This window comes from Salmo salar, chromosome ssa10 (genome assembly GCF_905237065.1).
Source record: "Salmo salar chromosome ssa10, Ssal_v3.1, whole genome shotgun sequence".
NCBI lineage: Eukaryota > Metazoa > Chordata > Actinopteri > Salmoniformes > Salmonidae > Salmo > Salmo salar.
The window spans coordinates 102,320,300-102,377,914 of record NC_059451.1 but is presented as its reverse complement, the minus strand read 5'-3'; the positions used below and the strand labels follow the sequence as shown (position 1 = coordinate 102,377,914).

The 57,615-nt window shown below is 43.6% G+C and overlaps 1 protein-coding gene and 1 long non-coding RNA gene across 3 annotated transcripts; both read right to left on the bottom strand.

Annotated features, from left to right (window-relative positions):
- Positions 1–11,977: 11,977 nt before the first annotated feature.
- On the bottom strand, positions 11,978–14,017 carry LOC106561344 (uncharacterized). The gene is made up of 3 exons (XR_001318780.2): positions 13,812–14,017; positions 13,381–13,448; positions 11,978–12,257 (listed from the first exon to the last, which is right to left on the bottom strand). It is a non-coding gene; the product is annotated as an uncharacterized lncRNA (long non-coding RNA).
- An 11,909-nt stretch (positions 14,018–25,926) lies between these two features.
- Positions 25,927–40,262, bottom strand: LOC106561281 (ammonium transporter Rh type C 1). Of its 2 annotated transcripts, none has more exons than XM_014125055.2 (11): positions 39,959–40,255; positions 33,269–33,461; positions 30,815–30,965; positions 29,373–29,520; positions 29,114–29,280; positions 28,815–28,952; positions 28,482–28,618; positions 28,096–28,220; positions 27,759–27,832; positions 27,274–27,341; positions 25,927–26,574 (listed from the first exon to the last, which is right to left on the bottom strand). In XM_014125055.2, the coding sequence occupies exons 1-11, from the start codon at positions 40,179–40,181 to the stop codon at positions 26,535–26,537; spliced, it is 1,464 nt and encodes a 487-aa protein (XP_013980530.2). In that variant the 5' UTR covers positions 40,182–40,255; the 3' UTR covers positions 25,927–26,534. The 2 variants fall into 2 exon arrangements, 1 of the variants encoding a protein (XP_013980530.2); XR_006757063.1 differs by having other exon boundaries at positions 26,357–26,574; positions 28,074–28,220; positions 39,959–40,262.
- Between the last annotated feature and the right edge of the window lie 17,353 nt (positions 40,263–57,615).

The window sequence follows — 57,615 nt, the reverse complement described above, 5'->3', positions numbered from 1 at the left end:
TTGTTAACAATACCACTGAAAAAATCAAAAAAGAAGGTCCAAGCGTCTTCGACAGAGGGGATCAAGGTGATTCTATACCATTTTATAGAAGGGCAACTACACTTCCTTATTTGGCCTCGTTTTAGATTTGGTTCATAAAAAAATGCTAGCGGCCATGACTGATTTCAAACGTGAGTTTGTTTCGGGGTGTGGTTTGATGTGGGTGTCTATTGTGTGTGTTTGCAGGTGGGAAGAGTTCGCCAAATTATTTAGCCAATTAATTTCAGCCAGCTGGTGTTCAATCTTGGCATAATTGGTTTGACTTTGGATAGCCTATCTCTGGGGATAGTTAGGGACCGTCAATAAATCACAGAATGTAAATGGTACAATATTTTAATGTTGCACATCTTTCAGTTGTCTCATTTTATGCTTTCAATATTTGAATATGAATTTATACAATGTATAGTTTATGGTTTGAGGTTTATAAGTAATTGAAATTTGGAGCTAGTTACCTTTTAAAATATTGTCGCATGTACATAGTGTAATTTACAGATGGTCCCTAACTAGCCCCATTGGGATATCGAATTGACCATGGACATTATGATTGGGTGGTGTGCAGCTGTGCTCCAAATTGATGATTACTTGGATGCTGCCAGCTGTGGACATGTGGGCAGAATGAAAATAAACCCAACCCATGGAAAACTGTTACGGTACCCTTCATTCCGTGGCATACAATCTTGTCCTAACCTCTTGCAAATCTCAGTTTTGGACGAGACTGACTATGACCAAAATGATCCTATTCACACTTTGTAGTCAATTTTGACTCGATCCCACATAGGCCATTTTCTAAACAAGAAGTTGCTTTTTGGAGGCAGTCGCTCTTTAACAACAACATTAACAATTTAGCAATTATAAAGCAATATGTCCTGTCATATGCTTAAACATAAGCTAATGCTTTTATTTTAAAAAATCCATTGGCCATATGATATGGATTGTTCATGCGCTTTATTGCTGCAATTATTTTAGGTCTTTGGGTCCATGTCTATAGGAATGCACTAGTCACATTCCAACAGGCTGACTCAATCTGATTACCATTATTTCCCATGCACATCAATGCAGGCATGGGCCATCAACCATGTCTGATGTGTGGCTACCAGGCTAACCTTTGACTCCAGTCTGTCTGGAGGGACACTGTGACAGGGGGGTCAAGGTCAATGGGAAAGAGGGATGGGAGCATATTGAGCATATTTGTGGGTGCTAGGCGTCCCAGTCTGGGAGAGAAGGTTCCAGAGTGTTCCAGATGTCTGGTTGAGAGAGGAAAGATTGTGTATCACACACCCCTTAGCTCCTCACCCAACCCCACTCCACCCCTCTGTTGGTTCCCCTTACCCCCTGGGCCCGAATGAACAGGGGGACTGCTGAGGGACTGTCTGGGTACTGGCGGAGTGCTGGTTCCCAGACAGGGATGTGTAAAGAGGGTACACAGACAAACACAAAGAGGTACTAACATACACAAACACACATATATTAACTGCATAAACACATTATATCCTTATATGCAAATAAACACATGAAATCAGAATCCCACACTGTATATCTGCACTGTCTATTAAGACATTGGAATGTACATGAACACCACATTGATTCACTTTGCATTTTACAAAGCAGTCTGAGGGCCCTGGGAACCTAGTCTTGACTGGGGGAACAAAGAGTTGTGATGGATGTTCTGGTGGGGCCCAGACAGTCAGCAGACATGTAGTGGACTCACTGGGAGTTTAGGTGGCACTTGATTGACTGAAGAGATGGAGCATACTTCCCCCTTCAGGCCATAGTGAACTGGGCTGGTTATGGACCAGAATATGTGCTAGAAGTTGAAACTTGAGAGACCCCATCCTATTGACTTACAAACAGAACTCTCAAGGTTTCACCAATGCTATTCTATTGGTAGTGCACGCACGCACGTGCACACACACACACACACACACACACACACACACACACACACACACACACACACACACACACACACACACACACACACACACACACACACACACACACACACACACACACACACACACACACACACACACAGGCCCCAGGAAGGACAGACCTCCTGGGCGATCAGCACTGGAGCATATAGCCACCTGTCAATCACCAGATCCTGCCGGTCTTAAGAGAGACGTTTCGTCTGGCCACAACACCCGCTGTCCCGCCCCATACATTATGCCTTCTCTGGCAACCGTCGTCGGGCGACCGTGGGCCATTGTCCCTTCACAACGGGGGCTCGCCATTGAACCCTGGGGTCCTTAGCAACCAGAATAAAAGGTGTCAAAAAGGCCTATTTTCTGTGGCTGAAAGAGCCTGTTCTTGTGCGCTGCGTCTGGGATTCATATGCCAGGGTCTGAATGGACAAACCTCCTCCTTTTAAACACTGGTGTAACAGAGCGTATGAAGGGGCCGACCGCCAGTGGATAAGATGGATAGGATCATGGCTAATCTGCTGTTCCTCTCCACTGTGGTCCGATAGGGACACTTAACCAACCTCTGGGGCCAGTTAGTGGCCTGGGGCGGCCAGGGCTGGGCAGGGCAGTGGTGGTGGTCAGTGGGCTGTGACAGAGCAGAAAAGGGTGGGGGGTGGAAGGATTACCTTTCCTACGCTCTACTGTTGGATGTGTGTGGCATGGATAGAAGTCTTATGTATCCATCACATTCCACATCTCCTAATAAGATATGTTTGGTCAGACAGTAGGCTGAAGCTTGTTTTGAGAAAACTATAGAGAGGCTGGGGCTAATGCGAAGAGAGGATACATAGAGTTACTAACACTTTTATGGACTTCTGGATGTTTTTACAAGTGTCTTTATGAGAGACTGAACATAAGGCCCTGCATACCTCTGTACACTATGAGGGTCTGAGACATGCAACTCATAAAGTTAACTTTCTGGAGTTGACATTTGAATACACCAATATATAAAATCGGATCAAGAGTCTGATTGATAAAGATGGAACTTTTTGATCAGCTGATCGAGAGATTGTCACCATCTGTGGCGGGAGGTGTTCATTGTCTAGATCTTGCTCCCTAATAAAAAAATATCCCTCAATGAATGGTGATTCATGCTCATAAGGTTTAATGGGCTTACTTCTAAGCGGTCTACTCTATGTCACAGTTATTTTTCCAAGTACAGCAGACTACTAACAGACTATAACTTTGTACCAACATTTTAATAGATGCAGATCTTTATCATTCATAAGCGTCTCTCATTGAGCGTCACCCGATGTAGCTATTCTGTGATTCTTATGTAGATTATTTTTACTTTAATTTCACGAAATGTATCAGCTATAACTTTTTTAAACTGACAATAACTTTTCCCCTCCATTCTACTGGTCAATTGGTAATAAGATGGATGATATCCGTTTGCAGATTTGGTACCAACGGGACTCGCGAAACTGAAATATTATCTGCTTTTCTGAAACATGGATCTCGGACAACTCGATGGATTCTCGACTCTTCTCTCTCCTGAGGGAGTTTTCAGCTGTTATCGTGACTGTTGTATACATTCCACCTCAGGACAAGAAAAATAACAAGCTGGCAATTAACAAACTGTATGGGGCTATAAACAAGCAGGAAAAATTACATCCGGAGGCTGCTTTTCTGGTTGCCGGTGATTTTAATTCCACATCATTAAGACACGTGTTGCCCAACTTCCATCAACATGTCTCCTTCGCCACTAAGGGCGAGAAAGTCCTAGACCACTGTTATTCTAACCACAAGCAAGCATACAAGGCCATCCCGCGTCCACCATTTGGCAAATCACATCATGACTCCGTACTCCTGCTTCCTGTTTACGAGCAGAAGCTCAAACAGGAAGTACCTGTGACTTGCTCCGTTTGAGAAATGGTCACCAAAATCAGAGATTATGCTACAGGACTGCTTTGCTAGCACTGAATGTGGAATGTGGAATGTGTTTCGAGACTCCGCCGACAACATCGACGGGCTAACCACCTACGTCACTGGCTTCATTAGGAAATGTATCGGCAACATTGTCCCCACAGTAAAGGTTTGCTGCTTTCCCAATAAAAAGCCCTGGATTAACACTGAGGTTGGGGCTAAACTAAAGGACAGAACTTCCACAGACCACACCGGAGGCTACGGCTGAGGACAGGAATAAGTACAAGAAGTCCCACTATGACCTCTGCAGAGTCATTAAACATGCAAAAGGAAAATATAGAAATAAGGTGGAATCATATTACACAGGCTCTAACGCCCGCCGCATTTGGCAGGGGCTACAGTCCATTACAGATTACAAAGGAAGACCCAGCCATGATCTGCCTAACAATGCTTCTCTACCAGATGAACTCAATGCATTTTATACACACCTTGACAATAACAACATCATGCTGGGCGTGAGGGACTGGTGTGAGGGACTGGGTAAGTAAGGCCTTCAAACAGGTCAACACCTGCAAGGCCGAGGGGCCTAACGGTATTCCAGGGTGTATTCTCAGAGCGTGCGCAGAACAGCTGAATGGCATATTCACAGTCATTTTCAACCTGTCCTTGCCACAGTCTGTAATCCCCACATGTTTTAAGATGATCACCATCATTCTCTAAGGCTTCATACCTCAATGACTACCACCCTGTAGCACTCACATCTGTAATCCTGAACTGCTTTGAGAGGCTGGTTATGGCACAAATCAACTCCACAACTCCAATTTGCATACCGCCCCAACAGATCCATAGACAATGCAATCTCAATTGCTCTCCACACTGCCCTCACCCACCTAGATAAGATAAATACCTATGTGAGCATACTGTTCATTGACTACAGCTCAGCATTCAACACCATTATCCGCTCCAAGCTCGTCACCATGCTTCAGACCCTAGGACTGAACACCTCCCTCTGCAACTGGATCCTGGACCTCCTGACGGGTCGACCCCAGGTGGTGAGGGTAGGCAACATCTCCTCTGCCACGCTAACCCTCAACATAGGGCCCCCACTGGGGTGTGTGCTTAGTCCCCTCCTATACTCGCTGTGGATGGGAGCACGCCTCCAATCAATATCGACAGGACTGCAGTGGAGCGGGTCGAGAGCTTCAAGTTCCTCGATGTCCAAATCACTATGTACTTAAAATGATCCATACACATGCGCACAGTCGTGAAGAAGGCGCTACAGTGCCTCTTCCCCCTCAAAAAGGTTTGAAAAGGTTTGGCATGGGCCCTAAAATCCTCCAAAAGTATTACAGCTGTACCATTGAGAGCATCTTGACTGGCTACATCACTGCTTGGTATGGCAATAGCACCGCCCACGATCGCATGGCGCTATAGTGGGTGGTCCGGACAGCCAAGTACATCACTGGGGCCGAGCTTCCTGCCATGTAGGACCCCTTCCCTCCTCAACTCTCTTCCCCTTCCCTCCTCAACTCTGTGCCCCCTTCCCGCCACAGCTCTGTGCCCCCAGGGTCATGTCCCCCTCAGCACCAACTTGTCTGACCCCTGGGGTAAGGAGCAGGACCATAAAAAGGGCCTCTGATTTAGTTTTAACAAGGTCCTTTAAGTGGCTGATGAATAAACATGAGCTGAGTATGGAATGGCAGGAGGGGCGATGGAGAGGTGGGTGTCAGGGAGAATGTTGTGTGTGTGTGTCTGTGTACGCATGTGTGTGTGAATGTGTCTGTGTCTGTGTGTGTACACACAGGCACAGGCAGATGCAAGTGTGTGCGGAGGGGGAAGAGTGCTGTCAGTGTCTGAAGGGGGGAGTGGCTCACCAATTTTTCACAGCAGGAATGCATCTCGTTTAATTTAAGCACTTGTGGCACCATTACCTCCTTTACTCCAAAGCGTTACTGATGACAAAAGAAAACAGCTCCAAGCCTGCCTTTGAGAGGGAGTGGAGAAGGATCCCTCGCTGCTACTGATGTGTGGGAATCATCTGCACTCACAACATGAGTTACACTCTCAGGGGGGCAATAGAACATCACTGCAGAGGGAACTGTAAATGCATAATGGCAGATCATATTGATGCATAGTAGTAAAAGAAAGAAATAGTGGATGCTGCTGTTATTGTAACAAGGTAAAACAACACGCACCAAATCATGCATGTGCCTGTGGAGGCCTGAGTGTGACCTTGTACTTGATCAAACCTTTGAACCTTTTACCTTGGGGCGTGTTGAGGCTGATGCTGCGGGCTGGGTTCTGATGTGTTCCTGTCCCAGTGGTCATTTTAGTCTCCCAGGAGAGCATATGGACATGATCTCTCCCTCCCGTGCGTGTGTGGCTGACTCTGGTGTCCCAGGAGAGCATTGGGGAATGACATCATGACCCCTGACCCCTGTGTGATCTCTTTGGAGAGGACGGTGGAGGATCTGGTTCAGAGTAATGGTGCGTTCACAAACATTTGTTGTGCGAGGAGAAGCCTGGAGATTGACTTTACACTCTTAAAAATAGAGGTGCAAGTTACAACCAAATAAAGTTCTTGAGAGCGATGCTGTAGTTTCAATTTTCAAAGTTTATTCGCCGCGTGCACAGGATACAACAGGTGTAAAACAGTACAGTGGAATTCTTACCTCGTTAGCTCTTTCCCAACAATGCAGTGATAATAATAATATAGATAATAATAGAAAAGAGAAAAAAACAAATGATAATACAAAAAACACACAAGTACATTTTAGTAGACGCTCTTATCCAGAGCAACTTACAGTAGTGAATGCATACATTTCATAATTCTTTATTTATTTATTTTTTCCTTACTGGTCCCCCATGGGAATCGAACACACAACCCTGGTGTTGCAAACACCATGCTCTACCAACTGAGCCACACGGGACCAGTACCACCATATAGGTTGAAGAAAGCAAGTATATACAGGTCAGTGCCAGTTCCTTACTCAATGTCCATTTAACAATCTTATGGCCAGGGGATAAAAGCTGTTTAGGAGTCTGTTGGTCTGATCCTTGATGCACCGGTATCGTCTGCCGGTGGGAGCATGGAGAACAGTCCATGTCTCAGGTGGCTGGAGTCTTTGTCTGTTTTTGGGGCCTTTATCTCAGATACTGCCTGGCATGTACACTTGAAGTCTACATACACTTAGGTTGGAATCATTAAAACTGGTTTTTCAACCACTCCACAAATTTCTTGTTAACAAGCTATAGTTTTGGCAAGTCGGTTAGGACATCTACTTTGTGCATGACACAAGTAATTCTTCCAACAATTTTTTACAGACAGATTATTTGACTTCCAGTGGGTCAGACGTTTACATAGACTAAGTTGACTGTGCCTTTGAACAGCTTGGAAAATTCCAGAAAATGTCATAGCTTTAGACGGTTCTGATAGGCTAATTGTCATCATTCGAGTCAATTGGAGGTGTACCTGTGGATGTATTTCAAGGCCTACCTTCAAACTCAGTGCCTCTTTACTTGACATCATGGGAAAATCAAAAGAAATCAGCCAAGACCTCAGAAAAAAATTGTAGACATCCACAAATCTGGTTCATCCTTGGGAACAATTTCCAAATGCCTGAAGGTACCACGTTCATCGGTACAAACAATATAAACACTATGGGACGACGCGGCTGTCATACTGCTCAGGAAGGAGACGCGTTCTGTCTCTTAGAGATGAACGTATTTTGGTGCGAAAAGTACAAATTAATCCCAGAACAACAGAAAAGGACCTTGTGAAGATGCTGGGGAATATCCACAGTAAAACGAGTACTATATCGACATAACCTGAAAGGCCGCTCAGCAAGGAAGAAGCCACTGCTCCAAAATCGCCATAAAAAAGCCAGACTACGGTTTGCAACTGCACATGGGGACAAAGATCGTACTTTTTGGAGAAATGTCCTCTGGTCTGAGGAAACAAAAATAGAACTGTTTGGCCATAATGAATATCGTTATGTTTGGAGGAAAAAGGGGGAGGCTTGCAAGCCGAAGAACACCATCCCAACAGTGAAGCACGGGGTGGCAGCATCATGTTGTGGGGTGCTTTGCTGCAGGAGGGACTGGTGCACTTCACAAAATAGATGGCATCACAAGGGAGGAAAATTATGTGGATATATTGAAGCAACATCTCAAGACATCAGTCAGGAAGTTAAAGTCACAAATGGATCTTCCAAAATGGACAATGACCCCAAGCATACTTCCAAAGTTGTGGCAAAATGGAGTGTATGTAAACTCCTGATCCACTGGGAATGTGATGAAAGAAGTATAAAAGCTGAAAAATATATAACTCTCTCAACTATTATTCTGACATTTCACATTCTTAAAATAAAGTGGTGATCCTAACTGACCTAAGACATGGAATTTTTACTAGGATTAAATGTCAGGAATTGTGAAAAACTAAGTTGAAATGTATTTGGCTAAGGTGTATGTAAACTTCCAACTTCAACTGTATGTCCTGGGTGGATGGGAGCTTGCCCCCAGTGATGTGCTGGGCCATCCGCACCACCCTCTGTAGGGCCTTCCGGTCGAGGGCGGTGCAGTTGCCATACCAGATGATGATACAACCAGTCAGGGCACTCTCGATGGTACATCTGAGGGGCCATGCCAAATCGTTTCAGCCTTCTGAGGGAGAAGAGGTGCTGCCGTGCCTTGTTCACGACTGTGCTGGTGTGAGAGGACCATGTTAAAGTCCTCAGTGATGTGGACACAGAGGAACTTGACGCTCTTGACCCTTTCCACTGTGTGCGTGGCCATAGAGTTGTGGGAAAACAGGGAGTACGGGGGGCTAATCACACACCCCTGTGTTGAGGGTCAGCATGACAGAGTTGTTGTTGCCTACACTCACCACCTGAAGTCCAGGATCCAGTTGCAGAGGGAGGTGTTCAGTCCCAGCGTCCAGCGCTTGGTGACGAGCTTGGAGGGCACTATGGTATTGAAAGCTGAGAAGTAGTTGATGAACAGCATTCTCATGTACTGTAAGTATTCTTCTTGTCCAGGTGGGAGAGGGCAGACTGGAGTGCAAATGAGATTGCATCGTCTGTAGATCTGTTGTGGTGGTATGCAAATTGGAGTGGGCCTAGGGTGTCGAATATGGTGTAATTGCAGACTGCAATTTGGGGGATTTCTTGATGTGGGTGTTCCCTGACAGCCATGGTCAGATCTGAGGTTATGAGACGGATGGTTTCTCAACACAATCAAATGTATTTATAAAGCCCTTTTTGTCACAAAGTGCTATACAGAAACCCAGTCTAAAACCCCAAACAGCAAGCAATGCAGATGTAGAAGCACGGTGGCTAGGAAAAACTCCCTAGAAAGGCAGGAACCTAGGAAGAAACCTAGAGAGGAACCAGGCTCTGACGGGTGGCCAGGCCTCTTCTGGTTGTGCCAGGTGGAGACTAGAACAGTACATGGCCAAGATGTTCAAGCGTTCATAGATGACCACCAGGGTCAAATAATAATAATCACAGTGGTTGTAGAGGGTGCAACAGGTCAGCACCTCAGGGGTAAATGTCAGTTGGCTTTTCATAGCTGATCATTCAGAGTTAGAGACAGCAGGTGCGGCAGAGAGATAGAGAGTCGAAAACAGCAGGTCCGGGACAAGGTAGCACGTCCGGTGAACAGGTCAGCGTTCCATAGCCGCAGGCAGAACATTTGAAACTGGAGCAGCAGCAGCTGGACTGGGGTGGACTGGGGACAGCAAGGAGTCATCAGGCCAGGTAGTCCTGAGGCATGGTCCTAGGGCTCAGATCCTCCGAGAGAAGAGAGAAAAGAAGGAAAGAGAGAGAGAGAGTTAGAGGGAGCATACTTAAATTCACACAGGACACCGGATAAGACAGGAGAAGTACTCCAGATATAACAGACTGACCCTAGCCCCCCGACACATAAACTATTGCAGCATAAATACTGGAGGCTGAGACAGGAGGGGTCGGGAGACACTGTGGCCCCGTCCGACGATACCCCCGGACAGGGCCAACCAAGCAGGATGTAACCCCACCCACTTTGCCAAAGCACAGCCCCCACACCACTAGAGGGATATCTTCAACCAGCCTTTCAAAGCACTTCATGATTATATATGTGAGTGCTACAGGTTGGTAGGGAAACCATTTTAGGATCTCTGAAGTACCCTAAATGGGATGTTTTTTTTAAGAACCATACAAAAATCCAAAACCTGACATGGCTCAGCCCTCCAGGAGTGGAATTGAATAGCCCTGCTGTATGGCTTTAAGCCTTATTTGTATATTTCCCAGGGTGCCTTTTGAGTGAATTTTAGAGTTACCAGTGCCACCCATGAATGTGTTTGCTATTGACAGTGATACGTTTGTTTTCGTTTTGTCTTCAGTCCTGTGGCTTTTATTTGGTGAGATTTTAAGTGACTATGTTGCCATTGAAATTGTGTTCTTTAAGAAAATAGTTTAGTGATGGGGAAACTAATCTTCCTTAATCGTTGATGCTTTATAGCCAATTGTGTCGAAAATAGGTTGATTATTCAAGTCTTTGATCAACACAGTGTGAACTAGTGGCACCTGCTGGTCAAAAGAACGTAGAACAGCCAAAATTATTTTTGATGAGGTCGGGATTGCCTTTTTGTCTTCTTGTGAATCCATTGTCAAACCAATCAGGTGGTTGTTTGACAAAACATAGCTTGGACGTCATTGATCACGTGCTTCTGATAAAATGATACAGGCATCGGTGCACTGCTTTGAAGTAAACTGCTCCGGTATGAAATTTAACATCACTACTAGTTTAACCCAAATACACTTGCCTCAAACGCATAGTTTACAGGCCACATCAGGCTTGCAAGTCACATTATGCCTGTTTGCAAAGTAATTCTTCATGGAATCCAGCCAGAGTAGGGATATTCAACATTTGATATTTTTATTCACCTGCAACCTGCATTCAGAATGACTGATAGGGTTGTGGAGACAGAGATATGAGATTAATACATGTAATCTGGGAACAACCATTTCAGTAAAGGGTGCAATAAATCCAAGTAACAGATCGGAATAGTTTAGAAAAATGTATGTTGTTTATATTTGAGTAGCATAAGATGAATTAGTCAATCAATGTACATGCAAAAACATAGATACTGAAACAAACAATTCAAAAAATCAACCCTTAATAGAGCATGTTGGGAAATATGATAATGATGGGCGTGGTTTTGGCTCAACTCTGGTTAATAACACTAACACTAGGGTTATTTTACACCACTGAGTGTTAATTTATCTCGTTACAGTGTTAATTTAACCCCTGGGTCAACACTAGAAATATAACACTGAAAAATCAACACTAGTTAATGCTGGCTAATTTGCTGTGTGCTATGAAACAGCTTCCATACATTTCAATAACATTTTAAGAATTCTCAAGAACCGTAGATTCACGTCAAGAACCCCATACTTAAGTCAAAGGTTCCTTATCGGGCAAGAGTTCTCCAAGGAACCTTAAGAGCTAAGAAAAAAATATTTAACAACATTCTTTTTTTTCAGTGTAGGGTCAAAGCCATCTATTTAGAGCTAAATGATGAGGACAAACCAGAACATCCGGGGCATTTGGGTGGTGATTTTCATATGTGAAATAAATGATGACATATTGGGGTGAGGGGGTAGAAGTAACGTATTTTGTGTCTTGGACGAGGTGAAGTCCAAACGCTCGGTAATGAGTTGAGGGAGATACATCTACTGCAAAGTGTTATTATTTGTTCAAATGTCACATATTCTGTTGAATGCAATATATCATCATTAATAGAGCAGCTATTCCATTTTCACCATATTAAAAAGGCACTTGATTACAGCAGTTACAATAAGAGTACCAATACCCACATTTGTGGTATATAACCTCAATTGGGTTCTTTAAACGGATCATTCATGATTGACATACAGTATATATTGCCTTCACATTCTCAATGTAAAATGTTTAATTGTTTTCAACAAAGCAGCAGACATGCAAAATGAAATCAGAGATAGAATAACTTTATTTTTCCTGTGAGGGAACTTCTTGTTTGGAGTGGTAGACCTACTAGACTACAAAAATAGTCTCATCAAACACTTTAGTGACCAGGTTGCACAAATGGATAGATTTAATAAAATGCTTTATAACGTAGAGATTAGAATGAACCAGAAATAACACATTTAGAACAAACAGGTTACATGTGGTTACAATGTGATTTCATTAAATTAAGTAGTTAAAATGTACTATAAATTCCATGAACAGAACAGTGTACGGTGATGAGGAAGAGAGAACTGGTTTCTGTCCAGCAGATGTCAGTGTAGGATAGGATCATCAGTTGAAAGTGCAGGGGGGAGATGACGTCAGGCTCTAGTTCTGACTGTTCCACTGAGGAATTTGATTGTTCTGTGAAAGACAAAGGTTACATTAAGGTTACAACTTTTATGTGTGAAACTGATACAGCCCCTAAAAACATATTTAAACGTCAACCATCGAATTCAAGTAAATATATCGGCTACACATCTTCTCCATTTTCTTTTTCTTTTTTCTTTTTTTATAATCAATCCTATCTTATGAAATCTTACATTTTACATTTACATTTTAGTCATTTAGCAGACGCTCTTATCCAGAGCGACTTACAGTAGTGAATGCATACTTTTCATACATTTTTTTTCTTTTTTTTTCGTACCTGATTTCATCATATCAAGGCCTCAGCCAGACAGTTTATTAATGAATATATTATGACCAGTACTCTCTTTCTATTTTCAAATTGATTCACTTAAATGGAATTGAAAGTTGGTTCCTGTTCTTTTTCTATATTGTTTTACATCAAATAGACAGATTCCTCCTAAATAGACAAAATCCTCCTCTCACATACATCAAATGCATTTTCTATAACTTCAAGGTCACTTTCAGAAAGCACCTGTCCAGAGCTATGGAACACCCCTATCAACACAGAACAGATTAACTTAAAGACAGAAAGACAGAGCACGTAGCCTATCCAACACACACACATTTGGCGTACCACCCTAAAAGATAGTATATGAGCACGTCGTAAGCCATAGCAACATGTGTAGAATTGCAAGAAATTAGCTAAAAAATGCAACCTTACCTCTCTGTCCCATGGCAAAATGTGTAGAATTGCAGGAAATTTGCTGTTCTCCTAAAATTTGCTGTTTTCCTGTGCGTGCAGTGCAGTACGTCACTGCATACACACACACCACACACGCACACATACACACTTTTCCAATTCAGAATTTAAAAAACCCAGAAAGAACAAGGTAAGGGTGATGGTGCCATGCTGTCTCCACAATATTCACAGTATTGTGTGGGCCCAAACATGGATTGTTTGAACTAGTGGAGGGCATACACTGTATGTAGCAGTGGTCTGCTGCCATCTTGATGATATTTGACATAACACATCTTATGAGAACCAAAGCCGTTCTCATGCTGTACCATGAGGTGTAAGAAACAAAAATCTTACAATCCAACCTCCATAATCATACAGTTGCATAAATCTGCTACTTACACGGCCTGGTTCCGCATGTGGTTATTGTACTCCACGGTAGGTGGATTGTTCTCTTCATCCTCAGGTAACTGGGGGCAGAAATCATCATCATCATCATCATAGAAACATTTTTATTAGAACTTCCAATATCATGTAAAAGAAGAGGTAAACATAGTTTCCACTGCCATTTCCTTCCTCAGCCTCTTCAAACCAAAGACCATTTAGACATAACAGTAAGCAACCCTTATTGGACTGGAGACAAGCTAATAGCTAAATACTGGTATTGACCATTCCATGTAGGACGTGACAATATGTGGGAAACACTATTGTTTAGGTGACAGGGGTGACTAAAACATACACTTCCCTTTAACAATGACATAAATCAGTTAAAACAAAAGGTGTACAATTATTTTGATTTAAATTCTCTCAACTAAAAAAAGCTAAGAAATTACCTTCAGAAAGATAGTTCCAAAATGGCTTTGCAGTCTTCATGATATTAATGCATTTAGTCTTTAATGATTTAGTACAGTATCACATCCCAGTAGATCTCATCATCAAAGCAGATGCCATCAAGACCATTCCCTCAGATAGGAAACTAGTCGGTTCTGTAACAGTTCGTTTTGGTTGTGAATCTTTAGTTTGGGCATGCCTGTTTGTAGTTTCCTTTTTGTATACAGTATACAGTATTTGTTTCCTTCACCATATGAACGTAATAATCCGCTTGTAGGCTAAAATAAGGTTACTGTCTCCCTGGGCACATGAACATTCAGCAACTGGTTGCTTACACTTACTTCTCACATTTATTCACAAATTCATCCAGGTTACAGAACCATTAGGCAAGCCTAGAACCCCTAGACTTAGAATGTAAAGTGTTAACCGTAGGCTGTCTAGTCAGTTCCGTAACAGTACAAATATCCATATTTGTGGTATATAACTTACATTGTTTAAAACTAATCTCAGTTTTTTAAACATAAGAATCATTCAAATACACAACTGAGTGACATACAGTTGTCTTCACATTCTCAGTGTAAAAGTTCTCATTGTTTTCAACAAAGCAGCAGACATGCAAAATGAAATCATAGATAGAATAACTTTATTTTTCCTGTGAGTGAACTTCTTGTTTGGAGTGGTTTAAAAATAACGTAGTAGGCTACACAGTAGACCTACTAGACTACAAAAATAGTCTCATCAAACACTTTAGTGATGAAGTTGTTGAAATGGGTAGATTTAATTAAATGCTTTATAACGTTCATATTAGAATGAACCAGAAATAAAATGTGATTTCATTAAACAAAGATAACAAGTGTCAGTGTTTCTTCGGAAGTTCTTGTTGTGATTCCATCTAAAGTAGTACAAATTAACTCTAAATTCCATGAGCAGAACAGCATAAAGAGTGGTGAAGAGGAGAGGACAAGTTTCTGTCCAGCAGATGTCAGTGTAGGATAGGTCAATTAATTGAAAGTGTAGGGGAGATGACATCAGGCTCTAGCGTCAGTTCTGACTGTTCCACAGAGAAATTTGATTCCGTTCTGTGAAAGACAAAGGTTACATTAAGGTTACAACTTTTATGTGTGAAACTGATACACACTGATACCTGAAACCCCTAAACACATGTTTAAATGTCAACCATCGAATTCAAGTAAATAGATTGGCTACACATCTTCTCCAATGTGATTTCATTAAATCAAGGCCTCAGCCAGACAGTTTATTAATTAATATATTCTGACCAGTACACTCTTTCTATTTTTAAAATTGTTTCACTTAAATGGAATTGAAAGTTGGTTCCTGTTCTTTTTCTATATTGTTAAACATCAAATAGACAAATACCTCCTAAATAGACAAAATCCCCCTCTCACAAATGGCAAATGCTTTTTACCTCCCAGACACTGTCATGAAAATCCCCTATTCTAAAAGCAGTATCATAGTCATTTTCAACTTCAAGGTCACTGTCAGAAAGCACCCATCCAGAACTAGCACCCATCCAGAACCCCTATCAACACAGGACAGATGAACTTTCCAATTCAACTTTCCAACACACGTGCCTTTCCAATTCAGCATTTCAAAAACTCTGAAAGAACAAGGTAAGAGGTGATGGTGCCATGCTATTTCCACTTATTTGAGGCAATATTCACAGTATTGTGTGGACCCAAACATGGATTGTTTGCACAAGCGGTGGGCATGCACTGCAGTGGTTTGCTGCCATCAGAATATTTGACATCTTATGAGGACAAAGGCATTTTTTACGCTACACCAGGCCCACTAAGGCCTGCCCATAATGCTGGCCCTGCTTAAGCCTCATAAGACGTGTTATGTAAAATATCCTAAGATGGCAGCAGACCACTGTGATATACGCAGTGTATGCCTACCATACCTCCTTACCCTTCCAAATAAAATATTGAAATATTGATCATTTATTTGACCAAGACAGGCACCAACAGAAAGACGCATTTGAGTGTGCGAAATAGCGCCCCTCTGTCTCAGTATGTGTAGACCATATATCTGATTCTGTCTGGGAAAAAAAGAGTATAGCATGTCATACTATTTCTTTTTAGACAACATTAGATAAATGGGCTACATCTAGTAAGACAGAGGGGCGCTGTTTCGCTCGCTAGTTTCAGCAGAGAGGAAGAGACAAATGAGAGGGCTCACTCTCGCCAAAAATCACATATTTAGGGCGGAGACATGAGCATCTTGTCATGATATACAGATCTCTGGTTTCAGCCCCTCACGAATTGGAAAAGAACGTTGGCGGGTGCACGGTGCTCTGTTCGGATGCTGGCATCCCCAAAAGTAAATTGATGTTTTGCCAAAATTATAATAATTACTAAATAAAATCATGCAAAATACTTCACCAGAGAGCATGACTTAGCCACAAAGGATCATTAGCTTATTTTTCCAGTTTTTTTTTATAGCTGTGGATTGTTTAAAACACAAGTGGGTAGGCCTATGCCTATTTGGTAAGTCCGCAATTTGGGCAGCCCGCATGGCAATAGGCCTAGCTGATTATTGAGTTGCGGCTGCTAGTGAAAAGCATCTAAAATATACTGCTCAAAAAAATAAAGGGAACACTTAAACAACACAATGTAACTCCAAGTCAATCACACTTCTGTGAAATCAAACTGTCCACTTAGGAAACAACACTGATTGACAATAAATGTCACATGCTGTTGTGCAAATGGAATAGACAACAGGTGGAAATTATAGGCAATTAGCAAGACACCCCCAATAAAGGAGTGGTTCTGCAGGTGGTAACCACAGACCACTTCTCAGTTCCTATGCTTCCTGGCTGATGTTTTGGTCACTTTTGAATGCTGGCGGTGCTTTCACTCTAGTGGTAGCATGACACGGAGTCTACAACCCACACAAGTGGCTCAGGTAGTGCAGCTCATCCAGGATGGCACATCAATGCGAGCTGTGGCAAGAAGGTTTGCTGTGTCTGTCAGCGTAGTGTCCAGAGCATGGAGGCGCTACCAGGAGACAGGCCAGTACATCAGGAGACGTGGAGGAGGCCGTAGGAGGGCAACAACCCAGCAGCAGGACCGCTACCTCCGCCTTTGTGCAAGGAGGAGCAGGAGAAGCACAGCCAGAGCCCTGCAAAATGACCTCCAGCAGGCCACAAATGTGCATGTGTCTGCTCAAACGGTCAGAAACAAATTGTATTTGTCACATGCGCCGAATACAACAGGTGTAGACATTACAGTGAAATGCTTACTTACAAGCGCTTAACAAACAGTGCAGTTTTAAGAAAAATACTATTTAAAAAAAAAGAAAAGTAACAAATAATTAAGGGTGCAGCAGTAAAATAACAATAGCGAGGCTATATACAGGGGGGTACCGGTACAGAGTCAATGTGTGGGGGCACCGGTTAGTCGAGGTAATTGAGGTAATAGGTGCATGTAGGTAGAGTTATTAAGGTGACAATGCATAGATAATAACAGAGAGTAGCAGCAGCGTAAAAGGGGGGGGGGGGAATGCAAATAGTCCGGGTAGCCATTTGATTAGATGTTCAGGAGTCTTATAGCTTGGGGGTCGAAGCTGTTTAGAAGCCTCTTGGACCTAGACTTGGAGCTCTGGTACCGCATGCCGTGCGGTAGCAGAGAGAACAGTCTATGACTACGGTGACTGGACAGGTCCTCCATTTTTATGGCCTTCCTCTGACACCGCCTGGTATAGAGGTCCTGGATGGCAGGAAGCTTGGCCCCAGTGATGTACAGGGCCGCACGCACTACCCTCTAGTGCCTTTCGGTAGGAGGCCGAGCAGTTGCCATACCAGGCAGTGATGCAACCAGTCAGGATGCTCTCGATAGTGCAGCTGTAGAACATTTTGAGGATCTGAGGACACATGCCAAATCTTTTCAAAATCCTGGAGGTGGAATAGGCATTGTCGTGCCCTCTTCACGACTGTCTTGGTATGTTTGGACCATGATAGTTTGTTGGTGATGTGGATACCAAGGAACTTGAAGCTCTCAGTCTGCTCCACTACAGCCCTGTCCATGAGAATGGGGGCGTGCTCAGTCCTCCTTTTCCTGTAGTCCACAGTCATCTCTTTGTCTTGATCACGTTGAGGGAGAGGTTGTAGTCCTGGCACCACACGGTCAGGTCTCTGACCTCCTCCCTATAGGCTGTCTCGTCATTGTCCGTGATGTCGGTGATTGTCGGCAAACGTGATGAGATAATACTGAAAAATGGCGCCGATAGAGATGGCAGTTTCACTTTTAGTCCTTAGGAAACCGTGCAGTATTTTGTTTTTTTATATATTATTTCTTACATTGTTAGCCCAGGAAACCTTAAGTGTTATTACATACAGCCGGGAAGAACTATTCGATATCAGAGAGACGTCAACTTACCAGCACAACCAGCACTACGGCCAGGAATACGACTTTCCCAAAGCGTATCCTTTGTCTGCACAATCCAGGGCATTTAACTGATTCCAGAGGATGACCGAAAAACAACGACGCCGGAGGAGAGGGTGCCGGAGTGGTCTTCTAGTGAGGCTTTGGATGCGCGCTCTACCCACCGCTTCTGAGTGTATTACTCGCTAATGTCCAGTCCCTTGTTAACCTGTTGGGTCTAGGGGGCAGCATTTGCACGTCTGGATAAAAAAAATGTACCCGATTTAATCTGGTTACTAATCCTACCCAGTAACTAGAATATGCATATACTTATTATATATGGATAGAAAACACTCTAAAGTTTCCAAAACTGTTTGAATGGTGTCTGTGAGTATAACAGAACTCATTTGGCAGGCAAAACCCTGAGACATTTTCTGACAGGAAGTGGATACCTTATGTGTTGTATTGACTTTAAACCTATCCCATTGAAAAACACAGGGGTTTAGGAATATTTTGGCACTTCCTATTGCTTCCACTAGATGTCACCAGCCTTTACAAAGTGTTTTGAGTCTTCTGGAGGGAGATCTGACCGAACAAGAGCCATGGAACGGTGATGTCCCATTAGACACCTGGCGCGCTACTTCATGTTGGGTACCCTCGTTCCAATACGTTATAAAAGGCTATGCATTCGTCCACCTTGAATATTATTCATGTTCTGGTTAAAAAGGCCCTAATGATTTATGCTATACAACGTTTGACATGTTTGAACGAACGGAAATATATTTTTTCCCCTCGTTCATGACGAGAAGTCCGGCTGGCTTACATCATGTGCTAACGAGACGGAGATTTTTGGACATAAATGATGAGCTTTTTTGAACAAAACTACATTCGTTATGGACCTGTGATACCTGGAAGTGACATCTGATGAAGAGAATCAAAGGTAATGGATTATTTACATAGTATTTTCGATTTTAGATCTCCCCAACATGACGTCTAGTCTGTATCGCAACGCGTATTTTTCTGGGCACAGTGCTCAGATTATTGCAAAGTGTGATTTCCCAGTAAGGTTATTTTTAAATCTGGCAAGTTGATTGCGTTCAAAAGATGTAAATCTATAATTCTTTAAATGACAATATAATATTTTACCAATGTTTTCTAATTTTAATTATTTAATTTGTGACGCTGACTTGACTGCCGGTTATTGGAGGGAAACGATTTCCTCAACATCAATGCCATAGTAAAACGCTGTTTTTGTATATAAATATGAACTTGATAGAACTAAAAATGCATGCATTGTCTAACATAATGTCCTAGGAGTGTCATCTGATGGAGATTGTAAAAGGTTAGTGTATCATTTTAGCTGGTTTTATGGTTTTGGTGACCCTGTCTTTGACTTGACAAAACATTACACACAACTCTTGTAAATGTACTGTCCTAACATACTCTAAATTTATGCTTTCGCCGTAAAACCTTTTTGAAATCGTAAAACGTGGTTAGATTAAGGAGATGTTTATCTTTCAAATGGTGTAACATAGTTGTATTTTTGAAAAATTTGAATTTTGACATTTATTTGGATTCAAATTTGCCGCTCTTGAAATGCACCTGCTGTTGATGGAGTGCACCACAGGTGGCACGCTAGCGTCCCACCTAGCCCCAAGAGGTTAACAAAGTTGACGAAATCAGGGCAAGAGATGCTTTCGAAAGAGATATCCGGGATTGTAACATACTCGGTAACATACTTGGAAACATGGTTAGCTTGGGATATGCTGTTGAAGTCAGCACAGCCAATGGGATTTTCAGTGCATCGCGACGACAGGAATAAATATCTCTCCGTTAAGAAGAAGGACGGAGGTGTATGTTTCATGATTAACGACTCATGGTGTAATTATAACAACATACAGGAACTTAAGTTCTTTTGTTCACCTGACCTAGAATTCCACAGAATCCAATGCCGATCTTATTATCTCCCAAGAGAACTCTCCTCGGTTATCGTCACAGCCGTGTATATACCCCCGCAAGTGGATACCAAGACGGCCATCAAGGAACTTCACTGGACTTTATGCAAACTGGAAACCATATATCCTGAGGCTGCATTTATTGTAGCTGGGGATTTTAACAAAGCTAATTTGAGAACAAGGCTAACTAAATTCTATCAGCATATCGATTGCAGTACACGAGCGAGTAACATGCTCAACCATTGCTACTCTAACTTCCGCGATGCATACAAGGCCCTCCCCCGCCCTCCTTTTGGCAAATCTGACCATGACTCCATCTTGTTGCTCCCCTCCTATAGGCAGAAACTAAAACAGGAAGCGCCCGTGCTTAGGTCTATCCAACACTGGTCTGACCAATCGGATTCCACGCTTCAAGATTGCTTCGATCACGTGGACTGGGATATGTTCCGGGTAGCCTCAAAGAACATTGACGTATCCGCTGACTCGGTGAGCGAGTATACAAGGAAGTATATAGGAGATGTTGTACCCACTGTGACTATTAAAACCTTCCCTAACCAGAAACAGTGGATTGATGGCAGCATTCACACAAAACTGAAAGCATGTACCACCGCATTTAATCATTGCAAGGCAACTGGGAATATGCCTGAATACAAACAGTGTAGTTATTCCCTCCGTAAGGCAATCGAACAAGCAAAGTGTCAGTATAGAGACAAAGTGGAGTCGCAATTCAACGGCTCAAACAAGAGACATATGTGGAAGGGTCTACAGACAATCACGGAGTACAAAAAGAAAACCAGCCCCGTCCCAGACGTCGACGTCTTGCTTCCAGACAAATTAAATAACTTCTTTGTGCGCTTTGAGGACAATACAGTGCCACCGACGCGGCTTGCTACCAAAGACTGTGGGCTTCACTTCTCCATAGGCGACGTGAGTAAAACATTTAAACATTAACCCCTGCAAGGCTGCCGGCCCAGACGGTATCCCTAGCCACGTCCTCAGAGCATGTGCAAACCAGCTGCCTGCTGTGTTTACGGACATATTCAATCAATCCCTATCCCAGTCTGCTGTCCCCACATGCTTCAAGATGGCCACCATTGTTCCTGTTCCCAAGAAAGCCAAGGTAACTGAACTAAATTACTATCGCCCCGTAGCACTCACTTCCGTCATCATGAAGTGCTTTGAGAGACTAGCCAAGGATCATACCACCTACACTCTACCTGTCACCCTAGACCCACTACAATTTGCTTACCGCCCCAATAGGTCCACAGACGATGCAATAGCCATCACACTGCACACTGCCCTATCCCATCTGGACAAGAGGAATACCTATGTAAGAATGCTGTTTATTGACTACAGCTCAGCATTCAACACCATAGTACCCTTCAAACTCATCACAAAGCTTGAGTCCCTGGGTCTTGACCCCGCCCTGTGCAACTGGGTCCTGGACTTCCTAACGGGCCGCCCCCAGCTGGTGAAGGTAGGAAACAACATCTCCACTCCGCTGATCCTCAACACTGGGGCCCCACAAGGGTGTGTTCTTAGCCCTCTCCTGTACTCCCTGTTCACCCACGACTGCGTGGCCATGCACGCCTCCAACTCAATCATCAAGTTTACAGATGACACAACAGTAGTGGGCTTGATTATCAACAATGACGAAGTGAGGGCCCTCAGAGTGTGGTGTCAGGAAAATAACCTCTCACTCAACGTCAACAAAACAAAGGAGATGATGGTGGACTTCAGGAAACAGCAGAGGGAGCCACCCCCTATCCACAACGATGGGACAGTAGCGGAGAAGGTGGAAAGTTTTAAGTTCCTCGGCGTACACATTACGGACAAACTGAAATGGTCCACCCACACAGAGACAGTGTGGTGAAGAAGGTGCAATAGCGCCAATTCAGGGAGGAGAGGGCTTGTCACCGAAAACACTCACTAACTTTTACGGGTGCACAATTGAGAGCATCCTGTCGGGCTGTATCAACCCCTGGTACGGCAACTGCAATGCCCACAACCGCAGGGCTCTCCAGAGGGTGGTACGGTCTGCACAACGCATCACGGGGGCAAACTACCTGCCCTCCAGGACATCTACAACACCTGATGTCACAGGAAGGCAAAACAGATCATCAAGGACAATAATCACCCGAGCCACTGTCTATTCACCCCGCTATCATCCAGAAGGCGAGGTCAGCACAGGTGCATCAAAGCTGGTACAGAGAGATTGAAAAACAGCTTCTATCTCAAGGCCATCAGATTGTTTAACAGCCATCACAAGCACAAAGAGGCGGGTGCCTATCTACAGACTTGATATCATTGGCAACTTTAATAAATGGATCACTAGTCACTTTAATAATGCCACTTTAATAATGTTTACATATCTCGCATTACTTATTTCATTTGTATATACTGTATACTTTATCCTATTCTATACTATCTATTGCATCTTAGTCGCTCTGTCACAGCTCATCCATATATTTTATATTTATATATTCTTATCCCATTCCTTTACTAGATTGTGTGTATTAGGTTTTGGTGTGGAATTTGTTAGATATTACCTGTTAGATACTGCAGCACTGTCGGATCTAGAAGCATAAGCATTTCGCTACACTCACAATAACATCTGCTAACCATGTGTATGTGACCAATAAAATTTGATTTGATTTAATTTGGTGTTGGAGTTGTGCCTGGTCATGCAGTCATGAGTGAACAGGGAGTACAGGAGGGGACTAAGCACACACCCCTGAGGGGCCCCCGTGTTGAGAATCAGCATGGCGGATGTGTTGTTACCTACCCTTACCACCTGGGGGCGGCCCATCAAGAAGTCCAGGATCCAGTTGCAGAGGGAGGTGTTTATTCCCAGGGTCCTTAGCTTAGTGATGAGCTTTGAGGGAACTATGATGTTGAACGCTGAGCTGTAGTCAATGAATAGCATTTTCACATAGGTGTACCTTTTGTCCATGTGTAAAAGGGCAGTGTGGAGTGCACGAGAGATTGCATCATCTGTGGATCTGTTGGGGCGGTATGCAAATTGGAGTGGGTCTGGGGTTTCTGGGATAATGGTGTTGATGTGAACCATGACCAGCCTTTCAAAGCACTTCCTGGCTACAGATATGAGTGCTACGGGTTGGTAGTCATTTAGGCAAGTTATTTTTGTGTTCTTGGGCTCAGGGACTATGGTGGTCTGCTTGAAACATGTTGGTATTACAGACTCAGACAGGGAGAGGTTGAAAATGTCAGTGAAGACACTTGCCAGTTGGTCAGCGCATGCTTGGAGTACATGTCCTGGTAATCCGTCTGGCCCTACGGCCTTGTGAATGTTGACCTGTTTAAAGGTCTTACTCACATCGGCTGCGGTGAGCGTGATCATACAGTCGTCCGGAACAGCTGATGCTGTCATGCATGTTTCAGTGATACTTGCCTCAAAGCGAACATAGAAATAAGCAGCTCTACCCTTTAGCTCAGTGCGAATGTTGCCTGTAATCCATGGTTTCTGGTTGGGGTATGTACATACAGACACTGTGTTGACGACGTCATCAATGCACTTATTGATGAAGCCAATGACTGATGTGGTGTACTCCTCAATGCCTTCAGAAGAATCCCGGAACATATTCCAGTCTGTGCAAGAAAACCAGTCCTGTAGCTTAGCATCTGCTTCATCTGACCACTTTTTTATTGACTTAGTCACTGGTGCTTTCTGCCTTAATTTGTGCTTGTAAGCAGGAATCAGGAGGATAGAATTATGGTCAGATGTGCCAAATGGAGGGCGAGGGAGAGCTTTGTACGAGTCTCTGTGTGTGGAGTAAAAGATGGTTTAGAGTTTTTTTTCCATCTGGTTGCGCATTTAACATGCTGGTAGAAATGAGGTAAAACGGATTTAAGTTTCCCTGCATTAAAGTCCCTGGCCAATAGGAGCGCCGCCTCTGGATGAGCATTTTCCTGTTTGCTTATGGCCGTATACAGCTCATTCAGTGCGGTCTTAGTGCCAGCATCGGTTTGTGGTGGTAAATAGACAGCTATGAAGAATAAAGATGAAAACTCTCTAGGTAGATAGTGTGGTATGCAGCTTATCATGAGCTACTCTACCTCAGGCAAGCAAAACCTCAAGACGTCCCTAGATATGATGCACCAGCTGTTGTTTACAAATATACAAAGACCACCACCCCTTGTCTTACCAGAGGCTGCTGTTCTATCCTGCCGATATAGTGAATAACCCGCCAGCTGTATGTTATTCATGTCGTCGTTCAGCCATGACTCGGTGAAACATAAGATTTTACAGTTTTTATTTTCCCGTTGGTATGATATACGTGCTTGTAGTTCATTGTCTTTTGTTTGGATTGCTCCATGTGAGCAATTAGCATGTGTATGTTCCGTAAGCACAAAAAGCTTATTTCTTTCAAATGTAGTGCACAAATTTGTTTACATCCCCTGTTAGTGAGCATTTCTCCTCTGCCAAGATAATCCACCCACCTAACAGGTGTGACATATCAAGAAGCTGATTAAACAGCATGATCATTACACAGGTGCACCTTTTGGTGGGGACAAAAAACGGCCACTCTAAAATGTGCAGTTTTGTCAAACAACACATTGCCACAGATTTGAGAAAGCATGCAATTGGCATGCTGACTGCAGGAATGTCCACTAGAGCTGTTGCCAGACTATTGAATGTTAATTTCTCTACCATAAGCCGCCTCAAATGTCGTTTTAGAGAATTTGGCAGAATGTCCAACTGGCCTCAAAAACCGCAGACCACTTGTATGGCGTTGTGTGAGCAAGCGGTTTGCTGATGTCAACGTTGTGAACAGAGTGCCCCATGGGGCCGGTGGGGTTATGGTATGGGCAGACATAAGCTACGGACAACTAACACAATTGCATCGGTGTGTACAACAGCATGTTCCAATTCCCAGCAATATCCAGCAACTTCACACAGCCATTGAAGAGGAGTGGGACAAGATTCCACAGGCCACAGTCAACAGCCTGATCAACTCTATGCAAAGGAAATGTGTCGCACTGCATGAGGCAAATGGTGGTCACACCAGATACTGACTGGTTTTCTGATCCACGTCCCTACCTTTTTTTAAGGTATCTGTGCTGCATATCTGTATTCCCAGTCATGTGAAATCCATATATTCGGGCCTAATGCATTTTTTTTTTAATTTACTGATTTCATTATATATACTGTAAATCAGTAAAATATTTGAAATTGTAGCATGTTGCATTTATATTTTTGTTTAGTATAGTGTAATACTGTCATTCGCGGGAGGGCTTAGGACCATGTGGATGCCTTAGAGCGGGTTTGAAGGCTGTTTGCTTGGCTGGCTGGCTTTAGGACTATGGAGAGCGGATCGAACAGCTGCAGTGAACAGTGCGACTTCTCTCTCATGGCCGTGATCCACAATACAATGATAATTCAAATAGCCATGCTAGCTTCACCCTCATTTGTGTGCTAGCAAACATGCTAGGTAGTAGTGGCTGGAAACTATACTGAGCTTTCATTGGTCTCGATATCGCTAAGTATTTGCATAAAGTTAAACTTTCCCCGACTTAAATCCCATCCTGTTCACCCTTGCCCATGCATGCTCGTATCGCCCAGCGGTCCATCTGCCCACTTTCTTTTCCTCTGTTGAAAATGAATGGGGCTTTCGTTGTTTCATCACACCCATCGTGGATAGTGGATCCCAGCTGTCAGTTGAATGAAGTGCAGAGTTGGAAGGTTTAGGTTTTAAAAAATATATAATTATAAAGTAATTATCAGCAAAGTCAGTGCTAGTTGAAAGAGACAAGTCAAGTTTTTTTGGTGAATTATTGTTTTATTTAAATAGATTAGGGCAGACAAAAATTACCATTTGAAACAGTTATTCAATACATCATAGTTTAAGCCAATTTGCGGATTTCCCATTGCCACCCATGAACGGTTCTTGGTCCCCCCTTGGCCCCCCTATGAAACACCCCAGCAACGGGACCTAAAAAAACATAAACAAACAAACAAAACATGGCGTACGGTATACCTGTCGAAAAGGACAGAATCTCCACAAATTCTGATAACTGCAATAATTATTTGAGCACCAGCATCACCGGAGGTGTGGGCTGTGTAAAGACATTGTGTACAGTCACATACAGTAGCCTATTTTACAGTTAATGTGAATGATTAAGGGTCTGCTTGTGATTCGACATATGTCTGACTGGTGATAAAACATGACACCATCATTTTTATCTGGCTATTTTATTATTTTCCAATGTGATTTCATTAAAGATAACAAGTATCAGTGTTTCTATAAATTCCATGAACAGAACAGTATAAAGAGTGGTGAAGAGGAGAAGACTGGTTTCTGTCCAGCAAGAGTCTGTAGGATAGGACCATTAGTTGAAAGTGTAGGGGGGACATCAGGCTCTAGCGTCAGTTCTGTCTCCGTTCCAAAGATAAATTTGATTCTGTTCTGTAAATGACAAGGTTACATTAAGGTTACAACCTTTGTGTGATACTGATACAGCCCCTAAATATATATTTAAACATCAACCATCAAATTAAAGTAAATATATAGGCTGCACAGCTTCTCCAACGTGATATCATCATGTCAAGGCCTCAGCCTAATTCATAAATTATGACCAGTACCCTTTCTATTTTCAAATTGCTTCACTTAAATGGAATAAAAAGTTGTTTCCTGTTCTTTTTCTATATTGTTTTACATCAAATAGACAAACACCTCCTAAAGAGAAAAAAAATCCCTTATTCTAAAAGCAGTATCATTGTCATTTTCAGGCCAAGCACAACAGCTACTGTATAACTTCAAGGTCACTTTCAGAGAGGTCACTTTCAGAAAGCACCCGTGCAGAGCTATGGAACACCCCTATCTGGGTAGGCCACTGGACACACACCCACAGCATTTCAAAGGAGGCGATGGTGCCATGCTGTCTCCACAATATTCACAGTATTGTGTGGGCCCAAACATGGATTGTTTGAACTAGTGGAGGGCATACACTGTATGTAGCAGTGGTCTGCTGCCATCTTGATGATATTTGACATAACACATCTTATGAGAACCAAAGCAGTTCTCATGCTGTACCATGAGGTGTAAGAAACAAAAACCTTATAATCCAACATCCATAATCATACTGTTGCACAAAATTCTACTTACACAGCCTTGTTCCGCATGTGGTTATTGTACTCCACGGTAGGTGGATTGTTCTCTTCATCCTCAGGTAACTGGGGGCAGAAATCATCATCATCATCATCATAGGAACATTTTTATTAGAACTTCCAATATCATGTAAAAGAAGAGGTAAACATAGTTTCCACTGCCATTTCCTTCCTCAGCCTCTTCAAACCAAAGACCATTTAGACATAACAGTAAGCAACCCTTATTGGACTGGAGACAAGCTAATAGCTAAATACTGGTATTGACCATTCCATGTAGGACGTGACAGTATGAGGGAAACACTGTTTTTTAAGTGACAGGAGTGACAGAAACATACACTTCCCTTTAACAATTACATAAATCAGTTAAAATAAAAGGGGTACAATATTACTGAAAAACTAAGAAATCACCTTCAGAAAAATAGCTCCAAAATGGCTTCACGGTCTTCGTGCTATTTAGACTAATGGTTTAGTTCAGTATCTCACCTCCCAATAGATCTCATCATCAAAGCAGTTGTTATCAGGAGCATCCCCCCAGATCGGTAACCTCAGGATACAGCCTGGGGACAAACACAACATCCTCATCTCACCAACATTGAGTACACGACTGAGTACATGTAGAAATTATTCAAATACACCACCCCAGCCAAACAATACTACAATACCACAGTAACTTGGCAGCTATCTTGTAACCTGTTCTCATGAAAACACGCACGTACACACACACACACACACACACACACACACACACACACACACACACACACACACACACACACACACACACACACACACACCAACCTAATCGGGACACCACTCTCACCAACAATGATTCCTCCCCCGATTCCAAAGCAGAGTGCAACACAGAGCCCTGCTGCCTGGTGTCCTCCCTGCCGGGTCGGCACCATATCTATCCATTCCCCCGTAAAGTCAAACGTGTTCATCAACCTATTTAAAAAACAACATTGTTACTCTATATCAGTAAGTCTAAGGAAAATATCAAATTTAGAAGCGGTAACAACTGAGCAGACATTCTTTTCATTGCCGCAGTATTCTTGTTGCCCATCTTCTGTGCCACTACTGCATGTGCATAATAATGACATCAGATGAGTTCATCACCTTAAAGCTGCCAATTAGGCCTAAAACTGGTGCAGACTGAAATAATAACAGGCCATTGGTTGGGCATACAGTTGTAACCTGGGAACTCACCCCTCCTTGCCATAGACGTCTTCACTGGCGGCTGCAGCAGTGATGGCGCCCACAATGCCCCCTATGACCCCAGGCATGGCGTGGAGGTTGTGGATGCCACACGTGTCATGGATCTTCAGATATTTCTCCATGAATGGCTGAGGGGATAAAGATAGCTAGCTACATGACCACTAATCAAATAGGAGTAGCCTAGTCATAAGCCACTAACTAGTCCCAATTATACTAGCGAATAGCCATTATACTCCTTCACTGCATTCAGTAAGCACATTTAGTGAAATGTTTCAGGCAGAAAACTCATGAATAAAACCGATATAACTCCATATTCTACGTTACCGTGATATAAATGTAGCCCAGGGTGGAGATGATGCCACAGCAGAACCCTACAATCAGAGACCCATAAGGCATTAGCATGAACTCCGCTGCCGTTCCCACGGCAACACCCCCGGCCAGTGTGGCGTTCTGGATGTGAACCTGGAACACAGGAACAAAAGAGTTGGCCAATAGCTTGAGTGGAGATGCAGTACATGATAAAAAGTTAGTAGGTATGATCATAGGAGTTGGCAGGACAGCACAAACAGATCTGGGACCGGGCTAATGTATGTAATGCACACCATGTGGGTCCATTACATTACCATGTCCAGCTTGCCAGTCTTCTGGGAGAGACTGGAGATGGCTAAGGCGGTGAGGACAGTGGCGGCCAGGGACAGGTAGGTGTTGATGGCTGCTCGATGCTGCCCATCCCCGTGGTCCGAGATGGCCGAGTTAAAACTAGGCCAGAACATCCACAGGAACAGGGTTCCTATGGGGCAGGAATGGATACATTTTGATACAGTTTCACCAATATGAGTATGGCAAATGTGAAAAGTGTCAACCATTATGGCTCAGCCTCACCGATCATGGCAAAGACGTCTGAATGATAGACAGAGCCAATCCGATGCTTGCTCTGGTCCAGGTTGGGCCGGTACAGCATCCACGAGATGGACAGACCATAATAAGCCCCGAATGTGTGAATCACCATGGAGCCACCAGCATCCCTGGCCTATAACGTAGAATGATATCCAGTAAACCAGCCACCTTATTCGTATGTACTCTGAACAAAAATATAAATGCAACATGTAAAGTGTTGGTCCCAGAAAAGGTTGGTCCTAGAAAATTGTAATGCGCACAAAAAGCTTATTTCTCTCAAATTTTGTTCACAAATTTGTTTGCATCCCTGTAAGTGAACATTTGTCCTTTGCCAAGAAAATCCATCTACCTGACAGGTGTGGCATATCTAAAAGTTGATTCTACAGCATGATCATTACACAGGTGCAGCATTCCTTTAGTCAGCATGACTGCAGGAATGTCCACCAGTGCTGTTGCCAGACAATTTAATATTAACTTCTCTACCATAAACCACCTCCAGCATTGTTTTAGAGAATTTTGCAGTACATCCAACCGACCTCACAACCACAGACCATGTGTATGGCACCGTGTTGGCGAGCGGTTTGCTGATGTCAGGGTTGTGAACAGAGTTCCCCATGATGACGGTGGGGTTATAGTATGGGCAGGCATAAGCTATGGACAGCAAACACAATTGCGTTTTATCGATAGCAATTTGAATGCACAGAGATACCGTGACGAGATCCTGAGGCCCATTGTCATGCCATTCATCCGCCGCCATCATCTCATGTTTCAGCATGATAATGCACAGATCTGTACACAATTCCTGGAAGCTTTAAAGGTCCCAGTTCTTCCATGGCCTGCATACTCACCAGACATGTCACCCATTGAGCACGTTTGGGATGCTCTGGATCGACGTGTATGACAGTGTGTTCCAGTTCCCGCCAATATCCAGAAACTTCGCACAGCCATTAAAAGAGGAGTGGGACAACATTCCACAGGCCGCAATCAATAGCCTGATCAACTCTATGCAAAGGAGATACATCACGCTGCATGATGCAAATGGTAGTCACACCAGATACTGACTGGTTTTCTGATCCACGCCCCTACTTTAATAAAAAAGTTATCACCAACAAATGCATATCTGTATTCACAGTCATGTGAAATCCATAGATTAGGGCCTAAATAATATATTTAATTTAACTGATTTCCTTATATGAACTGTAACTCAGTAAAATCTTTGAAATTGTTGCATGTTGCATTTATAGTTTTGTTCAGTATAGATATCTGCATCTATTCCATTAAGTTTTATTGTAAAGGTAAATGCATTCAATCAATCAAACAAGCACGTACCATGACACAGCATCACTGTGTGCCATTCTTGAGAACCATGTATGCAGGTTTTATGCAGGACTTAATATTAAAGCCTTTATTATTTACTAAAGACTTACATGTATGAGGCTGAGGATGATATACTCTTCCACAGCATACAGAGTGACTCCAAACAGCGTCATCACCATCAATTGGACTGGGCTCACCTTGCCTAGCACCGCCCCGTACGCTATCAGGCAGCTGGCTACACAGAAGTCTGCATTGATCATGCTGAGAAGGACAGAACCAGGGTAGGATTAGAATGTATACTGGGTCACTGTCAGCCTGGTACCAGATATGTTTGTGCTGTCTTTTGTAATTTGGTCATTGACTACATTTACACGTGCACAGTGTTCAGGATAGTAGCTCATATCCCGCTTAACGGCTTATTTGGGATAAACTGTTTACATGCACCTTTGATATCCTGCTCACGAGTATCCCTGTCCCCAGAAATAAACAGAATATTCCTAATTGAAGTTCATATGGGTTAAATGGAATAGTAACTGAAATGTGGACACTGACTGTGGGCCTATAACCTCTCACATGTAAAATAATATAATATTAACTCTTACAGAATTATGCATTTCTTGCAGTGAAATTATACAACAAATATACATTTTGTCTTGGGAACAGGAGTGGTGAGATATGATTTCGTTCTTTCAAGCATCTCTTGAGAAAATACGAATTACGTGTTATCTTTGACACTGTTATGCAAGCAGACAGTATTTCAACCACATAAAATATGCACCCAGTCTTATCAGAAATGTGTTTATCATTTTTCCATCTTTTCATTTCCTTTAAACCGGTCAAACTGATGACATTTGGACATTCTGCATTGGAACAATCTTTCAAATCTTTCTCCCCGGTCCCTAAATGAAACATTCAACTTTAGCAGTGTTAATTAACTTGATTAATAATGCATTCATTCTATCGATGTATGAAATTATTCTCGTGAACACTATTTTATTTAGTCTTCTGGGGCAACAAGTTATGACAGAAGAGAAGCTGCATGTATCTAACTATAGTTAACAAACAAATGGCCTACCAAATGCCAGAAATTATAATATGGCCTACCAAATGTCAAAAATGTCAATATGGCCTACCAAATGTCAGAAATTATAAGCAGAAACATATATAAATTTGTGGTGAAAGTAGCCTTAACCAGTAGGCTATATGGTCCAGTAAGGAGTATCAGCAAAATACATTATTATGGGATTATTATGGTGGATGGAACGGTGCAGGTATAGCATATTTTTTATGTGATTGGTTTGACAATCAGATGAAAACATCATAACACAACACCCATGACATGCTAAACTGAGCCTGCGCAGACCACGAAAAACAATAGTAAAGGGAATAAAGTGTTGACATGCCACAGTATCCCGTCTAAGATCAGCATATCCCAGGCATCTAATCCGGGTTTCTCATAACTGGGATACATACTTTTCATGGTTATTGTAAACGGGATAGGATGTTTATGCATCAACTCAAAAACAGAATACTAAAGTATCCCAAATAATAACGGGATATTGGTGTCTATGTTTTAAAAGTGTAGCATGACCAAATCATTGTCCCTTGAAAATGGTCACAGAAAAAAATGACAATGACTTCATCCTCAAAGGCCAATAGTTTAATAACAATTTAAGAACCTTGTTATTAAATTGCCAGTCCAACATTATGATACAGTATATTGACTTGGTCGATTTGTATCCTTCAGTAGTTTGTTACAAATTAAACCACACACAGAGCTGTACCCCCTCTACGCACAGTATTTCTATGATCTCAAATAACCCCCCTCCACACACACACACACACACACACACACACACACACACACACACACACACACACACACACACACACACACACACACACACACACACACACACACACACACACACACACAGAGTATTATCTGTTAATACAATACTTCAACAGTATCATAAATGTGTGATTACATGTAGTCTGTGTTTTTGTTTGCCCTCACATTGTTGTGTCCACAGACAGAATATCTCATAAGACAGGAGGATCAACAGTAACAGGTGATACATGAGGGATTTTCAAATGCAGACCGGTTCCTCCACTTCTCTGGCATCACGGTAGGTTCTCTCTGGCACTCCCACCATGCACGCATACAGGATTCGTTTCCATCCACACATGTTGTTCTATAGATTGATTTCAATGATGTAGGCATATGTCCTGCATGACTGATTAATTCACATTGGACTCATTCCTAAGGTTATACATAATATGTGAAGTATCTGTCCAATTATAGTCAGTGAATGGTCAGCCAGAAGGGCTATACATTGTTGGATGGGTTGAGTTTGCTTATGTTAGTTACAATACAATGTAAAGTGCTTTTTTATATAACTCCATACAATATTCACTTTCCACTTTCCAGGTGACCACTGTGGTGACATCACTTTCAACTATCAAATACGACACCAGCATTCACTGATCTCATTAGTCACAAAAGACAGAAGATCCAAAGAAACAAGTTTAACGCTGTTATACCAAAACCGATGGACTCTAACCTCTCCACGCCGATCTTGATCTTGCCATCCATTGGGTCCAGAGAGTGGAACCATCCCTGCATCAAAAGTGCCCACTGAAGGCCGAAGCCGGCGATGAGGAAGTTGAAGCCAACGGCACCGAAGCTGTAGCGCTTCAGGAAGGTCATGAGGAAACCGAAGCCCACAAAGATCATCACATGGACATCCTGGAAACCTGGGGGAAAAAGAGGGCGAGGCGTGGTGTGTGGGGGAGAGGTAGGGAAGAGTAAAAGGTGCAGATCAACACTTAGGGAAAAGAGAGGGTCAGTTGTAGTCAGTTACATATAATCCTAGTTCTACCAAGGCAAAGAATTAGACATGGAAACTAAACTCAGCAAAATAAGAAACGTCCCTTTTCAGGACCCTGTCTTTCAAAGAAAATGTGTAAAAATCCAAATAACTTCACAGATCTTCATTGTAAATGGTTTAAACACAATTTCCCATGCTTGTTCAATGAACCATAAACAATTAATTAACATGCACCTGTGGAACGGTTTACAGATGGTAGGCAATTAAGGTCACAGTTATGAAAACTTAAGACACTAAAGAGGCCTTTCTACTGACTCTGAAAAACACAAAAAAATGATCAGGGTCCCTGCTCATCTGCGTGAACGTGCCTTAGACATGCTGCAAGGAGGCATGAGGACTGCAGACAGCTGATCGTCCTCGCAGTGGCAGACCACATGTAACAGCATCTGCACAGGATCGCTACATCCGAACATCACACCTGTGGGACAGGTACAGGATGCCAACAACAACTGCCCGAGTTCCACAAGGAATGTACAATCCCTCCATCAGTGCTTAGACTGTCTGCAATAGGCTGAGAGAGGCTGGACTGTGGGCTTGTAGGCCTGTTGTAAGGCAGGTCCACATCAGACATCACCGGCAACAACGTTGCCTATGGGCACAAACCCACCGTCAATGGACCAGACAGGACTGGCAAAAAGTGGTCTTCACTGACGAGTCATGGTTTTGTCTCACCAGGGGTGATGGTCGGATTTGCATTTATCGTCGAAGGAATAAGCGTTACACCGAGGCCTGTACTCTGGAGCGGGATTGATCGGTGGTGGAGGGTCCCTCATGGTCTGGGGCGGTGTGTCACAGCGTCATCGGACAGAGCTTGTTGTCATTGCAGGCAATCTCAACGCTGTGCGTTACAGGGAAGACATCCTCCTCCCTCATGTGGTAGGTGTGATAGCTGATACTTTGATCTATATACCTTACCAGTCAAAAGTTTGGACACACCTACTACATTGTAGAATAATGAAATACTATGAAATAACACATATGGAATCATGTAGTAACCAAAAAAACTGTTAACCTCTATGGGCTAGGCGGGACGCTTGCGTCCCACCTACGTAACAGCCACTTGCAGCCTGTGGCGCGATTTTCAAAACCTTAAAAATCCTATTACTTCAATTTCTCAAACATATGACTATTTTACAGCTATTTAAAGACAAGACTCTGGTTAATCTAACCACACTGTCCGATTTCAAAAAGGCTTTACAACGAAAGCAAAACATTAGATTATGTCAGCAGAGTACCAAGCCAGAAATAATCAGACACCCATTTTTCAAGCCAGCATATAATGTCACCAAAACCCAGAAGACAGCTAAATGCAGCACTCACCTTTGATGATCTTCATCAGATGACAACCCTAGGACATTATGTTATACAATACATGCATGTTTTGTTCAATCAAGTTCATATTTATATCAAAAACCAGCTTTTTACATTAGCATGTGACGTTCAGAACTAGCAAACTTCCGGGGAATTCGCTAACATTTTACTAAATTACTCACGATAAACGTTCACAAAAAGCATAACAATTATTTTAAGAATTATAGATACAGACCTCCTCTATGCACTCGATATGTCCGATTTTAAAATAGCTTTTTGGTGAAAGCACATTTTGCAATATTCTAAGTACATAGCCCAGGCATCACGGGCTCGCTATTTAGACACCCGGCAAGTTTAGCACTCACCATAATCATATTTACTATTATAAAAGTTTGATTACCTTTTGTTGTCTTCGTCAGAATGCACACCCAGGACTGCTACTTCAATAACAAATGTTGGTTTGGTCCAAAATAATCCATCGTTATATCCGAATAGCGGCGTTTTGTTCGTGCGTTCCAGACACTATCCGAAATGGTAAAGAAGTGTCGTGCGCATGGCGCAATTCGTGACAATAAAATTATAAATATTCCATTACCGTACTTCGAAGCATGTCAACCGCTGTTTAAAATCAATTTTTACGCCATTTTTCTCGTAGAAAAGCGATAATATTCCGACAGGGAATCTCCTTTTCGGCAAACAGAGGAAAAAATCACAAAGGCGGGGGCGGTCGGGTCACGCGCATAAGCCCAGAGTCCCTTGATCGGCCACTTGAGAAAGGCGATAATGTGTTTCAGCCTGGGGCTGGAATGACGACATTCTGTTTTTTCCCGGGCTCTGAGAGCCTATGGAAGACATGGGAAGTGTCACGTTAGAGCAGAGATCCTTAGTAAAAGATAGAGATGGAAAAGAAGTTCAAGAAATGGTCAGACAGGCCACTTCCTGTAAAGGAATCTCTCAGGTTTTGACCTGCCATTTGAGTTCTGTTATACTCACAGACACCATTCAAACAGTTTTAGAAAATTTAGGGTGTTTTCTATCCATATGTAATAAGTATATGCATATTCTAGTTACTGGGTAGGAGTGGTAACCAGATTAAATCGGGTATGTTTTTTATCCAGCCGTGTCAATACTGCCCCCTAGCCCTAACAGGTTAACTAAGCACTCCTGTTAATTGAAAGGCATTCCAGGTGACTACCTCATGAAGCTGGTTGAGAGAATGCCAAGAGAGTGCAAAGCTGTCATCAAGGCAAAGGGTGGCTACTCAAATATAAAATATATTTAGATTTGTTTAACACTTTTTTGGTTACTACATGATTCCGTATGTGTTATTTCATAGTTTTGATGTCTTCACTATTATTCTACAATGTAGAAAATAGTTGAAAATCAAGAAAAACCCTTGAATGAGTTGATGTGTCCAAGCTTTTGACTGACACTGTATATATTTCTAATGCTGTTATTATTAAGAAAAAATTCTTGTGATTGTCCCGTCTTACAAAAAACCCTGTTTCACAACATGGCGTGTGAGAGAGTGAGGGTGACATGGGGGATATTGGAATGGTCAAGAGTGAAAATGATGCAAACATGGTTCAAGGACATCTCTGTGTTACTAACTGTGTAGATACAGTATACACAAATAACCTCATAGATACCCATAGTACAAGTAGAAAGCTGTTGACATGGAAGTTTTGGTTTCTGTCCATACTGGAAGCCCCATATTTACAATGTGTACATCCCCCCCATGCAAAATCATTGATGGCTCAACTAGAACGTACCATACCGAAACTCAAGATTAAGCTTCTTGGGATACTCACATTGCAGTTCTACAATGTTCAAAAGGAAAACATGAGCATTCTCAAGGGCATAGACACAATATACGGACTAAAACATAGAAGGTGATGTACGGAGGCCATACATAAACATATACAGTATGTATAAATAATGTACAGGTAAAAAGGGATGCAAAACATTACTGTGAACTTGGTAGACGCAAATACTTAATTTGACATTTTTTACAAGAAAACAAATTCAAATCAAATCAAATTATATTAGTCACATGCAACGAATACAACAGGTGTAGACCTTACAGTGAAATGCCTCCTTACGAGCCCCTAACCAACAATGCAGTTTCAAAAAATACAGATAAGAATAAGAGATAAAGGTAACAAGCAATTAAGAGCAGCAGTGAAATAACAATAGCGAGACTAAACAGGGTGTACCGATATAGAGTCAATGTGCGGGGGCTCCGGTTATTTGAGGAAGATGACAACAGAGAGTAGCAGTGGTATAAAGAGGGGGTGAGGGGGCAGTGCAAGTAGAGCAGAGAGAACAGTCTATGACTAGGGTGGCTGGAGTCTTTGACAATTTTTAGGGCCTTCCTCTGACACCGCCTGGTATAGAGGTCCTGGATGGCTGAAAGCTTGGCCCCAGTTATGTACTGGGCTGTTCGCACTACGCTCTGTAGTGTCGGAGGCCGAGCAGTTGCCATACCAGGCAGTGATGCAACCAGTCAGGATGCTCTCGATGGTGCAGCTGTAGAACCTTTTGAGGGTCTGAGGACCCATGCCAAATCTTTTCAGTCTCCTGAGGGGGAATAGGTTTTGTCGTGCCCTCTTCACAACTGTCTTGGTGTTTGGACCATGATAGTTTGTTGGTGATGTGGACACCAAGGAACTTGAAGCTCTCAACCTGCTCCACTGCAGCCCCGTCGATGAGAATGGGTACGTGCTCTGTCCTCTTTTTCCTGTTGTCCAAAATCATCTCCTTTGTCTTGATCACATTGAGGGAGAGGTTGTTGTCCTGGCACCACACTGCCAGGTCTTTGACCTCCTCCCTATAGGCTGTCTCATCGTTGTCGGTGATCATGCCTACCACTGTTGTGTCATCGGCAAATGTAATGATGGTGTTGGAGTCGTGCCTGGCCATGCAGTCATGACTGAACAGAGAGTACAGGAGGGGACTGAGCACACACACCCTGTCACTGACTTGGAAATTCATCATCCTTTGAAAGTCATCATCCAAGTGAATTTATTTATTTAACCTTTATTTAACTAGGCAAGTCAGTTAAGAACAAATTCTTATTTTCAATGACAGCCTAGGAACAGTGGGTTAACTGCCATGTTCAGGGGCAGAACGACAGATTTGTACCTTGTCAGCTCAGGGATTTGATCTTGCAACCTTTCGGTTACTAGTCCAACACTCTAACCACTAGGCTACTCTGCCGCCCCAAATAAGAATGTGTTCTTAACTGACTTGCCTAGTTAAATAAAGGTAAAACATATTTTTTTACAATGATGGCCTAGGAACAGTGGGTTAACTGACTTGTTCAGGGGCAGAATGACAGATTTTTACCATGTCAGCTCAGGGATTCAATCTGGCAACCATTCGGTTACTAGTCCACCGCTCTAACCACTAGGATACCTGCCGCCCAGAAATAATCATATGGCCACAAGAAATGACTATTGGCTACATCCACAGGACACACCAGTATGAATAAATACTAGCATTAACAAGCCAGTATCATTTTCAAGATGAGCAGCCATAACTGTCTGGTGCATTCCAGAGGAGGTCGCAACAGGTCGCAACAGGTCGCATTCGCACTGTGAAACATTAGTTACTCAAAAAAAAGTGTACACAACAGCCTAATATACTACCACAGATGTAGGATCTTAATTTGAGGTAGTTTGCTACAGCAGGAAAATAATCCTGCAGCAACAGAAAATGTGAATTATGTGGATTATAATTAAATTGACCTTTTTGTAGGGTTTGATACATTTTTCATAAGGGAAAATCAAGTCAAAATTACAAGTGGAAATGTAGCCTAGCAGTTAGTGCAGTAACCAAAAGGTTGCTGGCTCAAATACACGAGACGACAAGGTGAAAAATTGATGAGCAAGGCATTTAACCCTAATTTGCTCTATGGCTAACCCTGTCAACAACCATTTCACTGCACCTATCTGGTGTATTTGACAATAAAACATATTTTTCTTAAATACACTGCAAGTTTTAAATGTCCTGCCTTGCAGGAAGATTCCCCTGCAACAGGGTAATCAAATTAAGATCCTACATGTTACCCACTCTTATATAATATCAGGTTTACAAATACTGCATCTATTTGTACCAGACAAACAATATGGCCCTTGAAGAAAACTCCCTGCGTAGTTCAGATTGTCCCCATACTGACTTCAGAGATCAAATGACCTACTCCTCGATCTCATGCTTGATTGGTCTCTATACAACAGACTGTGACAGCAAAATCATTTATCACCTGACATCCAACACCCTATAAGAGATGGTCCTGCGGTAGGACTGACACCCACACCTTTACTGAGCTAAATTCAACCACACCCTCATAATTCTGTAACTGGTGAAATAAGATTCTATACAATGAATTGAACTGAAGCTAAACAACACACACACACACGTACCGCCTTGATGTTTATTATTAATCTTGTAATTCTAGCCATTTCATATGATATAAGCATCAGGGAGTCTGCAGATGCACCTGTTGTGAGAGGGTGTGGGGGATAAAGAACTTTAGGAAGGAGGGACAAAGCCCACTGGAAATATATTGTACACCTGTGTGTTTATGTGGAAAATCATTGAAAGTTAGTATGACATTTCTGGAATATACAAAAATCCTACCTCTTGGGTAATAGGCCTATTATAATCTATATTTTTCACAACTATTACATGACATGTTATTGCTGAACAAAAGTTTAATTTCATCATTTTATGCAATGTTCAACTATAATGTTCAAATTCTGGTCATTGCCATGCAAGTACAAATAAGCATATGGAATTGCAAAGCATCAGCTCTCATAGGCTTATGTGTTCAATCATTTTCTTAATATGGAAAAGTACTACCCTAATAGCCTACGTTTCTAAATAAAACAACCAAATTGGCAAAGACTTGTTTCGAATATATAGAATTATTTTATTTCATAAATGTTTGGTTGGTGAAATAATATCAAAATAATAAACCAATATAAAAAGAAAACATAAATCAAAATTGAAAAGCAAAAGCAAAAGAGCAGGTAATTTTGGGTCACTTACTTGGATATCTGAAATAGTAGTCATTCTCAATGTTACTGGATATGTTCTTAGATGTTTTATGCTCTATCCAATGTGCGTCGGATTCCTCGTTATAACGGATAAAAATGCCGAATAAGATGATCATGGCAATTTGCCATACGAAACACACTGCTGGAAGACTAATTCGGACATTGGTATTTTTCGGCCGGTCACAGCATTGCCTGAAGCTTTGTATACAACCCATTGTGTTATCGTGACAATGGTCCAGTTGCCTTTGGTGCCTTATGGAGAAAGACGGCAAATATTATATACAGTAGAGTGTAAGCGATGACAGAAGTTCTAGGTGGCCCCGTAGGGTGTTTGCAGGGGTGTGTCTGCTTCGCTTGGAATCTTCTGAGTCACCTCCTGCCCTCCCGAAGTAGCATTGAATTAACTTTTTCTCACGTGATCTTGTAGATTATTTTCAAGTCATCACAATAGACTGCATAACATGTATACATACGAAGAGTCCTGTCCTAGTCTCCTCTCCTACATAATCACGAAGGAAAAGATTGGACAGATTTTAATAATGTTGCTATGACAATACTCTCACCATAGACCCTAATATATCCATGACTCTCAACTACACAGTTCTTTCACGTCAGTGATTCTACACAGTTTTGTCAGTTTGTCATACAGTATAAGGAAAAGCAATTGAAGATTATGTAGAATAGAATAAAATAGAATTACATTAAATAACATAGGGCCCCTGCACACATCATAATTCCCCCTTGCCCCTGGGTGAACAGGTAATATTTGTTTGCCGTCATTAGAATTTGTTTGCTGTCATTAGAACAAAGTGGGGGCAATGACACCGGGGCAGTCAGTCAGGAGCCTAGCCTGCACTTCTGCAGGTCTGCACACCATACACATATGTCCTACATACACATAAAATAATCCTGAACGCCCTGACCATAATCTTTTTATTTTAAGTGTTTACAATAGCATAAAACATGTGTTTATGTATTTGATACCATTCCGATTATTCAGCTCCAACCATTACCACGAGCGTGTCCTTCCCAATTAAGGGGTCACCAACCTCCTGTGCCTTACACACTGATGAAGTGTTGGAAGAAACTGAAATGGGAGAAACTTGAGCAAGCTGTAAGATTCCACTACACATAAAAGCTTGTCAAATTCTCGAGTCTCACATGGTATACAGTCAGGTGCAAAATTATTGTCAACCTTGATAAAGATGAGCAAAAAAGACTATATAAAATATATAATACAAATGCTGAGCTATATAGTATGCAAAATATGCTGTAGCGACCAGCGAGGCAAAAGGCAAACACCCTACGCATCGCGCCAATAGGCATAACCCACTTGGTGGGAATTGTAATGTGGCTCATACAGCGAGGATCGCTACACTGCCTCCTCTGAATGGGAAGGCACGTCCCCATAACTCGACTACTCAGTCCGGTGGCCACACACCCGCCACCCCACTTCTGACACCAATGTAGCAAATCGTTACCAGCTTGGTGGGAATTGTAATGTGGCTCATATGGCGAGGATCGCTACCATACTAATACATTTGCTCAGAGAAAGAGATTTTGTTTAACAAGTAATACAAAAAAATTGTGGTCAAAATTATTGGCACCCCTGTTTTAAATACTCCAGCACCCTCCCCTTGAGAGGATAATGACACTGAGCCTTATTCAAAAATATTTTATGAGATTGAAGAACACATTGGGAAGGATCTTAAAACCATTCTTCCATAAAGAATCTTTCCAGATCCTTGTTATCTTTCATCTGCGTTTATGGACTGCTCTCTTCAATTCAAATCACGTTTTCAGTGGGGTTGATATCCGGAGACTGAGATGTCCTTTGCAAAATGCTGATTTTGTGGTCCAATTTTTTGTTGTTGTTGTGGATTTTGATTTGTGCTTGGGGTTATTGTCTTGCTGGAAGAGACACTTGCAGCCAAGTGTCAGTCTCCTGGCAGAGGCAACCAAGTTTTGGGCTAAAATGTCCCTGTACTTGAATGGTTTGATGAGCATGAAAACGATGTAAACCATATGCCATGGCCATCTCAGTCACCAGATCTCAACACAGTTGAACAGTTATTGGAGATTCAGGAGCGGTGCCTGAGACAGCGTTTTCCACCACCATCAACAAAACACCATATGATGGAATTTCTTGCGGAAAAATGGTGTTGCATCCCTCCAATATAGTTCCAGACACTTGTAGAATCTAAGACACTTTATGTTGGTGGTTCCGTTATTTTTGAAGTTACCTGTATATTTCAGCATATGTACCATAAGCACTGGGTACATAGAAAGATATACTCTTCTATTTGTGATGGAGATGATGCATCTCTCTCTCCCAGGCCTTGGTCCTGTAATGCATTAAGTGTAAATAATGTGCTTTCGGTCCCCCTGAGGTATTAGAACGATGCAAGATAGGATTTACTTAGTTAACCGTTCTGGAGGCAGGTCACATCCTGAGTTGAATTCCTCTCAGTCAGTCAAACCGGTAGGACAAGACAAGAAAAATACAAAAATGATTCAACATGTTTTTAATGTGTTTGATACATGTTGATACATGTTGAACCCTAACTAAGTAGTTATACTACTATCACTAAGGGGGATGTGTGTGTGTATGTAGGGTGAGCCCCATAAGTTCCTTCCATGACTAATGTACAGCCTAACCAGGCTTAGATAGTATTTTATGTATGGATAACGAAACTGAACACACCTGTCACAATGCACAATAAGTTCAGTGAGGGGAGGAGGGTACCTTTTGAAGTGGCCCTCCAGTTTCGTCCAACCCTGGCCCAAGGTAAGGGAGGGTCTGTTCTGTGCTGGGGGTGGAGCTGACAGGCATTGGGCCCACCCCCACCCTGCCTTGTAGGCACCCCGGACAGGACAGACAGTGGGTCAGAGAACAGTGCCCCTGCATCTCCAAGCTGTAATCCCCGTGCATCATGCCTCACAGCCCCAGGCAGCGCAGTCCGGTTGCGCCAGCTTCCAGCACAACTAGCTGGGGGAGTGAGAAGACACAGTAAATGTGACCAAATGTAGTTCCATTCCAACTGTAGTCAATACATAGTCATTCACTTTATGTTTGATTTCTATTAAATTATTTGTGCAAAAATGACAGAGTAAAATTGTCACGGTTGTCGTCGGTAATGGAGGACCAAAACGCAGCAGGTATGTGTATGCTCATCGTGTGTATTTATTTACAAACTAAATAAACACCAAAACGAAACGAACTCACGAACAACAAAACAGTCTGGCAAGGCACAAGGCTAAACTCAGAACAATCTCCCACAATTAAACAGACAAACACACCCAACTAATATAGGACTTCCAATCAAAGGCAACACCACACAGCTGCCTTCAATTGGAAGTCCACCCCAATTAACTCTACATAGAAATAGACTACCTAGACTAAACATAGAATTACATAAACATAGATCATAAACCAAAAACCCGGAAATACTAAATCAAACGCCCTTTTACCAAAACACCACCCCGAACCACATAAAACAAATACCCTCTGCCACGTCCTGACCAAACTACAATAACAATGAACCCTTATACTGGCCAGGACGTGACAGTACCCCCCTTAAAGGTGCTAACCCCGGAAGCACCTTAAAAAACAAAAAACAAAAAAACAACAACCCCAAACAACAAAACAAAAATTCCCCTCTACTAAAGGGAGGGAAGGGAGGGTGGCTGCCATCAACGATGGCACTGTGCTACACCCCCCCTCCCCTACCCACCTATATCTGGAGGTGGCTCCGGTTCTGGCCGTTCCAGGCAGTCGGGCCACTCTGGCCGCTCGGGGCAGTCTGGCAACTCGGGGCAGTCTGGCCACTCTGGCAGCTCGGGGCAGTCTGGCCACTCTGGCAACTCGGGGCAGTCTGGCCACTCTGGCAACTCGGGGCAGTCTGGCCACTCTGGCAACTCGGGGCAGTCTGGCCACTCTGGCAACTCCGGGCAGTCTGGCCACTCTGGCAGCTCCTGACTAGTGGGTGGCTCTGGCGACTCTTCACTGACGGGCGGCTCTGGCGACTCCTGACTGACGGGCAGCTCGGGCGACTCCTGACTGACGGGCAGCTCGGGCGACTCTTGACTGACGGGCAGTTTGGGCGACTCTTGACTGACAGGCAGCTCGGGCGACTCTTGACTGACGGGCAGCTCGGGCGACGTCGGACTGGGATGACGCACTTGAAGCCTGGTGCGTGGTGCTGGTACTGGACGTACCAGATTGGGAACACGCACCTCCAGGCTAGTGCGGGGAGCGGGAACAGGACGAGTTGGACTGGGCTGACGCACTTCCGGGTCCGCACGAGAGACAGGAGCTGGAAACCCAGGGCTATGGAGGCGCACAGGCGGTCTTGATCTTACCTCCTGCACAACCCGTCCTGGCTGGATGGAACTAGTAGCCCTGCATGAGCGGGGTGCTTGTACAGGGCGGACTGGGTTGTGCAGGGGCCTGATGGTAGCCGTGCGTAGAGCGGGAGTTGGGTAGCCTGGTCCTCGGAGGCGTACCGGCAACCAGATGCGCTGCGCAGGCATCCTCCTACCAGGCTGGATGCCCGCTCTAGCACGGCACCTGCGAGGGGCTGGAATAACGCGCACCGGACTGTGCGTGCGTATGGGTGAGATCGTGCGCTCCTCAGCGAAACATGGCGCTCTCCACCTCATATGCTCCTCCATATAACCACGGGTAGCTGGCTTCCGGCTCTTCCTAGGCCTAGCCAAACTACCCGTGTGCCCCCCCAAAAAAAATTATTGGCGTCCAAGGCCTCGTACCTCCGCCTCTCTGCCTTGGCTGCCTCAATTTCCTCCCGTGGGCGACGGTACTCCCCAGCCTGGTGCCAAGGTCCAGCCCCGTCCAAAACTTCCTCCCAGGTCCATCTCTCCCGCCAGTCCAACTCGAAATCCCTTTTCTTCTGCTGCTTGGTCCTTAGTGGGTGGGAGATTCTGTCACGGTTGTCGTCGGTAATGGAGGACCAAAACGCAGCAGGTATGTGTATGCTCATCGTGTGTATTTATTTACAAACTAAATGAACACCAAAACAACAAAACGAACTCACGAACAACAAAACAGTCTGGCAAGGCACAAGGCTAAACTCAGAACAATCTCCCACAATTAAACAGACAAACACACCCAACTAATATAGGACTTCCAATCAAAGGCAACACCACACAGCTGCCTTCAATTGGAAGTCCACCCCAATTAACTCTACATAGAAATAGACTACCTAGACTAAACATAGAATTACATAAACATAGATCATAAATCAAAAACCCGGAAATACTAAATCAAACGCCCTTTTACCAAAACACCACCCCGAACCACATAAAACAAATACCCTCTGCCACGTCCTGACCAAACTACAATAACAATTAACCCTTATACTGGCCAGGACGTGACAAAAATTCACCACCCAATCCACTCCCACCAAACAATGTGTCACTGGTAGATGTCAACTGTAGGTCTCTTTGGGTAAGACAGATTGCTAAATTACTATATATTATAATAATTATTATTATTATGTGAGTAATCTTACACAGCAGTTCACGGCTGCGGCAACTTCTCTCTACGTGTGCGGGCAGGCCAAGTTTGATCACCCGTATAGACTGTAATCTGGCCTTGGGGATTTTGGTCCAGCGTGGGCGTCTGTGGTAGGGTTTAGCATAGCCACACAGCACTGCCTCCTGCCTGGCTGAGTAGGGGAAGGAGAGCCCCCTGAACAGGGGCTGGAGGTGGCCTGATTTACCAGCTAGGCCCAGAAGAGGAGAGGCCAGTACTGCCTTTCTAATGGGATGGGACAGTTTACTGACCAGAAATTCCTTGAGGAAAAGCACAATACGGTAATTTTGTTGATATATTATCCAATGCGACATACGGTTCACACATATATTCAATTGTATGTAGATTTGATAAAAAATTATACTAGCATTCCATGTATTGACTTCCTAAGTAGTGCAAAGATGACTTCTGATCAGGAGTCAAACCAAAACACTCAGTTCACAGTCTGCACCAACTACAGTATCTCTGGCACTTGGACTTGTCCGTACATATCCCTCCATGGCAGTGGGGGAAGGGGAACCTCTTGAACACGCTGTGGCCGCTGGTGACCCCGGACTGCAGGAAGCTGTAGACCATGTCCACCACTCCCAGGGCTATGAGCAGGCTCTCCCTCTGCTCCAGGCCCCGCTGATGCTCCAGCTCCTCATCCTCCATGATCAGCCCCAGCCGGCTCGAGTCCCATAACACAACCTGGCCCTGTGGGACCAAGGAAAAGGTAATTACACAACATTCATTAACTGCTAACACTAACTAATGCTAACTAATGCTATTACTGATGATAACTCAAAGGGAGTTGCTTCATTCTGCTCCAGGACCTCATGTTTGGCAACTGTTCTGTGGCGGCCTTTCTCACCCAGCGACTCCCACTGCCGGCCTCGACCCTCGCCACGGCTCCACCGTTTCCCCGGCAAACGCATGCGCTCCTTCATCTGCATCTCCCTCAACATCTTCCTGACAGACAGACAGACTACAAATAGTCCAGGTGTCTTCTTTCTGCTTAATAAAGAATTTGGGTACAGCAGATGCATATGGAACTAATCAGGCTAAAGAACAAAACATCACACAGAATAGAGGGAATAGAGGGACACACAAAGAATAGAGGGATGGTGCACATTCATCTTCTGCACATCTATCACTCCAGTGTTTAATTGGTATATTGTAATTACTTTGCCACCATGGCCTATTTATTGCCTTACCTCCCTTATCTTACCTCATTTGCACACACCGTATATAGACTTTTCTACTGTATTATTGACTGTATGTTTGTTTATTTCATGTGTAACTTCATGTGTTGTTGTATGTGTCAAACTGCATTGCTTTATCTTGGCCAGGTCGCAGTTGTAAATGACAACTTGTTCTCAACTAGCCTTCCTGGTTAAATGAAGGGGAAATCAAAAATAAATACAAAAATCGGGAGAGAGTCCCTATGCTAATATATATGTCTTTATTGTCTACGTCCACTACAAGGATACCAGTACAATGCCTACATTGTCTCATTCCTCTCTCTACATTTGTGTGTCCCTTCACTCAGAGGCCTACCTGGCACACTCCGCCCTGGCTTTGGAGCCCAAGGTCTCCTGGCAGAGTGGCCCAGACTGCTGGAGGAACTTGTCATACTTGTTGGAGTTGTCTCTGAGGTAGATTCTGAGGAAGCCACCACAGTGCTTCTGCTCATGCCTCTCCAGCTCAGCCATCCACGATGCCTGGCTGTTAAGCAACTGCTTCCTCCTGTGAGATTAATGATACTTACAACAGTTCAACAAGTCTTTGGTTAGGACAGTATAACGGTTTGGTCCCAGTTAAATACGTGATACAAGGCTGCCCCCTTTTGGTGAAAACACATACCAAAGATCAAATCAATTATATTATGCAGAATTCTAATCTGAGATCCAAAACCTCAACTTGTTCCACAAATCTTGCATTTTCAATCATTTACACACAAGTCTGAGTCACACATACATTAGGATTCAGAATGTTATTAAAAAACATCACTTCAGTCATACTGGTTGAATGAGGCGGTGAACTAACCGTGCCTTGGGGCAGGACTGGTGCTTCTGCAGGAGACATTCCTTGGTCATGCGTTTGTCCTCCTCCAGAATCCTCCTGTGATCGATGGCCCCCAGGTTTAGCAAGGTCAGAGCATCGGTCAGCAAGGCCTCTTTCACCTCCCAGTCCAGCTGAGAGTCTGTGGCGAAGCTGGGGGAGTGGTTTACCTGCAGGGGGTGGAGTGTGTTGGGGCAGCATAGAGTAGTGATTTGAACAAGTTTAGAAGAAGCAGGGTTGGCTCAATTATTAGCTGAGTCATTTAATTGATTAGAAATAGAGATTGATCTTGAAAATAGTGCACAGTAATTCTCCTTAGCACAAGCACAATTTATTCTCATGAGGACCGGCAGATGATAGTACGACATGGCTTAACCGTACTCATGACTCTTGTGTCTTCCCTAACAAATCCACAATTGATGTCAGAAGTGGGATCCATGCATAACACCACCTCCAGGAGCCAGGGCTTGAGCTTGGCATCCAGCAGGACGTCAAAGCACAGGATCTCAAAGCAGGATCTGGGCCCCAGCTGGCTGGGGAAGCCTGTGAGGTAGTTCTGCCTCAGGGTCAGGTGGGCAGCAATCAGAGCCTTAATGACCATGTCCTCCATGTCGCTCCACACCATACTGGATTGGATCAGTGTTCTGTCACTCATGGGGACACTACGTCAACGCCAAATGGTAGAGTTTGAAAATTCAAGTCCTTTGGGTGCTGCCATAGAGTTACATTAGAAGTGCACATCCAAGAAGGCTCAAGGTCATGGCCACCTATAAAATTACGTCAAATCACATTATATCTACAGTAGCTTTGATTGGACTGATCATGTCAACATTATACTTTCAAAATCGTAGCTATCATCATGAATCAAGTTGACAGTCTACTGTGAAATCCTTTTTAATCCTTGTCATATTGTCACAGTTGTCGTACTGTAGAGACGACCAAAACGCAGCAGGAATGTGGATGCTCATCTTGATTATTTATTAATGTCACGTCCTGACCAGTATAGGGGTTATTTGTTATTGTAGTTTGATCAGGACGTGGCAGAGGGTATTTGTTTTATGTGGTTTGGGGTGGTGGTTTGTTTAGAAGGGTGTTTGATTTATTATTTCCGGGTTTTGGGTTATGTTCTATGTTTTTGTATTTCTATGTTCTTTCTAGTTTAGTATTTTCTATGTTAGGTATTGGGTGTTGGACTCTCAATTGGAGGCAGGTGTTTGTAGTTGCCTTTGATTGAGAGTCCTATAATTAGGGATGTGTTTTGTTTGTTAATGGTGGGTAGTTGTTTTTGCATTGCGTTGGTGTAGCCTGCAAAACTGTTTCCTGTCGTCGTTTCTTTGTTTATTGTTTTTGGTGTTCACATTTAATAAATTATAATGTTGAGCACGCAACCCGCTTGGTCCTCTCTTCACGAAGACAGCCGTTACAATTAAATAAAGTGAACACCAAAAACAACAAAAACGAAGAACGACAGAAGACAGTTTAACAGGCTAAAGTAACAGCAGTGCTAAAGATAACTACCCACAAAATCCCCAGGTGAAAACAAGCATCTAATATATGACTCCCAATCAGGAACAACGATGTACAGCTGTTCCTGATCGGGAGCCACACAAACCACACAGAAATAGACAGACTAGAAAACCATAGAAAACCAACACTAGAACATATACTCAAACCCCAGACTACATAAACCAAACACCCCTTTAATAACACACACAACCCCAACCATACAAAACAAATACTCTTCTGCCACGTCCTGACCAAATGCACCTAAACAAAAAACAACCAAAAAATAAACCCCTAACTAAAGGGAGGGAAGGGAGGGTGGCTGCCGTCAACGACGGCACCTGTGCTACACCCCCCCTCCCCAACCCACCTATACTGGAGGTGGCTCAGGTTCTGGCCTACTGCCCTCCAGACTGTAGGCAAACTCTCTTGGCTCCGGACCATAGGCAGATTCACTCGGTTCCGAGCTGTAGGCAGACTCACATAGTTCAAAGTTATAGTCAGACTCACTCGGTTCCGGATCGCAGGCAGACTCACTCGGTTCCGGACTGCATGCAGACTCACTCGGTTCCGGATCGCAGGCAGACTCACTCGGTTCCGGATCGCAGACCCATTCACCCCTCTCCGAACTGTGGGCCGTCTCACTCGGTTCTGCACAGTGGGCCGTCTCCCTTGGTTCCGAACTGTAGGCCGTCTCACTCGGTTCAGGGCTTAACACTCTTACCGGATACTCATGACGGGGTACTGCTGTCGGATACTCTGGACGGGGCACTGTTGTCGGATACTCTGGACGGGGCACTGTCGTCGGATACTCTGGACGGGGCACTGTCGTCGGATACTCTGGACGGGGCACTGTCGCCGAATACTCTGGACGGGGCACTGTCGCCGAATACTCTGGACGGGGCACTGTCGCCGAATACTCTGGACGGGGCACTGTCGCCGAATACTCTGGACGGGGCACTGTCGCCGAATACTCTGGACGGGGCACTGTCGCCGAATACTCTGGACGGGGCACAGTCGCCGAATACTCTGGACGGGGCACTGTCGTCGGATACTCTGGACGGGGCACTGTCGCCGGATACTCTGGACGGGGCACTGTCGCCGGATACTCTGGACGGGGCACTGTCGCCGGATACTCTGGACGGGGCACTGTCGCCGGATACTCTGGACGGGGCACTGTCGCCGCATACTCTGGACGGGGCACTGTCGCCGGATACTCTGGACGGGGCACTGTCGCCGGATACTCTGGACGGGGCACTGTCGCCGGATACTCTGGACGGGGCACTGTCGTCGGATACTCTGGACAGGGCACTGTTTCCGGAAACTCGAGGCTGGCCTGACGCACTGGAAGCCTGATGCGTGGGACTGGTAGTGGAGGTACCAGCCTGGGGACACGCTCCTCAGGGCTAGTGCGGGAAGCAGGAACCGGCCGAGTGGAACTGGTATTACGCACTGGAAGCCTGATACGTGGTGCTGGTACTGGAAGTGCCAGTTTGAGAACACGCACCTCATGGCTAGTGCGAGGAGCGGGAACAGGCTGAGTAGGACTAGGCTGACTCTCTGGAAGCTTGATGCGTGGTGCTGGTACTGGACGTGCCAGACTAGGGGTTCGTACTTTCGGGTCAGCACGAGAGGCAGGAACTGGAAATACTGGGCCATGGAGGCGCACAGGCGGTCTTGATCGCACCTCCTGCACAACCCGTCCTGGCTGGATGGAACTAGTAGCCCTGTACGAGCGGGGTGCTGGTACAGGGCGAACTGGGCTGTGCAGGGGCCTGATGATTGCCGTGCGTAGAGCGGGCGTAGGGTAGCCTGGTCCTAGGAGGCGCACCGGCGACCAGACGCGCTGCGCAGGAATCCTCCTACCAAGCTGGATGCCCACTCTAGCACGGCATCTGCGAGGGGCTGGAATAACTCGCACTGGACTGTGCATGCGTATGGGCGAGATCGTGCGCACTTCTTCAAAACTCGGCGCCCTCCACTCCATACGGTCCTCCATATAAACACGGGTAGCTGGCTTATGGCTCATCCTTCGCCCAGCCAAACTACCTGTGTGCCCCCCCCAAAAAAATTATTGGGGGTACCTCTCCGGCTTAAACGCCAGTCGTGTTCCCCTGTAGCGTTCCCGGTCTTCGCTCCACTTTCTCCATGGACCCTCTCCGGCCATAATTTCCTCCCATGTCCATTTCTCCCGTTGGTCCAACTCAAATTCCCTTTTCTCCTTCCTCCGCTGCTTGGTCTTTTTGTGGTGGGTAGTTCTGTAACGGGTGTCGTTGGGTAGAGAGGACCAAGGCGCAGCGGGTTGCATGTTCATCATTATATTTTATTAAATAAATGTGAACACAGAAAAAAAGGAAAAAAAAGAATGACAGACCGACAGTTTCACAGGCTAATACTCACAGCAGTGCGAAATACAACTACCCACAAATCCCCAGGTGAAAACAAGCAACTAATATATGACTCCCAATCAGGAAACAACGAAGTACAGCTAGCTGTTCCTGATCGGGAGCCACACAGACCACACAGAAATAGACAAACTAGAACACCATAGAAAACTAACACTAGAACAATTACTCAAAACCCCGGACTACCTAAACCAAACACCCCTACAATATTCACACTCAACCTAAACCATACAAAACAAATACCCTTCTGCCACGTCCTGACCAAATACTAATACAATTACTCCCTCTGCTGGTCAGGACGTGACACATATGAAGAGAAATAATGAAGAGAAATTATAGATAAAACGTATCGGTGCTCTTCGGCCATTGGACATAAATATTACACAACAAGTTGGAAATCGCAAATTCAACAATGAGTGGTTTGGAAGGTATCAGTGGCTAACTGCAAGCTATGCAAAGCAATCACTAGCCTGCTATTCACTGGAGTGGGTGTGTGGTCCCAAGTCTGGGTTCAAGGGTCTCTTTTCCAAGCTTAAAATGATAAACATTCAACATTGGCCATGCTGTCAATCCAGCTTGACTTCTGACGCGCTCAAAACAACTGGAAACTCGGTACTGGGAAATCTGACAGAAGCGAGTTCAAGACAAATGGGAACTCTGAAAAAAACAAGCCCCAACTTGGAAAATACATTTTGAACGGTCATCCAACTCGGAATTGCAAGTCAGGAACTTAGGCCTCTTTCTAGAGCTACGAACTGAAGATCATTGACGTCATCATGATTCAACCTTGTTTTTTTCTGAGTTCCCAATTGTCTTGAAAGGACCATAAATGCAGAGAATGCCAAACTTTGATGATAAAGTTTGATGACAAAATTTGCCCACTAAGGAAATTCGTGCCACAACAAGGTTTTAGGTTCCTGATATAATGTAAACCTTATACATTACCCTCTCTCCCGCATTGACATGAATAAGTATATTTCATATTCTCAAAACCCAACTTAGGTGAGTCCAAAAATGTCTTGTATGCTGCTGCATAAATTATGTAATATGCCAGGGAGATATGTATATTGTAGCTAACAAAGTAATACTAAGTGTATGTTGTGTAGTAAGCTGTTAGTAGCCCATGTGCCTCACCCTAATAATTTAGTCCCCTTTTCTCTCTTAATTTCGCCTACAGTTCTGACTTGGTGGTGCACATGTAGCCTATAGCCTGTTTTAGAGTCATTTTTATTTTATTTATTTCATTTAACCTTTATTTAACTAAACAAGTCAGTTAAGAAAAAATTACTATTTACAATGATGGCCTACCAAAAGGCAAAAGGCCTCCTGCAGGGACGGGGGCTGGGATTTAAAAAAATACTACTAATAAAATATGAATGTAGGACAAAACACATCACGACAAGAGAGACAACACAACACTACATAAAGAGAGCCCTAAGACAAAAACGTAGCACGGCAGAAACACATGACAAAACAGCATGATAGCAACACAACATAACAACAACATGGTAGAAGAACAACATGGTAGCAGCACAAAACAGGGTACAAACATTATTGGGCACAGACAACAGTACAAAGGGCAAGATGCTAGAGACAACAGTACATCACGCAAAGCAGCCACAACTGTCAGTAAGAGTGTCCATGATTGAGTCTTTGAATAAAGAGATTGAGATAAAACTATCCAGTTTGAGATTTTGTTGCAGCCCGTTCCAATCGCTAGCTGCAGCAAACTGAAAAGAGGAGCGACCCAGGGATGTGTGTGCTTTGGGGACCTTTCACAGAATGTGACTGGCAGAACGGGTGTTGTACATTGGGAATGAGGGCTGCAGTAATTATCTCAGATAGTGGGGAGTGAGGCCAAAGAGGGTTTTATAAATAAGCATCAACCAGTGTGTCTTGCGACGGGTATACAGAGATGACCAGTTTACAGAGGAGTATAGAGTGCAGTGATGTGTCCTATAAGGAGCATTGGTGGAAAATCTGATGGCTGAATGCTAAAGAACATCTAGCCGCTTGAGATCACCCTTACCTGCCGATCTATAAATTATGTCTCCGTAATCTAGCATGGGTAGGATGGTAATCTGAATCAGGGTTAGTTTGGCAGCTGGGGTGAAAGAGGAGCGATTACAATAGAGGAAACCAAGTCTAGATTTAACTTTAGCCTGCAGCTTTGATATGTGCTAAGACAAGGACAGGGTACCGTCTAGCCATACTCCCAAGTACTTGTATGAGGTGACTACCTACAGTTGAAGTCAGAAGTTTACATACACTTTGGGTGGAGTCATTAAAACTCGTTTTTCAACCACTCCACAAATTTCTTGTTAACAAACTAGCTTTGGCAAGTCGGTTAGGACCTCTACTTTAGGACCAAGCAGCTGTCATACCGCTCAGGAAGGAGACGCATTCTGTCTCCTAGAGATGAACGTACTTTGGTGCGAAAAGTGCAAATCAATCCCAGAACAACAGCGAAGGACCTTGTGAAGATGCTGGAGGAAACAGGTACAAAGGTATCCATATCCACAGTAAAACGAGTCCTATATCGACATAACCTAAAAGGCCGCTCAGCAAGGAAGAAGCCACTTCTTCAAAACCGCCATAAAAAAGCCAGACTAAGGTTTGCAACTGCACATGGGGATAAAGATCGTACTTTTTGGAGAAATGTCCTCTGGTCTGATGAAACAAAAATAGAACTGTTTGGCCATAATGACCATCGTTATGTTTGGAGGAAAAAGGGGGAGGCTTGCAAGCCAAAGAACACCATCCCCACCGTGAAGCACGGGGGTGGCAGCAACATGTTGTGGGGGTGCTTTGCTGCAGGGGGGACTGGTGCACTTCACAAAATAGATGGCATCATGAGGGAGGAAAATTATGTGGATATAGTGAAGCAAACTCGCAAGACATCAGTCAGGAAGTTAAAGCTTGGTTGCAAATGGGTCTTCCAAATGGACAATGACTCAACTTATTTTTTTACTTATTTTGTACATAATGTTGCTGCTACCATCTCTTATGAGCGACATAACTTCTGAACATCAGAACGGCGAATGAGCTGGAAGAGGCTTTTCCTTTAACGAGTCTGATGAGTCTGACGCAAAGGATATACTGCTTTCTCAGGAACAGGCCCAAATCCCCGTCATTTGCATGAAGAAAAGACAGAGAAAAATGGGGCGGAGGTCGGGCTGCCTTCTGAGAACCCGTGGACGAGCGAGTAACTGCCACTGCCATCCGTTCTATTGGCCGACGTGCAATCATTGGAAAATAAAATCAATGACCTATGATCAAGATTATCCTACCAACAGGACATTAAAAATTGTATTCTCTTTTGTTTCACCGAGTCGTGACAAAATGACAGCACGTATAACATAGAGCAGGCGGGATTTTCCATGCCCCGGCAGGACAGAGTAGCTACGTCTGGTAAGATGAGGGGTGGGGGTGTGTGTCTATTTGTCAATAACACCTGGTGTGTGATGTCAAATATTAAATAAGTCTCAACGTATTGCTCGCCCGAGGTGGAGTACATTATGATAAGCTGTAGACCACACTATCTACCAAGAGAGTTCTCATCTATATTATTCGTAGCCATCTATTTACCACCACAAACCGATGCTGGCACTAAGACCGCACTCAACCAACTCTATAAGGCCATAAGCAAACAAGAAAATTCTCATCCAGAAGTGGCGCTCCTAGTGGCCGGGGACTTTAATGCAGGCAAACTTAAATCCGTTTGACCTCATTTCTACCAGCATGTCACATGTAAAACCAGAGGGAAAAAAACTCTAGACCACCTTTACTCCACACACAGAAATGCATACAAATCTCTCCCCTGCCCTCCATTTGGCAAATCTGTCCATAATTCTATCCTCCTGATTCCTTCTTACAAGCAAAAACTAAAGCAGGAAGTACCAGTGACTCGCTCAGTATGGAAGTGGTCAGATAATGCGGATGCTACGCTACAGGACTGTTTGCTAGCACAGACTGGAATATGTTACGGGATTCATCCAATGGCATTGAGGAGTATACCACCTCAGTCATCGGCATCATCAATAAGTGCATCGATGACGTCATCCCCACAGTGACCGTACGTACATGTCCCAACCAGAAGCTATGGATTACAGGCAACATCCGCATCAAGCTAAAGGCTAGAGCTGCCGCTTTCAAGGAGCGTGACACTAATCCGGATGCTTATAAGAAATCCTGCTGTGCCCTCAGACGAACCATCCAACAAGCAAAGCGTCAATACAGGATTAAGATTGAATCCTACTACACTGGCTCTGACGCTCGTCGGATGTGGCAAGGCTTGAAAACTATTACGGAGTACAAAGGGAAACACAGACGCGAGCTGCCCAGTGACACGAGCCTACCAGATGAACTAAATGCCTTTTATTCTCACTTTGAAGCAAGCAACACAGAAGCATGCACGAGAGCACCAGCTGTTCTGGACGACTGTGTGATAATGCTCTCGGGAGCAAATGTGAGCAAGACCTTTACAACCTGTTGAGGACAGACGTTCCGCTAGCGGAACGCCTCGCCAAATATCCAATGGTAGAGCGTGGCGCGAAATACAAAAACCTTAAAAATGCTATAACTTCAATTTCTCAAACATATGACTATTTTACACCATTTGAAAGATAAGACTCTTCTTAATCCAACCACATTGTCAGATTTCAAAAAGGCTTTACAACGAAAGTAAAACATTAGATTATGTCAGGAGAGTACCCAGCCAAAAATAGTCACACAGCCATTTTCAAAGCAAGCATATATGTCACAAAAACCCAAACCACAGCTAAATGCAGCACAAACCTTTGATGATCTTCATCAGATGACACTCCTAGGACATTATGTTATACAATACATGCATGTTTTGTTCAATCAAGTTCATATTTATATCAAAAACCAGCTTTTTACATTAGCATGTGATGTTCAGAACTAGCATACCCACCGAAAACTTCCGGTGAATTTACTAAATTACTCATCATAAACGTTGACAAAATACATAACAATTATTTTAAGAATTATAGATACAGAACTCCTTTATGCATTTGCTATGTCAGATTTTAAAATAGCTTTTCGGAGAAAGCACATTTTGCAACATTCTGAGTACATAGCTCAGCCATCACAGGCTAGCTTTTCAGACACCCGCCAACGTCGGGGCAACCTAAACTCAGAATTACTATTAGAAAAATGTGATTACCTTTGCTGTTCTTCGTCAGAATGCACTCCCAGGTCTTCTACTTCAACAACAAATGTTGTTTTGGTTCCAAATAATCCATAGTTATATCCAAATACCTCCATTTTGCTCATGCGTTCAGGTCACTATCCAAAGTGTAACGCGCGACTGCATTTCGTGACAAAGAAATTCAAAATATTCCATTACCGTACTTAGAAGCATGTCAAACTCTGTTTAAAATCCATTTTTATGCAATTTTTCTCGTAAAATAGCGATAATATTCCAACCGGACAACATTGTATTCATTCAAAGAGAGAAAGAAAAAAATGGCGAGGTCTCGTGAACGCGCATCTCCAGTCTCACTGTCCCCAGGCAGACCACTTACAAACTCTGCTCCTGTTATCTGCCCAGAGACAGGAGATGCGTCATTCTGCTTTCTGAAGGCTTTAGAGAGCCAATGGAAGCCTTAGAAAGTGTCACGTAACAGCACAGATACTGTAATTTCGATAGAGATGCAACAGAAGGACAACAAATTGTCAGACAGGCCACTTCCTGCATGGAATCTTCTCAGGTTTTTTCCTGCCATATGAGTTCTGTTATACTCACAGACACCATTCAAACAGTTTTAGAAACTTTAGAGTGTTTTCTATCCAAATCTACTAATTATATGCATATCCTAGTTTCTGGGCAAGAGTAGTAACCAGATTAAATCGGGTACGTTTTTTATCCGGCCGTGAAAATACTGCCCCCTATCCACAACAGGTTTTAAACAGGTCAACATTCACAAAGCTGCGGGGCCAGAGGCATTACCTGGACGTGTACTCAAAGCATGCGCGGACCAACTGGCAAGTGTCTTCACTGACATTTTCAACCTCTCCCTGTCCGAGTCTGTAATACCTACATGTTTCAAGCAGACCACCATAGTACCTGTACCCAAGGAAGCGAAGGTAACCTGCCTAAATGATTACCACCCCGTAGCA

Coding starts and splice junctions, on each gene's coding strand:
- LOC106561281 (XM_014125055.2), bottom strand. CDS start 40,181: ATGGGTTGTATACAAAGCTTCAGGCAATGCTGTGACCGGCCGAAAAAT. Junction 29,521..30,814: donor TCATCCTCAGCCTCATACAT/GTAAGTCTTTAG, acceptor TCTACGTTATAG/GCCAGGGATGCTGGTGGCTC. Junction 28,619..28,814: donor TGGGCTACATTTATATCACG/GTAACGTAGAAT, acceptor TTATCCCCTCAG/CCATTCATGGAGAAATATCT.